The 60,948-nt window shown below is 32.5% G+C and overlaps 7 protein-coding genes and 1 pseudogene across 10 annotated transcripts in view; 3 read left to right on the top strand and 5 right to left on the bottom strand.

The window, feature by feature from the left end:
- Positions 1-2,123: 2,123 nt before the first annotated feature.
- LOC107023690 (beta-glucosidase BoGH3B-like) lies at positions 2,124-9,426 on the bottom strand. The gene is made up of 9 exons (XM_015224464.2): positions 9,093-9,426; positions 7,421-7,625; positions 7,236-7,326; positions 6,400-6,545; positions 5,812-6,055; positions 4,914-5,018; positions 4,650-4,832; positions 3,712-3,913; positions 2,124-2,856 (listed from the first exon to the last, which is right to left on the bottom strand). Exons 1-9 carry the CDS (start codon positions 9,241-9,243, stop codon positions 2,369-2,371), a joined length of 1,815 nt encoding a protein of 604 aa, XP_015079950.1. The 5' UTR covers positions 9,244-9,426; the 3' UTR covers positions 2,124-2,368.
- A 2,364-nt stretch (positions 9,427-11,790) lies between these two features.
- Positions 11,791-16,801, bottom strand: LOC107021938 (dentin sialophosphoprotein). Its single transcript, XM_015222651.2, has 4 exons — positions 15,489-16,801; positions 13,628-15,285; positions 12,876-13,139; positions 11,791-12,449 (listed from the first exon to the last, which is right to left on the bottom strand). The coding sequence occupies exons 1-4, from the start codon at positions 16,690-16,692 to the stop codon at positions 12,123-12,125; spliced, it is 3,453 nt and encodes a 1,150-aa protein (XP_015078137.1). The 5' UTR covers positions 16,693-16,801; the 3' UTR covers positions 11,791-12,122.
- Positions 16,802-20,744: 3,943 nt separating this feature from the next.
- Positions 20,745-30,595, top strand: LOC107023012 (ATP-dependent zinc metalloprotease FTSH 9, chloroplastic). The gene is made up of 13 exons (XM_015223574.2): positions 20,745-21,765; positions 24,521-24,586; positions 24,684-24,818; positions 24,968-25,033; positions 25,373-25,558; positions 25,713-25,799; positions 25,877-25,990; positions 26,136-26,260; positions 26,350-26,458; positions 27,328-27,453; positions 28,777-29,097; positions 29,231-29,354; positions 29,822-30,595. The coding sequence occupies exons 1-13, from the start codon at positions 20,866-20,868 to the stop codon at positions 29,947-29,949; spliced, it is 2,487 nt and encodes an 828-aa protein (XP_015079060.1). The 5' UTR covers positions 20,745-20,865; the 3' UTR covers positions 29,950-30,595.
- A 5,156-nt stretch (positions 30,596-35,751) lies between these two features.
- LOC107023013 (protein disulfide-isomerase-like) lies at positions 35,752-40,292 on the top strand. The gene is made up of 11 exons (XM_015223575.2): positions 35,752-35,946; positions 37,161-37,191; positions 37,314-37,601; positions 37,701-37,886; positions 38,003-38,128; positions 38,323-38,457; positions 38,553-38,672; positions 38,798-38,915; positions 39,193-39,305; positions 39,651-39,856; positions 39,955-40,292. The coding sequence occupies exons 1-10, from the start codon at positions 35,783-35,785 to the stop codon at positions 39,852-39,854; spliced, it is 1,485 nt and encodes a 494-aa protein (XP_015079061.1). The 5' UTR covers positions 35,752-35,782; the 3' UTR covers positions 39,855-39,856; positions 39,955-40,292.
- Positions 40,293-40,997: 705 nt separating this feature from the next.
- LOC114077568 lies at positions 40,998-43,441 on the bottom strand (annotated as a pseudogene).
- Positions 43,442-48,285: 4,844 nt separating this feature from the next.
- LOC107021937 lies at positions 48,286-50,584 on the bottom strand. Its single transcript, XM_015222650.1, has 3 exons — positions 50,515-50,584; positions 48,774-49,106; positions 48,286-48,467 (listed from the first exon to the last, which is right to left on the bottom strand). The coding sequence occupies exons 1-3, from the start codon at positions 50,582-50,584 to the stop codon at positions 48,286-48,288; spliced, it is 585 nt and encodes a 194-aa protein (XP_015078136.1).
- Positions 50,585-51,066: 482 nt separating this feature from the next.
- LOC107023914 (tubulin beta-8 chain-like) lies at positions 51,067-54,054 on the bottom strand. Its single transcript, XM_015224757.2, has 3 exons — positions 53,572-54,054; positions 52,418-52,687; positions 51,067-51,976 (listed from the first exon to the last, which is right to left on the bottom strand). Exons 1-3 carry the CDS (start codon positions 53,963-53,965, stop codon positions 51,303-51,305), a joined length of 1,338 nt encoding a protein of 445 aa, XP_015080243.1. The 5' UTR covers positions 53,966-54,054; the 3' UTR covers positions 51,067-51,302.
- Positions 54,055-55,491: 1,437 nt separating this feature from the next.
- Positions 55,492-60,948, top strand: part of LOC107023792 — a 9,934-nt gene continuing 4,477 nt past the window's right edge. For 3 of the 4 annotated variants that reach the window (XM_015224599.2, XM_015224600.2, XM_027917945.1), the window contains exons 1-4: positions 55,531-55,684; positions 56,497-56,544; positions 59,041-59,100; positions 59,210-59,268. In XM_015224599.2, the coding sequence (XP_015080085.1) occupies positions 59,218-59,268 (51 nt within the window). In that variant the 5' untranslated portion in view covers positions 55,531-55,684; positions 56,497-56,544; positions 59,041-59,100; positions 59,210-59,217. Of the gene's footprint in view, positions 55,685-56,496; positions 56,545-59,040; positions 59,101-59,209; positions 59,269-60,948 lie in introns of all 4 variants that reach the window. The other variant, XM_027917944.1, reaches the window with a different exon arrangement.

Genomic DNA, 60,948 nt, shown 5'->3' with positions numbered 1-60,948 from the left:
AAGACTCGGAAAAATAAAAACTAAAATAAGAGATATGATACTTGCCAACATAATAACACCATTTTATCACGCTATTTCAGGAATGGGTTGCACATCTCCGATCTGAGGCTTAAATCATCGATGATACAGAAAGAATGTGAAAGTAAGGGTTTAACTCTCCTACCTTGTAATCATTCAGATCTTAGACAATGAGTGTGTTTTACACACTAATGTAATCCACAACCACTAAGTCTAACACTTAATGGAGATCTGAATCTTAATCAAGTCTACACAGAAAAATATAGATAGATTCCAGACTGTTTTTATCAGCAAACATTTGTCTAAAATTAATTTATCTGAGAAAATAATTAAAGAATACACCCCTTTCGATTTGATAGGTCATGGGACATCTAACTCTTTATGTGTTTGAAATATATTGTTGTTTGAAGTTGACCCAAGAATGATCTCATTGTAAAACTCAATTAAAGTTTTCAACTCAACTTCATGCCAGGGAATTCTAGTGACCTTAACATTTAAGAAAATTAAAAATCCGTCGGTACAAATCTTATTCATCATAAAGAATGACTCGAGTCTTATCTAAGAAATTTCCCGAAATGTTCCAATTATGCCGATCGAGGCCTTCGCCTACCAGCGAGTGCTATTATGCCGAGGTCTTTGCCGGCAAGTGCTATTGAGGTCTTTTGGCGGCAAGTTTTGTTATGCCGAGGTCTTTACCGGTGAGTATTTTAGAAAAATTAACTGCTAAACGATTGTATACATGCGATAGACTTTGACAAAAATAAAATGCTACTACTTTGAATAATTTAATTTGCATATTATTAATCAATGAAATCTCCAAAATTATAATAAAGAACACCTGATAAAATAAAAATAAAAACTAGTGACTAGAATATATAAAAATTTGAGGTCCTAATATAAATTCCTACATCTATTATTTCATTTTTTTTACAAACTCGTAGTAACTAATACCCTTTCCTTCCAATTCATTTTCGAGTTTGGTCTCTTTATCTTTCAATTTATTGATTTGGTTTGCGGCATCATATCTATCCCTTCTCGAATCATATTCATCGTTGTTTTCATGTACATGGTCAAGTTGCTTAACGTAGTTTATTCGTTCTTGTATTTGTTCTCTTATCTCGTCCAACTTATTAATCTTCATCTTCGACTTTTCGATATTATTTCTTGAGGAAGACATTCTTTGCTTTTTTGATATATATATGTCAAACTGCAACCAATACTGCAATATTTAAATAAATCAATTAAAATCTAAACCAAAATACATTAACAATTACTATAAACTTCTTTATATATAATAACAATAAATTAAATAAAAAACAAATAACACAAAGTACTTACGTTAAATAACTTTGTGGAATATGACACTTAATTACTTTGTTGCATATTCTCTATTGTTTATATAGATGTCACTACTTCATTTTTTTTTTCCTTCTGTTTTAATTGCATCAATAATTAAAAAATATTCTTTAAAATGAAAATTACCATAATATAGACTTGGAAAATATTTATATATGAACAATTCAAAAGAAACATGTTAGGAAATATAATTTAGGAAAATTTAATTGGAAGAAAATTAAAAGGAAAAAATATTATGGCACCTTTTTTCCCTAGTCTCAGACTTTTTTTCAATGTTATTGAAAGATTCTTTACGAAAACTTTCCTTTTCTTTGTCCATTATATTATTGAACTTAATTCTCTCATATTTTCTTATTTTATTTTATTTGGTATTTTCCCCTTAAAATATTGTAATTTTTAGTAATATTTACATTATTAATTTGCACGAGTAAAATAGAGAGAGAAAATTAAGGTATATTAGTTTCTATATAAACAATATGAAGTGTTATTAGTTATACATGTAATAAATTAAGACATCTTCATCATCAATGTAAGTTCATGGCCATTAAATCAATTTTTTACATGTTTTTTCTTTTAACATAGTAAAGAAGACACTACTTTTATCATATACAGTGTTTTGATTTGATTTTTCATAATTTTGTTATTTTTGCATTCACAATTGTTTGATCGTGTAATGTGATTCATTCGAAAATAAGGGAGAATAAAGATTTTTGTAATTTTTTCAAAATGGTTAAGAATTTTAGAGAATATGCTAAAATAAGTTTGAGTATTTTATATCGTTATTAAATGAAACTATTACACATTTTTCCTTGTTCACATATGGTAATAATAGTACATAATATATAATTATTTGGACTTAATGTAAACATCATATGCCAGAGACCAAATGGTACAAGTACACAAGAGGTTACATAAAGCTTCATACAGTCTTTCTGATAGTCCGCATCTTTATAGACATGTCTATTTCACTAAACCTTTCTTCGACACATCTCGTCTAGATCACCTTGTTTTTACTTGTTAATCCGTAGCCGAATGGAAAGAGAGGTTCATAGGAGTTCTGTTCTTGATGCAGGGGTAATTGATCTACACTCTTAAACCATGTCATAGGGAGGGTTCCATGGAATTCAAAATCTCCGAATATGACATCAGTGATACCAGTTCCCTCAGTGCCCGGTAACCATGCAGCAACAAAGGCGTCCATTTTCTCCAGAATCGAAGGCTCTATATATAAAGGCCTTCCGGAGATCAATATCACCAACGTTGGAACTCTGTCTGCAACCAAGCTTATTAGTTCTTCTCCGCCAAGAGGAATTCTGAGGTCTTGGCTGTCTCCACCGCTTTCACAATAGGGAGGTTCACCAACAACTACAATGCAATAAGAGAAGTCTTGACTCACAAAGGTGTCTGGTGAAGGATTTTCTTCATATACAAGTTCTGAATCCCCTCCAACAGCATCTTTAATAGCTTCCAGAATAGTTGTACCTACAACAAATTATCCGTTTTAAGTAGTAAATGATCCATGATTAATAGTGGTAAACTAAGTTCAGAGATGCATTATATTATCATCGGCCTATTGAGAGAACTGAGCTCATTATCAAAAGGACTCAACGCACGTCTAATCCCAATCCTCGTCCTTATTGAGGTTCCTAAGGGCAGCCAAGTGCACTAAGTTTCTGTTTTGAGCATGGTACGCAGAAGGACCGGACTACATTAGGTCTATTGAGGTTCCTAGTACATCAAGATCTTTGTGCAAGGCTAACAAGAGTATGCACTAGCTTACATATATCTATATGTCATACAAAATTATGCTATCAGCTGGCGATATCAGGCATTTTATGACATTATAGCTTAAGATTTCTTGCGAGAAAACAATCAAACATACAGGTTTTTTACAAGTCACCCACAAGAAATGGGAGCGAAACTCTTGAGATATTGTTCCTAAACTTGTGGTAAATTTGAGTCCATGTAAGAAAGAAGGAAAGAAAGATGCTACTCTAAACTATAATGCTCTGGTTGTATGAAAGTCTACAAAATACCCCAGGTAGTAAGTAACGACTGATGCCATCTTTCCATTACTCTCTCAATTTTATATGGTGGTGCTTGGCTGGGCACAAAATTTAAGAAAAACCAAAGACTTTCTACACATACCAAAAGTACCCATAAAACTAGTGAACTAAAACATGTCAAATATTTCTATATCTATAGGAGTATGTCACTAAGAATAAAATGGGACACCTAAAGTCAGAGTTTTCACAATATAGAAAGGTGAAAATGTTTTTTTAATGTAGTAAATATGAAAGAGTGTCATATAATTAGAACAGCGGAAGCATAACTTACCAATCGTGATTCTTCCGCCCATTCCTTCCCATGTTTTAGTCCACCCTCCACATTGGAATCCAAGGTCGTCAGCATGTTTTCCTGCTACAAGAATTCTCTTTGCCTTCCTATCTAGCGGAAGAAATGGTTTTGTTACATCCTTCCCATTCTTTAGAAGAACCAGTGATTTGTGAACTGCTTCACGTGCTAATTCGCGATGTTGCTGAAACAATTATCAAAATGGTGAAAAATACTATGAAGCCTCTGCACTGATATATTGCACATAACTCCTCTCTCTCTCTCTCTCTCCTACATTCTTTAAAAATCTATAATTTTACAAAACAAACATTAGCAGTATATACATTGTAAAAACAGGTAAAACAGTTTGCCAACTCACATAATTTAACTTTTGTAAGGGAAATGCAAAGCTATGTTGCTCAGACTCGGGTTTGGGTGCCCACTACGGGTGCGCATCTAGAGGTCGGACTCTTCGTCACAGAACTTTTAGGATTTGGGGGTATGAATCTGAGAGCGGATACGGGAAGTGGGATAAGGCCACTAAACGTATATTTTAACATTATATAAAGTATATAAATCTATTAATTAAAGGTATTGAATTAAAACTAATAAAATTTATTTCTTTATAAACACAATGTTTTACTCAGAGATCTCATGAATAGCCAATCAATCTATACTTCTTGGTCATAGATGTATCAAAGCATCCAAGATAAGTTGACCAAATCCCATGTGGATTCCACACCCACACCAATGTCACATCAACAAGGGTGCTTGCAATCATTTTGAGAAGTCCGCGCAACATGGATGTGAAGCAGATGTTCACTTTGTTGTTGAGATAAAAGGCAGAATAGAATGAAACTTATGAAGGTCTTATTTAATGTCAAAATTCAAGATAGATATTTTGCCAATATCTGTCAAAATGAAGGACAAGACGGACTTACATGACAACCAACGGTATCCAACAATGACCTATCACTCAGAGGGTTCTCAAAAGCTCCGGAAACAAACTTAACTCTCAGGATCCTTTCAACAGCATCATCAATTCTGGTCATTGGAATATTCCCAGATTCCACAAGATATTTCAAATGATCGAGAAATAATTGATACCGAAAAGGAACCATCACCTGCAAAAAGTTTAACAGACAGTAAGAACAGAAATAACTCATGCAAAGACAAAATAACTCTTAAAACATGGTTTTATGTACCATGTCAATTCCTGCATTGATTGCTGCCAAAATACTTTGGTCATAGTTAGATCCATGAGGATGGAAAAATCGGTCAAGTCCTTCGGAATCAGAAATAATAAAGCCCTACAAGAGTTAGCATTCAGATTCTTGCAGTGTATGTGATCTTTAAGCCAATCATATTCTAGCAACTTGACAAACAAATAGAACATTAGTGCATAGCATTTCATTCAAATCGAGGTAAAATATAAATAAACAATAACAAAATTCCATGCAACCAGATTCAAATAAAAGAGAGACATTGTTTCTTTCATCCCCTTAACCATACCTTTTTTTTTGGTTTCCCACCCAGTGTCCCGTAACCACATTGGAGCCCGACTAAATTCGGATTCGCGTCGGAAGGTCCCACATTGGGGTAAAGCACTCCCTAACAAAGGCGACTCCGTACCCAAGGGGACTCGAACCCTAGACCTCTTGGTTAAGGACGAAGGAGTACTAACCACTCTCTTTGCCTTACCTACTCCTTCATAAGTTGAAGCAAGAACATCGAAACAAGTTTTTACACTTTCGCCTTGGTGAAGTTTAAACTAAGTAGAACCAACTCCAAGCCACATGAACTTCTGTAGCTCTTTGCTGAGAGAATCTTTTGTGTTTGCTGAATACAAAGTCCAAATATGTTCGGGCTTCAGACCAATTTGATTAGTTTTCTACATTATTTTAAAGAACAATACCGAGCAAAAATGGGCCCTGAAACTCAGCTATTTGGAACCGCAATTTGTTCAATCACTTCCCCTACTAAGCATGGTAAGGAAATGAGAAAAAGCATCTGACAATCTAGAGGATCTTTATGTTGAACTAATGGTCCAAAATTTGGACTCCAAATGAACCATAGAGCATTAAGAGAACAGGCAATCCTTACCTTAAATCCGAGCTTCCCTTTCAAAACTTCAGTAAGAAGAAAGTGGCTAGAATGCAGGTGGCTTCCATTCCATTTAGAGTAGGATGCCATTACTGTGCAAACTCCCTGAGAAATACAGTCAATATAAGGGGGAATATGTATTCTCTCTAGATCTTCATACGATGATATGGTATTTCCCTCATTTATACCTCGGTCAGTACCCCCATCTCCAACAAAGTGCTTTGCACAGGCAACAACCTTGTCTCTGGAGTAAAATTCATCAATCAGTCCAAAGAGATCCTTGCCATTAGGAGAACAAAAAATACAAAAGTAGAAAGCTGTAGAAATATCTGGCGAATGATCAACAATAAGGTAGTAATAGCTAAGACACACTTTTCAACACTGACTTTTTTATTTTCAACTCTAGCTATGCTTCTACTTTTCCTTCCCTAATGACTTTTCTGCTGAAAATTGCAACATGTGGAATAGCATTTGAATGCACATAAGACTTAAGAGTATAGGTTGTAAAATACAAGAGAAATTTTTTTTTATATATATTTAGAGAAGCATACAAAATTTTGGAACTTGTTTTATGGCAACTTCTACTACCTTCCAGCTAGAAAAGGATAGTTTTGGGGGTATCCAGGAGGTGGTTGCCCTTGCAAGCCTGTGACAATTGAGGTCATCTTCCTAATAAGTTCGGTGTCTTCGCCATAACTCTCATAGCATCTTCCCCACCTGGGATCTCTACATACCTGTTTCACATTATTTAAATGAAGAAGTCAAGATGCCTCAAGACAATAGAGTTAAAAAGAGATAACAACTAGAGAGGTATTGCTCAGCACCAGCTTGGTACTACATAGTTTCTCTTTATCAATATACAAGCTGCTTACCTTCTCAAACAAAAAAACAAGTACTACTTCTAGAGAGATAGCAGTTACGAGGGACTGGGAACATAACAATTTTAACCAAGAATTTCCAAAAAGAAAAACGACAAATCATGTTTCTCTTGTCTCAGTTAGCAACATACAACTCCCTCTGTTTCAATTTGTTTGTCCTACTTTTCTTTTTAGTCCGTTTCAAAAAGAATGTATCTTTTTTTTTTTGGCAACTCTTTAATTTTCACTCACATGACATGTTTAAGACCACAATATTAAAGGGCATTTTGGTAAATTCTATATATCTATAGCTTAAGACCACAAGATTTATGAGTTTTCTCAACTTTCTTAAACTCAATGCCAAGTCAAAACCGGACAAAAAATTTGTAATGGAAGGACTAATTAAGAATTCAAATTATAAACTTTGATGTGATACTTAGGGTATCCTGTTTCCATCTTGCTCTAAGTGTATATATGTCCAACGTCTTATGTTTCCTTTACTTCATTCATCCATGAAATTGACCTAAAACAAAGACAATAAAGGGACAAGTAACACGTTTAACTTACAGCAACACAGGGAGCAAAAGTATAGTTAATGCCACAAGCCCTGACTTCAAGAGCAGTCACAATCCCAATCTTCTGAACCAAGTCTGCATCTCTGCTCGACATTTATCTAATTTAGGTATTGATCTTAAATGCCAGTTATCAATAAGAAATTGGTAATAAAAATCAAAGCTTGACATTAATTCAACCTGGTGGCTCCAAGGCCCACATTTTGTGGGAAAATGGTAGCACCATAAACATTGTTATTGCCATGAATAGCGTCAACTCCATAAAGAAGCGGAATCCCAAGCCGTGATTCCAGCGCAGCCTTTTGAAATCCGTCAACCATATCTGCCCAAGCTTCCGACGGAGCATCCTCAAATGGCGCACTGCCTCCAACACTGAGTATACTCCCTGCGCCACGAAAAAGGTTCAAATAAATTTCAGCCAAGCAATATTTCACAATTCCAGAACATCTTAGGACCGGGAATAGAATCTCTAAACCTGTTCCTCTCCATTTAGGTCCATTTCGTATTGTAAGTGTTCTCAAAGTCCCAATCTTATCCTAAATACATAGCTAGTTTAACAGCAACCAGTTAGTATCACCTAAAAGAGTCATTTATATGCATTACACTCTATTCAGTTCATTTCATCTCATTTCAATTCAATTTAAAATAAAGGATTCTCTGAATCTCAAACTTATCCCTCTACATGGATAACTAGCTTATCCCAACTAATTAGGATCACCTAAATGCATCCTATATACCCATCCACTCTATTCAAGTCCATTTCAATCCAATGCTGAATAAGGGGTTAACTAAATCTCACACTTACCCAACTAGTTAGAACCACCTTAGTTTTTATAAGGCAATTACAACAACATACCAAATGCAATCCCACCAAGTGGGATCTAGAAAGGGTAGAGTGTACGCAGACCTTACCCTACCTCGTAGAGATAGAGATGTTTCCGATAAACGCTTAAATAAAGCCTGCCAAAACACAATGCTTATAAGGTAGTTAATAACGCCTAAATGAATCCATTCATGAGTTCTCGTTCTATACACAGGCGTGGAATAGAATAGTTGCACAACCAGGTCATTGCATGTAACTCTACTTAATAATCATTCATCGGTAACTTATAAGTTATATCAAATGGTAAGCAACCTAATGTAACGGGTTAAATTACACTGATTTTATAAAAATCCGTTACCTCGTCAGTGTATATAACTTAAACCAATTATTTATCTTGATTATTCTCTATCCAGGTTGATTTCATTCCAATACTAAATAAAGTGCTCTAAATATCACACTTCTACTCCAACAACTAATTTAATCTATCACCTTGACTGGAGTAGACCTAGCACTTCGGATCTAACTCAATAGCTTTTATCCAAATTTCGTTTTTGTCTGATGAATATGTGTAAATTTCGTTTAGAACTCAATACTTTAACAACACCAACAACATACCGAATGAAATCCCACTCATGGGGTCTAGGGAGAGTAGAGTATAAGCATACTTTACCTCTGTCTCGTGAAGATAGAGAAGTTGTTCCCGAAAGACCCTCAGCTCAAGTGCACCAATTTCAGATGTAAAGAACAAGAGAACATAACACTAATAGGAGAAAAACAGTGCAGTAGCACAACCACAACAAACAAATGATGATAGATATCAAAAACTATAACTACTAATACGGCTAATACAACGACAGACACAAACAAACCTAAACCCTTAAAAGCAAGGCAATTCTCAACTACCTACTAACCTACAACTCAGAAACTTAAAATGAACTAAATTTCCCAAACTCATAAGCTTCAAATCCCGACTCAAACTCAGAAACCTTCATTTTTACTTTTAGGGCAAAGAGGGAAAAAAAGGTATACCTATAGAAAGGTCAGTAATGACCGAGGGGGTAGCAACACTACGTTCGATCTGAGTCATTTGGCCTATTTTTTCTTCAAGTGTCATCCGAGACAACAAATCTTTTACTCTTTCCTCAATAAGAGCTGATGGGTTCTTGTACACAAAATCCATTTCTGCTTATTACAAGTATTCAACAAAAAAGTTGAGATTTTTCTTAAATATTTGTGTTAATAGTAATTGGGAAAGAACTTAAAAGTGGGATTATTGAGAAATGAAGAAAATGGTGATAAGTGGAATATCCATTGACGCTCACTGCAAGTTAAACTTAGAAGAAGAAGAAGAAAAGGCAGAGTCCAAATAGAAGTGAAAAGTGCACAGAAATACAAACATTTGTCTTTTAGGAAGAAGACAAAATTACAAAGAAAGAATCTGTACACGTGTCCCAGAAAATATTATCGGGCATTTCCGTATTATTTGATCATTATATTAAGAAGGGAAAAGGGTAAAAAATATCTTGGTCAAAAATTGTCCTTGTAGTGAATACTTTGGTTTAGAAATACCCGTATAATAATCTGAATCTTGGTTCATGTTTAGTGAAGATGTTGGTGAAATTTTACGTGATACGTAGGGCGTGATTCTTTCCTTTCTTGAACAATAAGAGATTTGTTAGGTTTTATTTGTCCTGATTTCTTACCATAAATAGGTTTTCCTTTTAGGAAAAGGTTTTGGATTGACTAATCATTTTCTTGTAGGAAAAGGTTTAGGACTCTATAAATAGAGGAATGCTCCTTCTAACTTAATCAGCATTCACAATGTAGTCTTAAGGACTTTGAGAGTTTTGGTTAGAGAGAGAATTTGTGGGTCACAAGCTTGATACGTTATCACTTGTGTGAACCTCCCATGTATTCCGAGTGAATTGGTTGAGGTTGTTCCCCTCTGTATTTTGTACTCTCATATTTATAGTGGATTGCTCATCTCCTTTGTGGACGTAGGTCGATTGACCGAACCACGTTAAATCTTTGTGTCTTTTGGTATATTTCTCGTTGTCTTCTTACTCGTGATCTTTCGAGGTTTGCTTTGCTAGCTTCCGCATTTACACCTGCTTATTTTCGATCCTAACAAGATTTTCATGTAAATATCTCGTGTTGCTTTACTTTCTAATATGTAGATTGTTCTTTGTTGTTCTTTAACTAGTTCTTAGTCGAGGACATAACTTGACAGTGTTTTAAAAAAAATATGTGTCTTAGGCCTCCAAATTTAAGGAGTCTCATTTTTAATAATAATAATAATATGTTATAAGTTATTATTTTTTTTAAAAAAATTGAATAATATTTGTAGAAAGAGTTTTTTGGAATTTTACCCTAATTCTTCACAGGAACACGTACAGACAACGTGTTTCTGTTTGTTTGAAACTTAACGATAATCAATTTGAACAACACAATAAAATAATTCTTTTGCAGATTACAACAGTTACGTTTTGTGAAACAAAAAATAATAACACAATATTTTATCGCGGAAAGCCCCAACTCTTAAGGGTGAAAACCCATGACCTACACCTCTGTAGGATTTAACTCCACTTTATTAAAATTCATGTCTCAACAAAAAATTACAAAGTTATGTAACCTAAGGATTATAAACTCTAATTCCTAGATGAATTATAAACTCTAATTCCTAGCTAAGAAATTATAATCTCTAATATCTAGCTACCCTAAGACACAAAACCCCCAGGTTTTATATCTTCTGATGTTCTTCAAGTTCTACAACTTGTCGAACAACTCCTACTCACAAAACTCAGATTGTAAACAAGACTCTTGAATACAATCTTACAAATTTTCCTCACAAATTGCAACACTCCCAATAAATCTCAAAACTCTTTCAAACCTACTGATCGTGTTTTGATCTTCTTTCTATGTGAGCGCGAAATTTTTCTCAAACGAAATTATCGCCCTATCTATAGATTTGGACTTAAATCCAAAACCTATTTCAACTAGAAATCCTACTTCATGTAGGACTCCTCTTTTGTGTGGAACTCCTAGTTCACCGCATCTTCAAGTTCTTCTTCAACTTTAACTTTGCCGCATCAAATCCTTGTTGAACTCAACTTTGACTTCTTATTCTTACTTGTCTTTACCGCAAAAAATCTTACGCTTCTTGCTGCCTCAAGTAAGTTTTCCTTAAGCAAGTAGGAAGTAAATAAAGACGTATGTTTTCCTTAAGCAAGTAGGATATAGTATTCCTTCTTTCACTTGGCTTTGAATTCATTCTTAAATCTTTATTCACATGATTTTCCTATTTTAAGTATGCTTCCTAATAAATTATAAAGTTATACTTAATTTTGGATTTCCTCTTCCAGTAAGCTATGTTAAATGAATTCACGTTTGCTCAGGTTGCTCCATAATGCACCGCACCGGTTTGTCAATCTTCAAAATATACACATACATATTCATATGTACCTAACAAATTAACTTTTCATGAAAAATGAAGAAAGTATTAGAAGAAAATTTACATATTTGGAGTGCATGAAAAAAAAATTAAAATAAAATGAAAACGAAAGAAATCAATTATATAAAAGTTATTAACAATTCAAGTTTAAGGCTCCGTTTAATTTTTGTTTTAGGACACTAATATGTTTGAGCCGACCTGAGTGGAAAATAGTCCTTTTGTGAGAATCACCCACACATATTAGTCCATATAAATATTAAATTATTAATAGCATAATTTTTTTCTAAAAACTGAAAATAGTAACATAAATATGAGTGCAGGTTACCTGCTACAAACATGTTTTCAATGTCATTCTCTATAAATTATACAACCTAATATACTATACAACAATAAATTTCCTCTTGACTCTCCTATGTGTATACATCAAACTTCATAGAGCTCCTATATACACCAAGTATCTTACAAATGAAAATTGAGTTACACATTTAAGGAGTCTCATGGGAAAAGAAGAAACAAACTATGTTGTTCGAACTCTCCTAAAATATCCCTCGGCGTTTTTGAAGAGTCTGAACAATATAGAAAACAAGTGCATGTTAACTATCCCCTTATTAGTCTTTAGCCTTCTCTTTACTATCTGTCTTTTCACTATGTGTTTCCTTTAATGCTGCAGAATTACCCTTATTTGAAGTTTGTTCACTTGCACTAATAGGAGTGACTAAAATTTCATTCTTGTTAGTTGAAGTGGAAGCAAAATTTGTAACATCACTTGTCTTTTCTTGTTTGTTGTTGTTGGTGGTGTTGGAAGACACCATAGTGGTCTTGTTTGGTGATTCTACAGAGACTTCTTTGAGGCTCATTTTAGGTAAGTCCTCCTTCTTGACATCATTGTGATTAGTGGCTTCTTCATGAAACTTCTCTTCATCATTGGATGGTTTCTGTATAACGTTGCAATCAAAGACAAAGTACGAATTTCGTTAAGGATGTTCTAGATTCAATATATATTACATGTATAGAAAATATGTTTAAGCTATATACACGTATAGTTTACTATATATACGGTTTATTTTTCCTGGCAAAGGATGTTCAACTAACCACCCTTGATCCTATGTGACTGTATTACATTATTTTCACAAGCACAAAGATATGATATAATGAATGTAACAAGAAAAGACCATCTATTTATGCTGTTGCAAAGAGAGGGTATGTTTTATGTACGGATAAGTGCGAAAATAGGAGAACCTATTCTCTAAAGGGTGGTTTGGTTTATCATACTAACAATAATAATCCTACCATACCATACTGTCAGTATATATAACTTAAGTAATTGAAGGTATCATTTGATCCAATCCATATAAACGTACCGTTTTAGCATCTGTATGATGAAGTTGGTCTGATGCAGACTCAACCAATAAAGTTCTAGACATTCTTGGACTTGGACTTTCACCTATTTGTTCCTCCCTGTCAAAGTTCAACAGAGGGCCTTGACCTGTTGAGGACTTTGGTTTGAGTACGGACTTTGGTGATGATGAACAACTCGAGGCTGTAGGGACTTCTTGGATTAAAGATTGTAAGCTGATCAAGTCTTGATTGACAGAGCTCTCCGATGGAATTCCAGGTATCGGATCCTAAGTTACATTAAAAAAAAAACAATACTTGAAATTTCAAACACTTCTATAAGTGAGAAACTGGAAAGAAAGTGTTGTTTCTATTAGGTTTGTTATGCAGAACTTGAAAATGCAGGTGCAATTACATTTTCCTGTCTGCCAAAAACACTGCTTTACTGATACATTATAATTTTATTACAAACTTATGATACACATTCATTATTTTTAACTATACACGATTATACATCTTTTCTGCCTTTAACAAGTCGATACACAACTAAACTTCACAAAAACATGCTGGATTTCAACTTATATCAATTAATTTAACATGGAGTTGATTTCTTATATGGTCACTCGGATCGTAGTTATTATCTCATAAAGTCACTTTCTTTTTGTTGAAGAAAGGTTACTTTCTAAGATGATAACTATTAGTTGAGTAACCATCAGAGAAGTCAACTCGTTTAACTTGCATAATCTAATAATTGTCAAATTCATTAAAATCACCAAACCTGCGTTCTTTTCTGTTTTTCAGAAGTCGAGGAGCCTTCACTTGCTGAGAACTTTGGTTGAATCGTAGTGTTGGGAGAGGGGGATGAAGTAGAGGCCCTCGGAACTTGTTCAACCACCAAATCATGTGGTGATGATGATGATGATGATGCTTGTGAACCATCAAAACTCTGGCTAATTGTAGAAAAAACTTCTTCAATAGGCTGTTTACCACCATTATCGTGAAGTGATTCCTGAATATCATTTCTAGGGAGAGACTTTGAATTTTCTGCAGACTTCTGTGTCTTCGGATGTGGTACTGAACTTTGCACTGTCGGATTTCTTAACGTAAGTTTTGAGCTCCTAGTAGTGGTTGGATCACAACTTTCAGCAGTTACTTCATCTGTCAGCTTATTTTTTAGTTCGCGCGTGTCTACTTGTTGAGCCTCCAAATTTGAACTAGATCCTTGATCAATGGAAAATGTTGGTTGCGAAACAGACTTAGACGATGATGTACTAGAAGAGGCTTCAAATGAGTGATGTCCTTGTCCAATAGTCGAAAATGCCACAGGTTCACTATGTTGTTCGCTGGCACTGTCTAGAACGAGTGCAGCGACATCGTTCTCTTTGGCTGAAATTGAATTTTCTGTTTCTGAAGGTAATTCAGAAACTTGTAATGTTAAGTTGCTTAAACTAAGATCTGATTCCTGTGAAGCAATTGAATCTGATCTTTCACTAGATATGTTCACTGACCTATCATTTTGTAGCTGATCAATACTCGAAGAGGATCCATGTTCAATCAAACAATTTGGTTGTAGAACAGATGTCGGTGATACTAATGACGTTAATGCGAAAGGGAGTTGTTGTGCTGGAAATTCTGGCTGTAGTAATGAACCTTGAAATCTTTCACCGACTACAGAAAGTCCTTCCGGCCTACGCTGTTGATAACTACTGCTAGCTTGATTCCTGTCTGTCCTTGGAGGTGGAAATGAGCTTGAACCAGTGGAATACGGTTCGATTGTTCGTTCTGATGGAATATTTTGTGGCACATTATTCTCAGACATATGGAACCTCGAAAATCCAAATTCTACTATATCTTGTTCAGTGACCTCGCGTACTTCTCTGGAATTTGATTCATTTTCATCTACTCTAGCTAGGTGAGATGAAGACATCAGAACGTCCTCACTGCTAGACGTTATAGCTTTTTCTATCCCCCCATCTATAGAAATCTCCTCACCCACGGATGAGTTCCCATCGTCTGTCAAGGGAGGTGAACCGACTTCAGAAACCTCCACTTGCAAGTCAGAAGCAATAGACTGGCCGGGAGTGTGATGCATAGGACGATTAGGATAGTATAAACGTTCGTTCTCTATCGTGTTCTCCAACAAGGATAAACCAGAAGGTGATGGATCACCTGATAAGTTCCTTAGAGCAGGAGAAGCAATAGACTTCAAGATTGCATCTTTGTCTATCTTATGGAATGGTTCATCATCTTCCGACGAAGATGATGAACTTACCCTATTGCTAATATCTTCCACTAGTACTGACTTTATCTGTACTTCACTACTGTCTTTTTCATCCTGGACTTCCCTACTTTGATCTCCTTTATAGACCACGTTCATCTCCGGTTCGGATGCTTGAGATGGTACTTCTTCAACTATTCTGTCATTTTCTTCCTTACCTGCAAACAAACCACATTTATTAATTTTCATTTAAAGGAAGTATTGAAGGACAAAGGTCACCCAGAATGAGCTCGCGAACATTCTTGGTCTCAAGGCTGAGATAAAGGCGGAGGGTCGTGATATCTGTTTAACTTATAAAACATGTCAAGTTTAAGGGGCTATCTAGGTATTCAGACGGAAAAGAATAGATACGTCATTTTACCTAACGGATGTCTTGATTTGGAACTTTCAGATGTCTCTGGAAACCATTGCCTGGATGGAAGATCAGAACGTTGAGTCCTTTCGCGCTGCTCAAGATTCAAATCCCCTGACAATGCAGTCCCCATACAGAAGCTTCCATGCCTGGATAACATCAACTCCTTCTGTTCCTGAGCTGACATGAACTCTTGCATAAAACTTCCACCTCTTACATTAGGCTTTTCTTCATGTTGATCATATGGAAGGTCAAAAGGATTCCGATTAGGTCCCAAAATCGAAGGGGCTGAACCCGGGGTAGTTGAAAATTGATTAGTTGATTCTTTATGTTTTGGAATTAAAATTGAAGATATTGGAGGAAATGTTTCTTTGCAGCCTATATTCATCAATGATCTTCTAACCTGTAGGCTCAACATCTTTCGTGCTCGTCTTCGTGCCATTAAACTTTCCAATCTTCTAGTCCTTTCAATCTCAGAAAGTCCAAGATCCATGAGATTCTTTTGATCATCATCCTTCCATTGCACACCCTTATTTCTAGCCCCATCATATTCTGTTTCACCAAAACATTCTCTTTTTCTCTCATACATACAACTATATGATTTAAAACATTTTCCACTTCCTTCATAAGAATACTCAACAGGCCTTGAATTCTTGAAAATACTTGAGCTAGAAGAGCATTCATCACGATCATGACTTATCGAATGCACTTCCACCTCTCGTATATCTTTCAGTTTTTCTTCAATCAACGCGCCTTTATCAACAAAATCATCATGATCATGATCATCACTAGAAGGTATTCGAAACGTTCCACCTTGTATAAACTCCTCAGCACCAGTTTCTATACATTTCTTGGATTTTCTTCGTCTAACAGATCTAGCTCGAAGGAAAGCCTTTTGTTTATCCTCAATGACATCTTCATCATGATGACTGATTGTATTCTTAGAAGGTTTCGAATGATCAACATCTCTTTCAAAGTGTTTGAAACTTGGAATGCTAAAGAAGAGTATAAGAAGAATAGTGAAAAAGAACAAAAGGGGTAAGGAATATATGAAAAACCATGTGTTTGATGGTGAAAGTGAATAAAACAAGATGAAGAATAACAAAGTGAATGAAACAAATGGATGTTTTTTGGTAAAAGTGGAAGAAAATTCTATAGAATATTTAACATTTGTCCATATCAAACTACTAATATTGCTTGACTCAATAGCCATTTCTTTGTCAAATGTTGTATCATTAGGAAAAATTTAGATATAAACACAAAGAGACTCTCATCTTATTTAGTTTGATAAAGAATTATGTCTCTTTTTTTTTTGAACCAAAGAAAAGTGAGATTGAGGGAATTTTGTTCATTTTTTGTGTTTTTTTGGTTAGTGATATCCTCTTATTTTAGAAATTCTCCACCATCCTTGCTCCTTATTTTTAGTAATAACTAGAGATTAGGATTTTAAATCTAACATATGCATAGTATCTATATATGCACCTATTATTCTTTTCTTTTGTGACTAATTATGAGGAGGATTATGATAGGGAAGTCCAAAACTATATAGATCTTATATTAGCATATTGTAATACCACTATGGAAATCAAATTCTATATCTTGTAATAACCATGATACATTACGCGCTCAGTTTTTACTAAGTTTCAATAGCTTTATTTGTTATTTTATAAGCTTTTAATACTAATAAAAACATTCTTTTTTTCTTTATTATAACTATATATAACATATAAAATCAAAAAAAAAATTAATAATACTTTGACAAGATTTTTCAAAAATTAATTTGAGTAACATATCAACTCAATTTTTAATGGATTGTATTAAAATAATTGAACTAACAAATGAACGGGTCAATAACCAACCCAACCTAAATGGGTTGGATCGAGTAGGGCGAGTTGGACTTGATTTTTCCACTCCTATCTCTGAATATTGACACAACTCAAGAAAAATCACATCCAAAAATGATTAATTACTCAATCCCTTTTAAAAAGTAATTACTTGTTTCAAATATACTTTTTAAATATTACCATTTATAACAATATAAACAAAACTATATATTTGTTAGATTTTGCTTCTCTCGCCTCTCTCTCTTTTTTTTCTCTCCGATTTTTAATTCTTCTCTCTTTCTCTTGCTCCTTTTTTTTTTGTATATCTTTCTCTCTTACTTTTTTTTTATTATTGTTTTTTTATTTTTTGCTTTCTCTTTGCTGTTGTGCTCTCTCTCTCTTGTTTTTTTCCTTTTGTTTCTAAATGAATAAAATTTGTATCAATAATTAATTAATTAAATAAATAATTTAATCCCAACAAATAAAGAGACATAACAAATTATAAAATGAATTAAACTTGAACTAAAAATGTATTACACACATATCAAAGTTGATCTATAGAGTAAATTAAACTTGTATTAATAATGAATAAACAAGTAATCCAATAATAACAAATAAATCAAAAAATTGTAAAATAAATTCTATTGCCTTAAAATTGTATTTATTAATTTATCTCATTTCATATAACTTCAAAACTAAAAATGATAATTTTGTAAGAATCAGAATTCTCCGAAAATTGAAAAAGTTTAAGTGAAATTTGGATTTTAAAAAATAAATAATACCTACTAATCATCTTGAAATCTAGTGGGTTATCAAATTGTTCGAAATATAATAAAGTATTTAGATATAATTTTAAAGTTGAAGAGAGTTAATCATAACTATTAGAATAACATTATAACAAAAAAGTTATCTTCTAAATATATTTCATAAATGCTTTTGATTTAATCATTATGACGTTTGAAATTTCCGCGCAACGAGCGGGTACGAATACTAGTTAATAGTAGTAAAAAAGGAAGGTGGAGAGTGATAAAAAATGACATTGAAAGTGAAAAGTTACCATGAAAATGACAATGAATTTCTGAAGAAGAAGGAAGAAAGAAAAAAAAATTAATAAGGAGAAAAAGTTAAAATAATAAGAAAAACAAAAAATATATTTTATAACAAAATAATTGTAAAAATAAAATTATATTCATTTTTTAAATTTGTTCACACTCTTTAAGAGAGTGCATACACACTCAATGTCAGGTGGACAAAAATGATGTAATAATATCAGTTTAGGATTGTTTCGAAGATAATAGGACGTTTGCATTAGGGCTGTTCAAAATCGAACCAAAACCGATAAGCCGAACCGATAAAAAAGTTATTGGTTTATAGTATTGGGTTATTGACTTAGTGGTTTTGATAACGGTTTGATTTTTTTTGTTATCGGGTTATCGGTTCTTAACGGTTTGAAGTTTTTTCTTAACGGATTAACCAATAACCCAATACTAAATTAAATAATTATATTTATACCATTTTGTATAGAAAGTCCTCGACTTAGAGTTTGATTTCCTACTTTTATTTTTGATTGTCTCAAACACTTGGTTATTCAACAATATAAAAGTGTTTGCTTTTGACCAAGATGTAACATGCGAACTCAAGTGCATGATTTATTGTGTTTGTCACCTTATTTCTAAATGATTTTCAATGTTTTTTCTTTTGTGTCAAATCTTAATGGTTAAATCGATAACCGAACCGATAATGATGAAAAATCGATAAACCAATAATCGATAAGTCAATATCTTAATGGTTCTATAATGGTTTAGCATCTCTACAAACCGATAACCAATAAGACAACCCGATAAACTTCAAAATTGAACCGAATCAACCGATCCACAGCCCTAGTTTGCATAGTTTATATGTTATTTTGAAAATTCAAAATAACTTCAGATGTCACTTTATATCTTTTTTCAAATAAAAAATAAAAGTTGAAGGTATTTTTTAAACAATAAGTGAGAAAATAATATTTTGAGTCATTTTCTACTATATTTACATCTAAAGGTAAAAATGCAAAATTCTCTTATTTGGTCAAACACTGGAATTGGAATATCTTTTTAAAATAAGAAAAAATACTTAGTTGTTGAAAAATATCTAGGATGAAAAGTTTCTAGACTTTTTTTTTCCCAATTTACTTTATATATAAATATAAAATAAAATCCATGCAAAGTGACAAAGTTTAATAAAATTAAATTGAATAGTATATGTGGTATTGGTTTGGACAAGAGAAATATTGAGAAACACATACTTTTAAACCATTGCAAAGTGCCAAACTTCAACATATGAATATAACACATCTCTTATTTGTTTTTTCTTAAGATCTTATAAAAAAAAATTAGATAAATAATTTGAAATGAAGAAGTATAATTTACGATAATTTAAATATATTTTTCTATGAATATATCAACACGTGTGTAGTTAACATAACTCACATTAAAATAATGGGAACTTAAAGGACTAATAATAATAATAATAATTAAAATGCTTGACCATATATAATTAAATACTAAGATGAATGACGTTTCGAACCAATCCAAAAAGGAAAACTATTACTCCCTCCGTCGTCTGGTACTGTTTGTTATAATTTTTATTTTTAGATTCAAATTATAAAAATTTTGATTAATATTCATCATATTAATATATAAAAAATTTCAATATATATACTACTTTTTATATAGTTTTAGAATATCTAATTTTTTTGTTTAAAATATCGAATGAATGTGATCTAATTTAACTTTAAAAATTAATCAAATTGACTTTCGAAAATCGCATAATGATAAATAATATCGGATGGAGAGATTATCATATAAATGATAATGGAGCCCGTAAATAATTGCATTATATACGTATGCATATTTTATATGAATTATTATTAATGATAGAGAGAACTATTAAATATACTCTGTAAATTTTAGATAAATTATTAGTTTTACTCTCATATTATAGGTTGACAGTATTAAAATTACTTTTTAGTTAACTAATTAAACATAGATCATTTTTGATCTGTCACATGACATAACAAGTGACCTCAAATTCTTTTAAAATCATGATGCGCTTGAGAAAAAATCAAGAAAAGTGTTGAACACACTCCTAAATTTAGTGAGAATATTTAACTTATGTTATAAGATTAATGATATATTTAAATTTTATTAGTCAAATAAGAAGATCATTTTAATAATCCATTAGAATTTAAAAATATTTTCGATACCTTGTATTTTGATTTTATATCAAAATATATCTAACTTAATCTACAAATAGAACTACAATTCATTACATTAATTTGAAATTAATTTTTTTAAAATAAATAATTGGTGATAATCTAACAAAATAAACTTGACAATCTCAAACAAAAAATTGGATAACACGAAAAAACAGACATAAGTAATCAAACGGTCATAAACAACCGCACCCGGCAAATCCAACGGTTATCCTTTCTTCTTCAACCTCTCGCCGGTAATAAAATCACTCACAATCTGTAATACTCAGTTCAATTTTTTCTTCATTTCTTCCATAAATTTTTCTCTCAAATGGCAATAATCGAACACCATCTTCGTCCCTTTATTCATGTACAAATTTCTTTGAATTTTCAGTATAATCCAAAGTATTTTTACAGACATACTTTCTTCTGCAATCGCTATGGTTTTTTACACGAAAAACCCATTTCTTTGATCTCCCAAAAGACCCCTTTTCGTTCAAATGCTATATTTCCAAAATCCCTTTCAGGGTTTGATTTTTTGGGAAAAAAGAATTCAAAGAAAAAGTTAACTCCACGTGAAATAAGTGTTCAGGCTAACGGGTCCTGTGAACAAGATTCGGATTCAACGGAAAAATCCGAATCTTCAGGTACAGACAGCAAGAAATCTCCGGGTTCAGAACCGGGTCCTCGGGTCCCTAATTCGGGTTCGTCAAGAAGGGAGAAGCAAGGGAAAGATAATTGGTGGTGGTCCAAGGGGAGGAAATTGAGGTGGGAACCGATAGTTCAAGCTCAAGAAATTGGGGTTTTGTTATTGCAATTGGGGATTGTGATGTTTGTTATGAGATTACTACGACCCGGTTTGCCATTACCCGGGTCGGATCCTAGAGCTCCGACAATGTTTGTAAGTGTTCCATATAGTGAGTTTTTGAGTAAGATAAATAGTAATCAGGTGCAGAAAGTTGAGGTTGATGGTGTACATATAATGTTCAAATTGAAGAGTGAAGTGAGTAGTAGTGTAATGGAGACTGAGGTTGTGAATGTGAATGAAAATGGAAATAGTAAGTTGCAAGATTCTGAGGCAGTGCTAAGGAGTGTAACTCCTACAAAGAAAATTGTGTATACTACCACGAGGCCGAGTGATATAAAGACCCCTTATGAGAAAATGCTTGAGAATGATGTTGAGTTTGGTTCTCCCGATAAACGGTCTGGTGGATTCATGAACTCTGCTCTGGTAAGGATTTGATGAACTACTTTTCAACTGTATATTGTTGTTATGAAATGTTAAGTCGTGTATCTACACCGATGCACGTTCACTTGCTATATCTGTATCTGTAAATGTTTTTAGTCTAACTAAAGAGGCTGTAATACCAGTAGCTACACATTCAGTTAGCTTGAAAATGGACTGGTAATTAGATATGAGATATCTGATGCTTCGTCAAAAACTATCGTTACAAATGCTTTAGTTCATTCTTCAACTTTTTATATATGCGCTTAATTGTAACTTCACTGCTTTTGATATTGTACATCTCGAGTTCCCACAAATGGAGAAGTTATAACTAGATCAACTTAATTATATAGTTGTTCTAGAAAAATGTTGTCTTTCTTCTTATATGGTCATGTAGTTACTATCTTTTCTCAGCACATGACATGTAGCGGTTGTTTGGTTAGAAGCAAATTATGCAAGGATTAGTTGTAAGGATTTACTAATGCAGGATTTAGTAGTAAATGGATTATTTACTATTGAATTAGTATTTTGTTGTATTAAAAATTATTATACAGTGTATATTTCAAAATATTTTTTAACTTGTTTAAACAAAATTAAATATTGGTTACTATTATCAATGGTTATTTTTGTCATCTAGTGGTTTTAATACATGTATTACTAATCCTCAAGTTCTTATTCCACATTCTATCCCCCATAAAATAATACATATATCCTTGCATAACTTATGCGGGTATTAGTTTAGTGGAAAAGGAAATTGGAGCCAAACATTGTATTGAGAAATGCTAAGCTTTATGTGGAAAGAGTAAATGAAACCGAACATTGTAGTAAGTGTTGAATTTTATGTGGAGATTATGAATAAGGTTTTAGAATGTAATCGTAATTTACAAGTTACAAGTTATAAATAAGGATTTAGAATGTAACCATACATCCCTGCATAACTTATGCGGGTATTAGTTAAGTGGAAAAGATAATTGGAGCCAAACATCATTTTGAACAATGCTAAGTTTTATGTGGAAAGAGTAAATGAAACCGAACATTGTAGTAATAGTGTTGAATTGTATGTGGAGATTATAAATAAGGATTTGGAATGTGATCGTATTTTACAATTTATAAACCTCTTTACTTTTTTTCTGATGCTGTCTTTATTATTGACTAACATAATATTACAAGTTACATTTCCATCTCACATTGTAGTTCAAATTCAATGCTGTGTATTCAAAATGCATTCATTGGCTGACAAAGACTATGTATTACCAGGAGCACACTTGTTTATACTATCCAGTGACAATATTGTGTAAATTAATGAAACTAGCAAGGGAGTGAACTAAATGTTTGAAAATAAAGAAGCATTCTAAAGAGGATGGGTTGTAGGATAACTAGAATTAAGAATCGAACAATGCACTGCGAGTGCTAGCATAAAAAGACCGAAGTTGAAGTGAGAGCAGGTGTTATTGTGGTTCTTAAATTCAGATAATTCACATATTTAGGCTCAATATTTTTGGCAACGATATGATATAACAAACAAAGTTAAAATGGAATGGTTGAAATGGAGGATGTGACAAGAGTGTCATACAATAGGAGGATACCTACGAAAGCGAATTTTGCAAGTTTTATATAATGGTCGTTAGACTAGGAGTGAAAGTTTTCTTCTAAGAATAAAAATTATCAACAAGATGAGTATTGTAGTAATGAGACTGTTAAGATAGATGTGTGATCATAAAAAATAGATAATCCTTCTCAAAAAAATAAAAAATAGATAAGATAGGAAATGATCACGTCTTATATCACGTACAGATAATACACATATGAGCGTAAAATGAGAAAATGTTTTTGAGATGACTTGTTCATGTTCTACAAAGGTCTCCAAATGCTTTAGTAGTTGGTGTGAAACAAATTATTTTTGAAATTTTCAGAAAGGACGAGATAAACCTCAAATCGCATGTACCACAGTTGTTTTATAAAACATGATAAGGCTCAGTTATATTGATGTGCTTACATCAGATTCAGTATTATGCTAGGAATCTTTTTTCTGTTAAGAGATTTGTATGTCAGTTGAATATGTAGAAGACTTCTAATTTAAGCCAACTCCAAGTTATTGAGTATTGTTAATGATATGGGTCCAAAGTGAAGCAGCATGTATATTGATGATTCATATAGACGACCCCAATTGGTTGTGATTGAGCCATACTTCTTATTGTTGTTGTTTAAAGTATTTTAAGGGAGCAAACAACCACAACAACAAACCCATGGAACAAACAACACCATCAAACAAAAATATTTCAGAGTTGAGTTCAGTCATAAGTTCCTCTCCGAGGTGCTTTCTTAGCTTAAGATGTCTGTGTTTCGCAAAAACAAAGATGACTAGATTTTCTGTTGATTCCAAGCTAGCTTATTCTCTTAATTTGCTATAGGAATTCTACTTGTCACTCTTATGGAATAAACTTCCTTTTAAGTGTGAATACTACTCCTTTCCGCCCTTTTCTGAGACAACCTTTGACATGCCATTCTGGAGTGTGAGAGATCAATTTTCATGTTTTTTTCTTGCTCAAGTGCAGAGATTGCATGAACCCGGGTTGGTTGCAGTGAGTTTTTCTATATTTTTGGCTAATGCAACTTGACATTTCTTTCTAGTGCCCCATTCATGTTATTCATCTGTTCTATGGTGTAAGCTAAACATTTCATTATTGTTTGTCTATCCTGATTTTTTTTCTTCAGATGTTTGAATTAAAAACTTGAAGTGCTATTTTACATTATTTTGCAGATAGCATTATTTTATATTGCTGTACTAGCGGGGCTTCTTCATCGCTTCCCAGTAAATTTTTCTCAGGTATATACAATTATTATTCAAATTATGTGTGTGATTATTGTAAGTCCGTGATATTTCTGAATATCTCATCAACTTCATTGTGGCTGCTTAATAACAGAGCACAGCTGGCCAACTCAGAAATCGCAAGTCAGGGGGTTCAGGTGGCACAAAAGTGTCTGAACTAGGGGAAACTATCACATTTGCTGATGTTGCAGGCGTTGACGAGGCTAAGGAGGAGCTAGAAGAAATTGTGGTATTTTTTATTTTCATTGGTGAACTTCTCTTGACAACATATCTGCTATAAGTGCTGCATTTTGATACCATAAGAAGTTGATGAACAGTTAATAATTCATTGTTGTGGCGTTTTTAATTGCTGGTGTTTTTAATTGCTTTTTTCCCCAGGAATTTCTTAGAAATCCAGATAAGTATGTACGGCTTGGTGCACGTCCTCCTCGTGGTGTTCTACTGGTGAGTTTCAAATTTGACGTAGTAATGTGACTGCTACGTGGTTATCAAAGTGAGAAAGCTTTGAGAATAATGTACAATAATTGGAGGGTTCGAATAGTAACTCATTGAAACTTCTGATCTTTTGTTCTTGGTTTTTTTCCTGTTTCTGAAGGGATTCTCTCTCTATCCCTTCATGTCACTTTGTGATGCCTCTATGGTCAAATCACATCATTATTTCCTGCTAGTTTTGTTATGTGACTATTGACTGTCTGACCATTCTACTTGGGGACACCATTTGATTAGTTATATGCTTTGTGATTCTCAATGTTTAGATTATAAAAATGGCTTTAATTGTTACAGGTGGGTCTCCCCGGGACAGGAAAGACACTTCTAGCAAAGGCTGTTGCTGGGGAAGCTGAGGTTCCTTTTATCAGTTGTTCTGCAAGTGAGTTTGTAGAATTGTATGTTGGAATGGGAGCATCACGTGTCCGTGACCTGTTTGCACGGGCAAAGAAGGAGGCACCTTCAATAATTTTTATCGATGAGGTCACCTGTGCTTTCCTCCTCCTCTTCTTCCTCTACAAACTCAAAATATTCCAATAAAAAGTGTCATCATCATCTGGATGTGCAGACCTCCTCTTCTTTCTCTACAAACTCAAAATATTCTAATAAAAAGTGTCATCATTTTCTGGATGTGCAGATAGATGCTGTGGCAAAAAGCCGTGATGGAAAATTCCGCATTGTAAGCAATGATGAAAGAGAGCAGACATTGAACCAACTACTCACTGTAAGACATACTGGTTTTGTGGTGCTGCATCACTTCAGTTTTTTCATAAGAAACTAATATCTTACAATAATCTGCAGGAGATGGACGGATTTGACAGTAATTCTGCTGTAATTGTTCTTGGAGCAACAAATCGCTCTGATGTCTTAGACCCTGCTCTTCGCCGACCTGGGAGATTTGACCGTGTAGTAATGGTCTGTATCTTTCTTCAATGGGAATAAAGTTTTCATTTTGCTTAAAAGCTTTTGTCCATGTTCTAGAACATGGTCATGAGTCATGACCTCGTCATACAGACAACTCCTATAGAATGGAAATGGTGATGTAAGTTCCTGTTTCTAGGTGGAAGCGCCTGATAGGTGTGGAAGAGAAGCTATCTTAAAGGTACATGTCTCCAAGAAAGAACTTCCCTTGGCACAAGATGTTGATCTTGGTAACATCGCTTCTATGACTACTGGTTTTACGGGGTAAACCTTGTTCTCTGATTTTCATAAGCTTTAAATTTTATATGTGATGTTTCTATGGCTGACTGATTATTCATTTGAGGATGGTATAGGGCAGATCTTGCAAATCTGGTGAATGAAGCTGCTCTGTTGGCAGGAAGACTGAGTAAAGTTGTAGTTGAAAGAATTGATTTCATTCAAGCTGTTGAGCGTTCAATTGCGGTATCACTCTTTACCTCTCATAATTATGCTAATGGCTGAGCAACAGCATGCACCATTACTCTTTTTTTGCATTATATGTAATTCTTTCTTCACAATCGTGTGTTAGATCCACAATGGTTAGTTCAATTAGAACAAAATGGGCATACATAAGAAGCTTTTCATGAGAAAAGTTCATCCATATTAGATGTTCTCCCTTGAACACGAGTCCCACTAGATTTTCCATTTTTGGGCTCCATTGTATGATAATTCAATAAGCTTGGATTTCGAGAGCTTTAGAGAAGTGGTGTATATTATCTATCCTTAAACAGCAAATATGTACATGCCGATGCTTTGAACCTTGATGGCTGTAATATTATAAGAAACATGTTCAAGACTGAAGAATTCCTAACATTAGAGTCGATGGTAGAACTGATGGAGTTAGACTTATTTGATGCATCTTTTATTGCTAAGGACCAGCGTGTTCTGATTTCAAGGGAAACTTAAATACAGGTGTCTGGTCCATGTAAAGTTACATATTTCTCAATATATGTCTATGGATTCTGTGTAACATAATTGGAAAAAGGTTGAAGAGGAAGGGGGACTGTGGCTGCCCTCTAAGAGCCTTTTAAGAAGCATTGTCTACTAGACTTAAGAATGTTGAAGGTCTAACTTTTAAAAAGAAAAAGAAAATTGCAAGATGGCGGACATGTTATAGTTTGCATCCCCCATGCTTTATCTATAGTGCTGGTCTATGGGCTCAAATGAGTGAATAAACAAAGTATTTCTTGTTTTTGACCTTCGCTGCTACGTTAGTTAACATGTTTCTTTTAGTTTCTCTTCTTGATCACCATTGCCATTTAGGTTTACAAGCTTCATCTTCGATGTTTCAGGGCATTGAGAAGAAGACTGCCAAACTGCAGGGAAGTGAGAAGGGTGTAGTTGCAAGGCATGAAGCAGGGCACGCAGTAGTTGGGACTGCTGTTGCAAATCTTCTTTCTGGGCAGCCACGGGTTGAGGTGATCATTATTATCACTTTCTCTGAGAAATTCTTTTTCTTCCTGATTTACTGCAAGCTCGTGTTATTTGATTTGAGTTCCACTGGATAACATCTGACAGAAGAGGCTGATTTGAAAAGAATTGAAAAAACTCTATGATAGAACTACTCTAGAAATAGAATTTCTTAAGTTTGACATTTTTCAGAACAGGAAAATCAAATGTCTGCATGTCTTGAACAGCCTGGTTTTGACCTTTTCCAGGGACATTATGCATCAACAAAACCACTCCCCTGCATTTGGCATGGGACCTCTAATAGTGTTTAAATTGGGTTCACAGTTTGTTCTTGGGGTGATGGATTATGGAGAAATATTTGGATCATTGATCAACACAGTCATCTCTGTTACCTATCCTTCTCAACGTAGTATCACTGTTGTTAGAGCAGATAAAATAAAAAATAGAAAATGGAGAAGTAGTGGCTTATTGGTGTCTTGTTGATTGATAAGAATGTCCAAAATGGAAAAATGCCTGTGTTTGGATCTAATACTTTATTCTAATAAAAAATGGGTGTCTGGATTTGATAAGGGATAGGAAATGACTTGGTTCTGATGTCAGACTTGGGTACAACTCAAATATGCTACTGATTGTTTGACCTCTATTTTCCCTAAAAAGGCAAATCTGGAAGAATGTTATATGTACATAATGACCTCACTTGTCAGGAAAAAACAATATAAGGTTCTTTCTCCCTACCTCTCTCTTTTCTGGTGTTCTCCAGATTCATGGAAATATATTTTCTGGGTAAAAGGGTTGTATGCCTTCCTTAATGTTGTTTCTCCTTGACAAAAAAAGAAGAAAGAATATCATAGTTCTATATTTGTGGGTTGAGTAGGTGAGGTATTTTATTCCATGATTTTGGTGTTGGTAAATAGAGAGCGAGCGACTCTCACTCTCCAACCCCCCAACTTTGTTTTATGTGAAAGTTGTTACTAATGAGAAATCTCAAGTTTTCCTTGTTATTTCCCCTTCCTCTCTTTCTTAATTTTGACGGCACCAGTTCATTTTTTTTACGTCCCCCAACTATCTGTTTCAAATGAACCATACCAACATGGTTCTGGAAGTGGTCTTCCTGCAAGTTCTCTCAATATCCTTGTTCCTTTTCATGTGAGTTTGCAAGTGAGGTCAGCCATTCCTATATTGGTACAGATGCTTAAAGTCTTTTACTAAAATCAGTACTTTGCTTCTACTCAACCGTGCTTTTCTCAAACTATGATTGTTGCTTTTGTTGTACATAATTGGGATCAGTGCAGTTATGGTATTTATAACAGTTCTCTTTTTTCGTTAACCAGAAGCTGAGCATATTGCCAAGATCTGGAGGAGCTTTAGGATTTACTTATATTCCTCCAACCAATGAGGACAGATATCTGCTCTTTGTTGATGAATTGCGTGGGAGGTTGGTCACTCTTCTTGGTGGACGTGCTGCGGAAGAAGTATTGTACTCTGGACGTGTATCTACTGGTGCTCTTGATGATATACGCAGAGCTACAGACATGGCCTACAAGGCAGTGGCTGAATATGGTCTTAGTCAGACCATTGGCCCTATCTCAGTGGCAACACTTTCTGGAGGTGGGATGGATGATGGTGGATCCATGTCCTGGGGAAGGGACCAGGTCTTTCTGCTTTTGCCCCTTTCTTGTTTTCTGAATTCTCTGCTTTTTTCTGCTCTACATTTGATCCCAACGTATGTTTCTAACTTAAAAGTACCACATCTTTAGCAGAACTGAAAGTAAAATTATTCCACAGGGGCATCTTGTTGATCTTGTTCAAAGAGAGGTCAAGGCTTTACTGCAGTCTGCACTTGATATTGCACTCTGTGTTGTACGTGCTAATCCCAAAGTTCTTGAGGGGTTGGGAGCTCAATTGGAAGGTAATATGTTCAATGTCACTTTACTAGCCAAATTTTCGGTATTCTTTGGTATTGCTTTCTTTCGATTAACTTCACAAGGCAATGATTTTGCATTAAAGATAAAAAAAAAATCTCATTTTATTTTTAATATGTTAATAAATAACAAAGATCTCTTTATGATATGTGATGTGTCTTCTCCTTTCAATCTCTTTACCTTTTCCTTTGTGGAAGGTGGATACTCTTTCTATTCCATTTTATGACATTGTTTTGGTTTAGTATGTGTTAAAAGTATGGCACCCTTTTATATTTGGGAACTCTCTAATTCTATACTTCCTATTGTACTGTCAATGTGATGCTCTTTTCACTACAAAAATGACATGTTTAAGACCACAAGTTTTTATGGTACTATATGCTCAGACCGACATATAAAATGAGACTGGACTTTTATATTTGGTACTCTTTTATGGATTGATATTTCTTCCTCTCAGAGAATGAGAAAGTAGAAGGTGAACAACTACAAGAATGGTTGAGCATGGTCGTTGCACCAGCAGAACTTAATTTTTTCATAAAGGGCAAACAAGGATCTTTACTTCCACTGCAAGCAGGCTCTGGATGACAGAAAGTGCAAGCTTAACCCAGTCAACAGTACAAAAACGAATTTACGCCTTCATCTGTGCTCTCTAGGGAAACAAAGCTATATTCCTGAACCAGATGGGCATCACTTGCTGGCATCCAGACAGCGTGATTTTGCATGTGTTAGTAAGGTAATTGACAGCTACTTAACTCCTACAAACACCATTGTTATATACCACGATCACAGATTGTTAACTCGAAGAGAAGGCATGCGCAAAAGATCTAGCCAAGAGTTTCTTGGTTCTAGAGGTGAAATGAAAATAGGCTCGTGATCAGAGTGATGTCTGTTGGTATTTTCTTCTACATCACTTGTACATGTGCCAATTATTCTAAGTAATTACACAAGAATCAATACCTTAATATTGTAATATACATCTGTACTGCAGCTTACAAAGAACTAATCCATGTCTAATGTTGTGGGAGAAGGTGTGAAACTGTGTATACAATGTAATCTTTCTGATTATGAGACAAAGTATCAGTAGGTTGCCATAATCTTTGACTTGTGTAAAATTACAAGTATTGGATGAGGTAATAGTGACAATTCCTTATGCTTGTGGTTAAGTCGTATGAGGAAATGTGGCCTACAGGCTACAAACATGAGCTTAATGGCAAAGTCATCAATTGATAAATCTTGTATCCCATATTTTATGTTGAGAAGGACATTATCTTATACACTTGTTGCATTCGAAATTAACTTAATCTTATGATTACACATTCATACTCATGGATCACTAATGATATTGAACCAAATCGTCGTGAATGATACTCACACTAAACCACCTGGCAGGAGGACGAACCTAAACCAACCAAATAGACCAATAACCAAACCAATTCATGAAATAATTATTAAGAAAACAAATTAAAACCAACTAACGAATTGGGTTGGCCCCATAAACTCAATCGATAGTCAAACAATATATGCAGAAATAAAATCCTTAGAAACTGAAAGTCATCATACAAAACTCTAAATAGTCAAGACTAAGGATGCAACTCCAAAACTAGAACATAAAAACTAAAAGCCTTGAGTATCTGTGTCGCTCAACTACACTTTTTCGATTCGAAGTGTAGGCGATCGCTAACAAGTACAAACTCAACGATGAGTGAGGTCGATCCCACAAGGAGTGATGCGGTAAAAAATTCGATTATGAAGTAAAGACATGTTCTAATCTTTTGTAGGTGCAAGGAAAATACCCAACATAAACTAAATCAATAAATTTTAGTGATCAATATCAAATGGGGGAGTTTAGTCCCAAGTAACACAAGAGTTAAGCGATTAGAGAGAAGGCCTTAAAATGTGATCAATCGAATGGGAATTTTGCGTATTGGGTAATTACTAATTGCTTTAAGGTGTTGAACTACAATGGCTAGGCTAGGTTTTGTTTACGATAGCTATCTCTCGAACAACTATCATGTTTTGAGTGAGTTCTCTTGAACCTCAACAAACTTAACGATACCAAACAACTCAATTCCTTAATTAACCCACTTTCTCAAGCTGGTTGATAGAGACACAATCAATACAACTATCAATCATTCATTTTACTTTAATACCTCTTTCTCAAGAAAGCATAGAGAGCTAAGCTAGAACTGAATTTGCAACTTCAATTCATTGATTACAACATGAACAAACAATTGAACTCATGTCAAAACAACATTAAATTCAACAATTAACAATACCCATTAGCTAATTAATGCATTTGGAAACATGATCACACCCCTAAGGTAGAAGATTTTAGCCAAACATAGTGAAAAGTAGGAAATTGTTACCAAATAGATTATCCATCCGAATTGTCAACAATCTACAAATACCCAAAGCCAAAATTAAAGCTAGAATCCAAAAATCTCAAATCCGAGATCCATATCTTCTCCAAAAAGTTTTCAACAATGTAGGAATGTGAAAAACTCTAAAAACCCAGGAATGCACAGTGTGGTAAATTAATTTTTCTTCCTTAAAAGAAATGAATTTATATGTTCCTAAAAACTTAGCACGGAGACCACTGCACCACCAGATCTGATCGAATAACCTCTTCACTGTCATGACCTCACCCACGTCGTTTTCCTCTCCATTAGCTAGTGTCCCCTCTCTCTCACACTCTACTGCGAAACAATGGTGGCGTGCACCACCAGCACTACTTCTCTCTCACACGGCACGTCGCTTCAATGGTCTCCGGTGAGCGTTGGTCTGCCTTCTCCCTGCGCGGTGAATCAATGGCTCTGCTAACCAAATCGGTGTTAGTAAATTGTGGAGAAAGAAAAAAAATGTTAAAGCGATGAAAATGGACAAAAAAGAAGGGGTAGTGTCGTAGTGGGGGAAGAAGAAATGACTTTTAAATTAATTGTGGTTTTAAAAAAAACTACTTCTTTATAATTTTAATATTTTTTTCAACCTAAAAAAGTTATTCACTCGCTTTAAGATGTGTGAAGTCACATACTTTCGCCAACTCAATCATCTTAAAAACACATAAACTCGGTCAATGGTCAGAGAAATTTGTTGATTGTGTTTTATTGAGTTTAAGGGTCTAGATGACAAAGGAGTAAGTAAAAGGGTTCAGAATACAAGATACAAGTATAAGTAAGACTGGGCAACGGAACGGGATGTACTGGTACCGTTCCGGTTTGTTTCAGTTCGTCCCATTTCGGTTGCATACGAAACAAAACGAGACGGGATATTCTGAACTGGTCCACGAAACAGAACAGAACCGGGGTTGGGTACTGATTTATCCTGGTTCATTCCGGTTTCGGCCCGATCCGTTCTGACTCTGGTCCGATTTAATTAATATATATTAATTAATTTATATTTTATATTTTATATAAACTATATTTTATATAATTTATATACTACACACCCGCCCCTACTACCCTAGTCCCCCAGCCCTACAACCCTCCCCTTCCCTGGCAACTTTTGATTAAAGCTGCCCCCTGTCCCGAGAGGCGTGGGGTGCCCAACCCCAAACGTTAGAGGCATGTGTGGGTGCGGTGGCTGGCGCGGTGCCCCAAGTACCAAACGTCAAACAATGGTTTGGGGGGCTGACTGGCGCAACGCCCCACCCATATCCCCAACTTCTGATGACTTTTCTTTTCCGTTTTTCAACTCTCAACTTCTATAACTTCCATGGTTCTATCCCCAATCACTTGGGATCATTAGGTACTTCAACTTACAACATATCTAATTCAAAAAACAACCCAGAAACATGAATCAACTCACTCCTAAACATCAACAACTGAATCAATCAAGAATTCGACAATTGTTCTTCAAGAACTTCAATTCTCAACATGAAAACAACTTCAATTAATGCATCTAAAATGAATTGTTGTGTGGCTGAACTAACCTAACACAGAAATATCTCACATATTCAAGACATATAAAATGAATACCATTGCATGATCAACTAACTGTACTTGTCTTAAATAAAGTGTTCAATTGATTTTTTTATTTGAAATGCTCCATTAACTCATAATTAGTGACAAATAAAGTTATTTAATTATAATTACCTTTCCATTAATGCATTCAATTGCATTTTCAATGCATTATAGAGTAATTACACGATCAGCTAACTGTATTTGTCTTAAGTAAAATGTTCAATTGATTATTTTGATATGAATGCTTCATTAACTCATAATTAATGATAAATAAAGATATTTAATTATAATTATCTTTCAATTAATAAGTTCAATTACACTTTAAATGCATTATAGAGTAAACATAATCAAGTAACTATGGTCATTTGTTGCAACATATATAGAAATCTGTTATAATAAATGTCTAATATGTATTATACATTTTAACATATGACTCATCCGTTGAATGATTCATCTGTTGAAGCATATGAGCATCAGTTGCAACATACTAGCGTATATATTTGATCATTTTCAACCAACTCTATATATATTTGGTATGAAATGTTTGATCAAACTATTGCAACAAATTATGACCCGCTGGAACATATGTGTATATTTTTTTTTGATTATTTCCAACAGATAAGCATTCGAGTTTGTTATAATCTATTACAATGAATTTTGATTGTTTTCATTATATGTCATTTGTTGCAATAAGTAACTCATAACTTGCTGCAGCATATGTCTATTTTCAATAGTATAATTTAACATTCTACAAATCTAAGTGTGAAATATGATTAACTAAATATGATAAGTGTTCATGAATTACACTTCATTTTAGATTCTTCAACAACAAAATAGAATTCATGATAAAATAAAGGGACATCTATTAAAGATGAAATATTGTCATCAAAAATTACAAAATGAGAAGGACGATCAACAAAATTTATTTTTCGGTGGTTCTTGGCAGACAATCACCTAAGAATCCTTGGTTGAGAAATCTTATTTCGAGTAATCCTTGAATTGCTTTTGGAAGTATGATATTGCTTCAAATGCCCAAGCCTAAAAATATAAAGATGATGAAAATAAATTTTTAATAATTATTCATTAACACAAATAAATAAAATATTTCAATTAGAAGTTTACCATGAAAGCTCAAGAAAAACCGTATGAATTGTTCGTCTTTGATGATAACTTTGACAAAAAATATTTGATAGTCGAGAAATCAATTTGTGCATCATTAAAAAAAGGTAATAATAAATTTAATAAATACAACATAATACAATCATCAACAGATAATAAAATCTGTTATTACAAAAACAAAAAGATTCCTCTTTTCAATATTTTTAACAATATTTATTTATGTATAATATTGATTGAAAATTTGAATATGTACATTTTAATTAATTAAATTAAAATGAAATTAAAGTTAATGTATTAGATGTTTAAAAATAGTTTATATCTATAAAATAATATTAATATTAAAAGCACTTTGATACTTACTTTTTTCGTGTTTTGACTCTCAAGAAATACTTTTTAAAAAAAATAGGTAACACAAATTGCTTATAATTATTAAAAGCATTTTTCAATGTATTTGCTCAACACAAATTATTTTTTGCAAAACACTTTTTTTTCAAAGACGCTTTTAAAAGTAACCAATTTTTAATAGCAATGTCAAACAAACTCTAAGTAACAAAACCAACCAGTAGACCTAAATCAGCCGTCTAAACTAGCTTGAACTTTGACTGAGCCTAACCGATTTTCGAATTATCTTGACTCTATGTACAAGCCTATGCGATACCGTAAAATGTAACACAAATACTTTTTAAAAAACAAAAACTTCTAAAAGTTGTGGTTCAAAACCTTTTTTTACCATTTCTCTAACTATAACTGTTTTATTAATGTTAAAAATAATATTTTAAAGTTAAATTCGGTTCTATCTAATCATAAACCATACTCCATAAATTGAGATACAAAAAATATAAAATATAACAAAAATAATACCTCAAATTTTTTTAATTAAAATTAAATAAAAAATATCATAAATTAGAAAAAAAAGAACTACATTCACATTGAGTTATCACTAATTTAATGGATAGAATTCCATGAATTATATGAAATTATTTTTTCGAAGACTATAAATACTAACTTTCGACAAATTTAAGGGACCAAAACTATTCAATGCATACTTAAGGGAATATTTAAATCTATCCTCTAACATAAGGATTGATTTTATAATTTTCTCTTAAAATTAGTACCAAAATGTATGCATACTTTAAACATGTGATTTTTTAAGGCAAAAAAATTTAAAAAATTTCCTCAAATATTTTTCAAACTCCTACACGTATTGACACATATTTATGACCAATCCCCACTTTACACGTAATATTTATATGATGACATGGCACTCTAAACTTTTTCTTTATAAATATAAAAAAAGAAATTGGAGAAATGAATCAAATACATTGTGTGTTCAGACAAATATGGCAAAGAGTGGCATTTTGGTAATTGTTTCAGCTCTTGTTGTTCTTGCAGTTTGTGGTGTTTTTGCTGAGGAGAAAGAATATGTGTTGACTTTGGACCATTCTAACCTCACTGAGACTGTTGCTAAGCACAACTTCATTGTTGTTGAATTCTACGCACCTTGGTAAGTAATCTGCTGTTTTTTTTTCTATTTATTTTCTTGAAAAAAGTTCATTTTTATGCTTGTTGAATTCATTTTTATGCTTGTTAAATCTGTATGTGCAGAATGTAATGAATGATTGGATGAAAGGGGTTTTGTTTTTGATCAGTTTTTTTTGTTATTTTAGTGAATTTTTGCTGTAATTTTTTGGTTTTCACAAGCTGTATGAGGAATGCATCAAGATCAGTTCTTTATGTGAATTTGTCTTAAAGGGTTCATCAAGGACCCCTTTGGCTCTACTTTGCTTTTCCTGTTTTTTTTTTTTTGAAGTTTTATCTTTTTGCTGGTTTCTCTGGCTTTAGAAACTGCATTTGCAGAAGATAATTAATGACTGGTTCTTTTTCTTTTGGGGAATTTAAGGTTTTGTTATGTAAATGGTTTTTTTTTCTTCTGATTTTTCTGCTGTAATTTTTTATTTACACATTGACTTGAATTTGTCTGAAAGGGTTTTTCAAGGATCCTTTTGTTGATGGATGTATTTTGATTTGTGGACTGATTGAGGTTTTAAGGCTTTTTCTGTAAAAAGCTTCTCCTTTTAATTCATGTTTGATGCTTCTAGAATCTGGATTTGCTTGATGAGTTCTAGGTTATAAGGTTTTCCTCTTTTTTATTTAATTTGCTGCTTGTTTTTTGGTATTTAAAATCTCTGTGTCCAGAATTTTACAAAAATATTAATAAATCTGGATTTGTCTTTGTGTTCTGTGTTACTGCAAGTTAATGGTTTTTCCATTTCTGTGACAGTCTAGTCAATTGGAATGTAAATTCTGTTTTTTTTATTTTTGTGTATGTATTTGGATCTATGTCAAGAGGTTCCAGTGATCTGTGTTAATAGAAGTGATTCTTTAAGCCAAATTGTCTTGTTATGTGTAGTGGTGGATCCAATGTAATGGTACCAGGTTCATCTGAACCTAATAGTTTCGACTCGGAGCATAAATTTATATGTAAGAATTCACTAAAATTGCAATAAATAGTAGACATGAATCCATGAAAAGAGATAATGAGTTTATGTTGATGACGACATGCTTGAGATGGTTGTATTAATAGCTTGCATTAGTTTCGATCTTTTCTATGGTATCAATTCCCATAGTTATCGTTGTTGTCGAAATGTTTATTTAGTTATTCTTTGACATGAAATGTTTTTACTTTATGAGTAACTGATAATGTACTTGCAATTACAGGTGTGGACACTGTAAGAGTCTTGCTCCTGAGGTACACTTTCTTCTATACATTGCTTAATGAAGGAAGGAATATCATTTTTCTCCGTCATTATGTTTTTCTTGGCATTTTCAATCTATGCAACTGATTTAATGTTAAATTATGTTTCTTTCCAGTATGAAAAAGCTGCCTCAGAGCTGAGTAGTCATGACCCTCCGATTGTTCTAGCTAAGTATGATGCAAATGATGAAGCCAATAGAGAACTTTCAAAAGAGTACGAGATCCAGGGTTTCCCCACTATTAAGATATTGAGAGATGGAGGAAAGAAAGTTCAAAACTATAACGGTCCTCGTGATGCAGCTGGTATTGTATCCTACTTGAAGAAACAAGTGGGTCCTGCATCTGCTGAAATCAAGTCGAAGGAAGATGCCACAAATCTTATTGATGAGAAAAGTATCTTTATTGTAAGTGGTGATACTTTTGATATTTTACTTATCATTACTGAAGTTTATTTTCAGCATGCCATAGCTTCTTGCTGTCTAAAATCTTTCATGTTTCTTTAGGTTGGTATATTTCCAGACCCCTCCGGAGAGGAATTCGAGAACTATATAACACTAGCTGAAAAACTGCGAGGCGAGGTCGATTTCGCTCACACTGTTGATGCTAAACACCTCCCTCGGGGTGGACCAGTCAACAAGCCCACTCTTCGTCTTCTAAAGCCATTTGATGAACTCTTTGTTGATTTTGAGGTATTACAGTTATCTGTGTATATTTTTATCTTTGATACTCATTGTATTATGGTTATGAGGCTCAACTCTGTCCTATGTTATCTTTTAATTGGCCGTATGATTGTACATACTTGCAGGTCTTTGATGTCGATGCAATGGAGAAGTTCATTTCAGAATCTAGTATTCCTGTTGTTACTATTTTTGACAATGATCCAAACAACCATCCTTATGTTAACAAGTTCTTCGAAGGCACTAACGCCAAGGTACTTGATTCTGCGAGCTGTAATGCTTCAATTTGACCTTATATTTCAACGTCAAGCGATTCTAGGATTTTCTCATGAATTTTACAGTTATATGTTTGTACTTGTATTATTTTCTTTTCATTTATTAATATTTGACAATTAACTTCAAAGTTTTAAGATACTGATTTGGTTTTTTGACATTTGCAAATCTACAGGCGTTGCTATTTGTGAACTTTAGCGCTGATTTTGATGCTTTTAAGTCCAAGTACAACGATGTTGCTGTGATTTACAAAGGGGATGGGGTGAGCTTTCTCTTAGGTGATGTTGAGGCTGGTCAAGGTGCTTTTGAGGTTGGTTAAAATTTTCAACTATCTGATTAGATTGTCATTTTATCCATGATCCCGTAAAAAGGCGTGTTGAACATTCGTTTTATTTGGAATTGCAGTACTTCGGACTGAAGCAGGAACAGGCACCTGTGATCATCATAATGGACACTGATGAACAAAAGTATATTAAGGACCATGTGGAACCTGATGCCATTGCTGCTTATTTGAAGGATTACAAGGTGATGCATCCTCTTCTTTTTCTTGGATATATTTTGGAATAAAAGCGTTGTTAATTGTGAACAATATTCTGCACGGAAGGAAAGGCTTACTAACCTTTTTCCTCTAATTTTCCACATTGTTACAGGAAGGAAAACTGAAGCCACATGTGAAGTCAGAGCCCAGCCCTGAAGTCAATGACGAACCTGTTAAAGTGGTTGTTAGGGATACCCTCCAGGATATGGTTTACAAATCGGGAAAAAATGGTGCGTGTCTGTCAATATTTTAATCTTTATTCGATGTCTTGGTTGAGAAAGAGTTGTTTCTTTGTTGTACCATTTCGTTCTCCCTCTTTGGTGTTTACTTGCATTTCTTTACTAGTGTGTAAGGTTGTGATGAGGAGTTGGATGTCGTAAATTAAGTGATTGTGGAACTATTATACGTAGTAGGAGAAAGAGGGAGCAGTCATCAGCTAATTGCCTGCGGGTTTGACTTTAACAATAATTGTGCTCTCCTAAATTATTATTCTTTTTGTCTGCTCAGTGCTGTTAGAGTTCTACGCACCTTGGTGTGGCCACTGCAAGAGTCTGGCTCCAATTTTGGATGAAGTGGCTGTATCATTTGAAAGCGATCCTGATGTTCTCATTGCAAAACTAGTAAGAACTTTTTTCATAAACTAAACATGGATATTTGATGCATGTATCTACTTCATCCTTTGTTACATTAAGTAACGGCATAATAATCAAGAAAGAATGTATAGAATTAGAATCGGGTTTTTAGTATAAAAATCAGAAAGAATGGAGTGGACATTTTATCTTTGATGTTATGGATTTCGTTGTTGGAGAGATTTTGTTTACTGATTTTTAGTAGAAAACATCTGTAAAGTGTATCAAAAAAGAAGGTTTGTATGGCTTAAACACGATTAACAGTTGGTTAGCTACCTGTAATGCACAGGACATGTATTTGTTGTCATTTCCTCTCACCTGCTTCCTCATTTACAGGACGCAACCGCAAATGATCTCCCGAAAGGTGACTTTGATGTTCAGGGATTCCCTACTATGTACTTCAGATCGGCCTCTGGTAACTTGTCACAGTACAATGGTGAGAGAACCAAAGAGGCTATCATCGAATTTATCGAGAAGAATCGTGACAAGCCTGCTCAGTCAGACTCTGCCAAAGTCGATTCAGCAAAGGATGAACTTTAGAGGTTTGGTTCTCTTCCTTAAAGCATCAATTATGATATCTGCCATTATTGGTTCTTTGTGCTACAGTAATTGTAATTTATATTGATCTTCTCTTATTCAGGACTCTAGGAACATTGTGTACTGGTGGATCCAAGTTCTGTTGGAAGCATTGTGTTCTGGTGAATTCGACCTCCCACCCGACTACTGCTCTCTCCCAACGCTTCCGTTGTAGTTTTTGGAGCTTTTCAGCGCCAATAAAACGGTTGTATGTATCCATTTTGTGTATCGAATGTAGCTGGATTATGAGTTTATATTATATCTATTGAGAAGTTACCCAACACTTTAGTATCAGCAGTTGTGGTTATCTTCTTTGTCCCAGAATGCTTCTGTTGGAATGTATGCTGGGACATGGTCCCCGTATTACTACAAAGCAGTAAATAATAATACACAATAATTAAAGAAGTTCAAATATATCTCTAAACTTTGCTTGAATTAAGGATCATACATATTCCTACATAAAACTTATTTAAAACTTACAAACATTAAAATAATTTTTCACTGATTAGATAAAAACGGCTATATATGAGTCATCTTTACAGTGATAGAAACATTTACGAGCCACTTCTAGATGATAAAGTTGAGTTGACTAATGATGGAGGAAAAACATGCGTTTGACTTTGGACCACTCTAACCTCACTAATAATTAACATTTGCTAAAGCACAAGTTCATTGTCCTTAATTTATATTCACCTGAGTAACTAATCCATTTTTTAAAGTTCATTTTTTTGTTGCTTATTTTGCTTTCGCCACGAATTGGGAGGAAGTTGTGTTATATAATATGATTTTTACATTCATTTTCAATCGATCCAACTCATTGGAATAATATAGTATTGGAAACACTACTTCCTCAATGAAATAGTGAGATTTTTCGTTCTGAAAATATTACTAATTTTTTTCTAAGCGATTCAATCAAAATATGGAATGGTCATGAACCTTTTTCAACGAGAAATACCTATAGTGTGTCTCTTTTTTAAGTCCATTTATAAATAGGAATTATATTATTTTGGGTTTTAATAGGTTTCTTTAGTGATCCTTCACAACCACCGTACCATGGCCGATATGTTGCCGGAATGTCTCATTAAAAAAAGTATTTGATTTTCTTAGTAATAAAGAAGCATCCAAGATGAACATTCTTGTTCATCTTCATAGTGTCAAATGCAATATAAAGATAGTGGACACAATCATGGAGATATATATATAGGGATGTAAAAGTCCCTATAGAAAAGTTTGAATTATGAAAGAGACCCTCTTATGATCCACACAAAGACTTCAAAATGGAGATATGTATCAAAGTTTGCATCCACGCCAAAGAAATGCCACGCAACTTGTGGAAATTGCTCATCTATTGTGAAACTTAAAATCTTCTGTAATCGGATCATTGCTTCATGATTATTCAACAGATCGTGGGACACTTGTTTGAATTCTTCGTGAAGTGAGCATGTCAACAGTATGATATGGCTAAGACAAAGCGAAGACCAGTTTGCTCCCAATAAATTTCCAATAAGAAAATGGGACGGATACGGCATGTAGAACATAGTTGGTCTCTGAGCTTTCCTCTTACAATCATCGTTATACTCTAGAACCGCAAGACCTAGTTCATAGCAAGCCGATTTATCAAGCTCAGACATGACTGGATCATATATTTCCAGATTGCCAATCCACGAGCCAGTTGAATCTTTGGACTCAAATCATATTCAACACTTCCCAGGCAGTATATTACCACTGGAACTTGCGTATGTGAGCCTAAAACTTTTTCGAATCGTTCCTCCATGATCTTATTCTCATTGAGATCATATAGCATTCTAATGTAAAACTGAGACATCTTGACATACAACTTAATGTGACGTCCCGCCACAATTCTGGCCATTTTCAGCATCTGAATGGGGCGGAAGGATCTAGAGCCTTGAAGAGGTTTGTAGAAGACTCTAGACCCTTCTAGAACTTTGGAGAAGACTAGAGAATTCCCTAGAATTCTCTAGAATACTTTACAACCTTTTTGGAAGAGTGTGGCATATTTTTGAGAGTGTAGAATTCTCTAGAACATGAACTAAAGTGTATTTACTTAGGGACTTGTAGAATAATATTTATTCTTAGGCCCTTAGGGAGTAGTATAAATAGGAGGGCCTCTCATTTGTAAATCATCCAACAATCCAACCAAAGTTGTAAGTAAAACTCTCAAGCTAATACAAGTTCTCTCTTCCAAAATCTTTCTAGTCTTTCTTGCCGTGACATTAAGCTCTTTGATCCTGTCAACCAGTGCTCTTACATTTCCATTTGCTGACTCTAATTCCTCATTAATCTCATCGGTTGGAGTATCAAGCTCATACCTGATACAATTATCAAACGAACGAGCATTTAAATCAACCACATTAGTAAAGCATGACATAATTAATGGGAAGTAATTACACATACAAATACCTTTTCCTAAGATCACTACAATGTTTCAGCTTCTCAATGTCGATGTCAGTGATGGTATCCACCTCAAACAAATGACAGGAATATCCTTTAAACGAATCACTAGTCTGCTCAGACCAAGTTTTTATTTCAAGCTCTGTTGTGAACTTAAGAATTCTCTCTAACCGTATCTTTGTTTCAAGGTTATTCCGATTTGTAAGTTGAATGTTTTTTCTAATGGGGACCAGTTTGCTCTCAAAAGATTGCCAATAAAATAATAATCGAGATCAGTTATGTAGAATATCGTTGGTCTCTGGCTTTCATCCTACTGTGATCATCCATGCTAAAAACCTTGAGATTTAGCTTCTTAAAAGTTGCAATGTCAGCTGAAGAAATGAGACTGTCGCATATTTCAATGTCACCCATTCATTGGGGAAAATCCTGTCTTAGTTGGAGAACTATAGCTAGATAAAATTGTGAATCAAAATTGTATTCTGTACTGTCCAAACCATATATGTCCACCTGAAATTTTAAAGGAGAGTGTGAAAAGTGATTAAGATATTCCTTGATGATCAATTCCGTTTGGAAGCTGTCTTTCATTATGTAGTAGAAATTAGATCTCTCAACATTATTCATTGTCAAGGTAATCTAGTCAAAAAGTCTTTCAGACTCATCTTTAACTTCATTCTCCAAAGTCTCAAGAATGTTGGCTTCTAGCAGTTTAAACACTATAATCTGCAAGTGTAGATTCAAGTTGTAAAATTTAAGAGTCTACAAGAAGTATACTATACACGAACAAACTCTCAAAACCCCATCAAAGAATTAGCAAATCAGAAACCTAAGCAATGGCTCCCGAAATATTGATTTCGTTGAAAACCAAGATTAAGACGCGACTTGAGATTGTATATAATTCAGAGATGACCAAGAAATTGAAAACCCAACCAATCACCTCCCTTCATATACATTAATTACCCAATATCTTAGATCAACAACAATAACCCACATCAAACAATAATAACCCATCATCTTCATCAAACAATGATTAAGATCAACAATCATAAACCATCGGTATTTACGAGCTCAGATTCAGTTTTACAACCTACAACACCCGCAGCAACAACAAACCAAAGGTTGTTTCCGGTAGACCCATGCATAAACAATGTATTTGCAATGATATCTTCCTATTTGTACAGGTGGCCTAATTCTATTGCTAAATGAAAGCTTCTTCAAAATTCTAGTTAATGACTGAAATGTAAAAAAAACTGTACTACTATTACTAAGCCAACAAACTGGAGTACTATATATATTATGACTAATTGAGTTGTATGTTTACTGCTAACCATTATTATTGTCACTAAGCTAGTACTAATTAAGTTTAGTTGTAGTGCTCAATTATACACACGTATGGACTGAACACACTCAAATTTCATTATTAGTGATTAACTAAAATTTACACGTACGGTATGGACTCAACACAAAATCCATCATCGTTATATATAATTGACTCTAAAGTTGATAGAGTTTGTGGTTAAGATAGACAGTGGAACTCACTCGTGCTTCTTCTTTCTGGTAAATGGACGAATTGGGTTAAAATCATTTAATACGGGACGTAGGCTTTTGTACGCTACAAGCAATTAATGCAATGTTTTATATTCACTAATATATATATATATATCAAATATAAGCAAAATCTAATTGGTGGTTTCTAATTTACAAGTATTAAGTATTATATTGCATTGTACAGCTCAACTCACATAGTTAGTTATAGAATTAGTTAGAGAGTTAGTTATCACATGTATTCAATGTGTATAGTTAGTTAGCTCAAAGTGTAATAGTCTAGAAGCTTCCAATTAATCTGTATATATACTTTACTGATGAAATAGAATCGTTCAAGCTTTGCATTCTACAAGTTGTCTTCTCTACTCTAATTCTTTACTAGTTGTAATCAAAGCTTCCATTGTTTCAAAGCTTGAACAGAGTATGAATCTTTGATAACAAGCATGGATTAACATAAAAATTTTATTATTAATTTAGTACTAAAATTTACAACACAAATTTTGATCGTTATAGTTAAAGCGCAAGATGCATGATATAGATAATGGTTAAGCTGAATAGTGGAAGTGATAGAATTTGTTGTAAGCTTGACAATGTGGAAGGTGTGGGTAGTGGAACTCACTCATGACAGGGGCGGAGAGAGAGAGGGTGATTTGTTTTTAGTATATATATTTCTTAATTCGTTTTTCCATTATGGGTCAAATATATATATTCATATTCAACCTATTTTGACCATATTTGTAGAGATCGTTAAAATAGTTTGAAGTTCATATTTGACAATTAAAATAGGAGTGATTCAAACCATTAAATATGGCTAATATGGACTCATTTTATTAATATAAGTTGTAATTGCCAGCTCTATGTTGGAATGTATGCGTCCACTAATATTGATGGGACCAGGTTCTCAATACAATAAAGTCAGACAGTAATGAAAAAATAAAGAAACGTAAAGATTGACAAAGCACATAGAAGTTCGTCATCATTACATTTGAGAGAAAGTGCTGGAACAAAAAGTTATTCTGAAAGGAATTTCTACGAAAAGCAAGTCGCCGACATATTTACTAAGACCTTGATAAAGCCTAAGTTTGAATATTTCAGGGCTTCTCTTGGAGTTATTGATCGTAAACATGCACTAACGGGGAGTGATAAAATTAATGCATGTTAGAATTTTCTTTTACTGTTTTACTTCTACAGTTTACTGCGTCAAATAACAGTTTCTATATTTTAGGAAGGATAATCAGGTTAGTTGTTTATTAAGCTAGGAGTCTTATTTGTTAGAGTTATCGTAGGAGTTAGAAGTTAACGCTGATGTTATATATAACTCTAAGTCTGCTTGTAAATAATAATACAACAACAAAGCTTGAGTTCAAGCAAAATGAGTTCTTCTATGTTCCATTTCTTGTTCAACTGTTGCACTTGTTCTTTCTTTTCTCTGCATGTGCTTTGGTTTTAATCATTAATCATTATCATTAATATAATTACAAATAATAAATTTTAATTGTAATTTTTTTCCATAAATATGATAATATTTAGTAATTGTAAAAACATTTTAAAAATAAAATAGTAATTTATTACTTATTATTTTATTTTAAAATGCCATGTTTTTAAGAAAGTGGGGTACTATTTTTCATTTTCTTTTGTTTGCAGTAATCTATAGTTTTTTTTTATTATTATTAGATTTTAATTAAATTACAATTTGATATTGACCCTATTTGTGTAATAATTTCAATTTCTTTTATATACATATATATTATTATCTACATTTATTTTGTTATAAATACGGAGATTGTGTCACACATATTATAATAAAATGAAAAAAAAAAACATATGTTGAGTTATATTTTATATTGATCCACATCTTTCGTTTTTTGTAAAAGAAATACACAGTTTTAATTCTGATATTCCAATTTCAGTTTTCTTTTTAAATTAAATAATTCTACTTTTTCTAAAAATATACACGTGTGTACTGTGTAGTTTTTAAAAACTGCTTTCATGTTTATTTATTTTATTTTATGCATGATAGTGCATGGTCTCAATCAAAATCTGGATGCAGTAAAAAAAAAAATAGAAATCTGGAGAGTGTAATGTGTATGTAGTTCTTGTTTTCGCAAAAATTAGTTTTAATTACATCGTCTCTTTTACATTTTCTTCTTATGAAATTTTAATATATAATATAATAAACAAATATTTTTAATGTAAACTATTTTAATAAATAAAATAGTGATATATTATTTTAAAATTGCATGTATTTAAAATTCGATGTTTTCAAGAAAGTGGTGTTCATATTTTTCGTTTTGAATTACGATTTTATCCCTTCTATAAATTAAATTGTTATAAAATACTTCAATATTTTATTGTATAAATTTAATTAAATGTTGATGACTTTTAGACTTCCTAAGATTAATATCTAATTAAGTATCTAAATCATCTATAATCTATATGTATCTAATAATTATTTTTTTAAATCTTTTTGAGATGTATATAATCTAGCTTCACAAATTCAAATTCATTGATGCTTAATTACATGATAAGAACTTTAGTTGTTCTTTCTACATGATTTGCTAACTTTACTTTTTTTTCCATATTCTTCATTTATTTATTATTATTTTTTAATTACTTATTCAACTTTTATACTCTTAATATTCATAACTCTCATCTTTTCATATTCATAACCTCCAAATATTTAAACTAAAGCTTTAAGATATCTTTTGATATTCCTTCAATTCTATTTATATAAATTCAACTTCTTTATCTCATGAAATCCCTACCAAGATTATTAGGCTATTATTTTTATTCTATAGTAAAGTAGATGATGAAGACTCTTGAATTTTGATAGGATACGAAAGGAGTCAATAAGAACTCAAACAGTTATGTACTAATTTTGTACTTATTTTTTCATCGATATATACATCAATCTTATAAGAATAACGTCTATATTGTATTTTTTTCTTAAATATTCTGTTTCTTTTTATCTTTTTTTCTCTCTGTTAGACTTCTTAATTTAGTTTTCTATGAATGTTTCATTGCCGTAAGTCTTTATTCTTATTTTGTAATTGCTACATTTTATTATTCATTACAATTTACATATATATTTCCATAAAATTTTGGTCATTCTAACGTATCTATAAAAATTCACATGAAACATACGTGCGAAGCACGTGCTCAGAAACTAGTATATATATATATATGTATGTATATTAAATATTGATATTTTATATATTTTTTTACATTGATATTTTTTTTTATGATATAGATATGGAATATTTTGGCTTTTAGGAAAATCTAAATAGTTTTGTTTTCTTAAGTTCGTTTACAAATAGGATTCCTATAACATAATATTATATTATTTTGGCTTTAAGGGAAACCTAAAACAGGTTTCTTTTTTAAGTCAGTTTACAAATAGGATTCCTATAATGTAGGGCAAATTTACGGTAAAATTACCATTTGTTCCTTATAAGTTTATAATGACAAAGATCCTTCAAATGATGTAATAATATCAGCGCTAATACATTAATCTAATACACGAGATACATTAATTGTTAAGTAATATACATTACATTTGATGCGCGAGATACATTAATTTGATGACTAATCTGATATATGAAAATAATGAATTTTGGGAATTCATAAAACTAATAGAGGGTAATGATAATAAGAGAACTTGACTTGCACTCTTCTTTGTGTTTCTCAATCTTAACACCGCAAATCCAACAGCCAACGAGAAGAGTGATCCAGTCCCTAATAGAATATATAGACCTGTAAGCACTATTTTTCTTCTCGACTTCTTTGTAAGACTAATGCGCCTAGACTCTTTAAATGACAGATAACATCTGGTATGGTTCCTTCTATCTTGTTGTTAAATAAATAAAGTTCTTGAAGCATCGACATGTCATGTACAGTATTTGGAATACGTCCAGTCAACTCATTGTAAGACAGACTCATGGTTGTCATTCCAGTAAGATTACTAATTTCTACTCGGAATGGCACCCTTCAGTTTACAACCTTGTACTTCAAAAGTTTACAAGGCGTTGGAGAAATTACCAACAGATCCAGTAAGCTGATTAAATTGCAGGTCTAGGACAGTCAAGTAACGAAGATCACTGATTTCTCGAGGGATCTCTCCTTCAAGAAAATTGTTCTGTAATTGCAACACTTCAATATTTTTAGTAGTCAAGCCTTTTTTTATGACTTTCACATTGTATGATAATCTCCAATTGTAATTTGCAAATAAGGAAAGTAAACCAAGTCAACAATTTAGGCACTAGGCATTCTATTGCCTTTTTTTTCTGAATGAAATGACAAATTCATATAATGAATTGAAACGACAACTGAAGTAATCCTCAAACGTCTATAGATTATTTAGTAAAAGCAAACAACAAACAGGGGGCAATGTCTAAACAGAGCAACCTATGAACTCTTTAGTGCAATTGGAAAATCTTCATGATCACCACGGTGCATCAGCCTCGAATGTGAGTGCAACGCTTGCTGCAGGCCCTTCACTCAACTGTCGACCATATCCACTCGAGGCAGCTGACGGTCCCCATGCCACACCTGAACTTTGGATTTGGCTCATTTCACGGCGTCTGTTCAAATTTCTTCCCTTGCAAAATGCTGGCAAATACACCCCTGTCACAATATATGATAAGTTTTTGACACATAAAAATCCATAGCTTAATTACTAAAAATAGACGATTTACCTTATACACACTGACACTGTAAAAAAAAAAAAAAATCTCTTACATCATCCATATTAATGTTGATCATTTCATCAAGTTACAATTACTACTTATAAATGACACGATTTTGTAATAAGAGCTCCTTTTATATTTGGCCCGCTAAAAAATCATTTTTTTTCGTTGACCTGATAGTGTATAAATTCTTTCACGATGCCACTATAAAAGTTAAGGACGTTTGAAGTATGAAATGTAATACCTTCTCCCAAAGCCAGATTGTAGTAAAGATCAACAATGTTAGGGCACTTTTGGTTGCATTGTTGAGAACACAGCTTAGAAGTGAATGTTGATTCAAGAAGTGAATCAGAAGAAATGCCAAGAGAGTTTCTATCAGCTCCACAAGCACTAATGCACTCGTCACTTTCAATCGAATTTGTTATGTCAATATTGGACACTAACACATCCGAGGTCTTGCATTGGTACCCTCTTGTTCCCTCGATTGATTCATAACTCTCCAAAGAGCAACGCTTCCCTGACGAAGCAACTGAGTAGGCACACAATCCTACTGACAAATCTTCACACACAATTTCACCTGTATTTTCAAATAATAAATGTATCAAGGTATCGTCACTAGCAAATCGTTACCAAAGGTCTATAACATGAATTAGATAAACATAGATAAAAAGAAAGTTCATTTGCTTTCGCTAAGGAGAAACTCATAAGTTTCCTAAACTAGTATTTACGTACGTTTAAATACTACATATATAAAAGAAGAGTACATACCATTATTGGCAAGAGCTCCATGAATGACAAATGAAAAAACAAGGAAAATAATGAGCTCCATATTTGGTAAAACAAGAATAATATCCCTTCTTCTTAGAATAGTAAGAAGAGAATTTGTTTATGAGATATATGGAAGAAAAGAGGGTTTGTTTATATAGGAAAAATTTGGATGAGTCCAATAAGAAATGCCACTTAACCACTAGAAGGTATTTCTTATTGATAGACTAAATATTTTTCAAGTACATAATTTTGATATTACCAATGATGTACGTAGGATTTTGCACGAGCAGTATCGATTGATGGTTAAGGGAGGTTGTTTGGTTGGCATACGTTATATGGAAATCATAAGCATGAATTGTAATATCGAAATCATAATGCATAGATTGTAGTGTTTAGGTTAACAACAATCCGTTCAATATTATTATCCAATTGTGTAACAGCAGGCTCGACTCAGAAGACATTGAGGAGGGATTGATTTCGGGTCGTTACTGTGGGTACGTAACTATCCACCAAACCAATTAAGTCATCTCGTTGGTTATTATTAAGTGCATATACTTTATTAGTGAACGATAAAAAATAGGATATATATATGATGTATAATAAAAAGTTGATACAAATTTTTGTTTACCAATTCACCCATAGTATATTAGTCTAATTTAATTTTCTGCCGAATGTAGACCATTTTCTTGTTCATAATTGTTAATGTATTATTATAATTTATAATATAATAGAGCCTGCAGAATGGTGATTTGGATTTGCTATTTTATATTGTTTCAATGTGGACAATTTTGCGGAAATTACAAATTGCAATGTGTCTTTCTTTTATTATTTATATGATCTTTATTTATTCAATGTATTCTGGAATCTCATATATATTTAATTTTTAATTTTTTTCTTAGAAGAATCAAGCTCCATGGATAGGGATTCCTCAGTAACCAATTGTTAATTTTGACATAGAAACCAAAGCCATGACTAGTTGTAACTTGTACACTTGTGCACTCAATCGATTTTCGCAGGTGTTTCGATACCTGTTTTGGGACGTAGTCGTATAATCCAATATATTCGGAAGTTTCACTTTGGGAGTAAAACACTATCTACCTAAAGTTATTTTATCATGCTCAAACTTAAGACCTCTGGTTAAGAAAGAAAGAAAGATGAGCATAGCGTAGATGGTGTTTATCCAACAAGGGAACACAATTATTAATTTTGTTCCTGACCTATTGACAACCTCAAAAACACCTCTATAATTGAATAAGTAAACTTAGATACACACTGGATTTGCCACATGATATAACAAGTAGTTTCAAACCCTTGTAAGAGTACAAAGTTCCTAAACGAAAAAGTGAGAGAAGTGTTTTAAACACCCCTAAACCTGAAGAGAATCTAGGGATATGTTTCACGCATGTTGCAAAATCAAGGACGTGTTAAAAGTTCATTTAGTCAAGGGATCTGGGTGTTTTTAAGGTTGTCAGTAGTTTAAGAATGAAACTAATAATTCACACAGAGTTTAGGTAGCGTTCTTAATATTTCTCTCTGTGTTTATAACAAGGTGCTCAGATTTTTATGTTTAATTTGCAATCAACATTTTAATAGCCAGGTTTTGAGGGTTGAGATCCTAGGCCAGCAATCCTTCAAGCCAGCATTACACAATTTGAAAGAAATGTTTTTAAAAAAAAATAATATAAATGCTAATAACAAGATACTAAAAGTTATGGTTTCTGCATCCAATATCATAGGTATTTGCTGCTGTAGTAATAAGCACAGGTTCATTTTACTGGACATAATGTAAGTAGTATGAGTATATACCAACTACAGCATGTTTTATCATTACTCAATCACAGATTGCTTAGCAAAAGCAACAAATATTCAATATGCAATTAAGGGGTAGTGACAAGTTCGACAAAAATACAGGTTAGTCGCTTTCTCTTCACTACTAAAAAGTTCATGCACAGTTGAAACGAACTATTACTTAAAATATAAGATAAGATTTCCCGGCATAAGCATACTAGTCATGATATGCTTCATCTTCGTCCTCGTATCCTTCATCCTCATCTGCTACTGCATCTTGGTACTGTTGGTACTCAGAGACCAGATCATTCATGTTGCTCTCTGCCTCAGTGAACTCCATCTCATCCATTCCTTCCCCTGTGTACCAATGCAAGAAAGCCTTCCTCCTAAACATGGCTGTGAATTGCTCACTGACACGACGGAACATCTCTTGTATTGAGGTTGAATTTCCAATGAAAGTCGATGCCATCTTTAGACCAGTTGGTGGAATATCACAGACTGTTGACTTAACGTTGTTGGGAATCCACTCAACGAAGTATGAAGAATTTTTGTTCTGCACATTAAGCATCTGCTCATCAACTTCCTTGGTGCTCATTTTCCCCCTAAACATTGCTGATGCTGTCAAATAGCGGCCATGCCTAGGGTCAGCAGCACACATCATGTTCTTTGCATCCCACATTTGTTGAGTAAGCTCAGGAACAGATAAAGCGCGGTACTGTTGTGAACCACGTGAGGTAAGTGGAGCAAACCCAACCATGAAGAAGTGAAGACGGGGGAAAGGAATGAGATTCACAGCAAGTTTCCTCAGATCAGAGTTAAGCTGTCCAGGGAATCTGAGACAACAAGTAACTCCGGACATGGTTGCAGATATTAAGTGATTCAAATCACCAACTGTTAGAAAACAAAAGCACCATCAGCAAACGGATAACTTTCTAAGATGCAGAATAAGTGATTCACAGCATGAAGCATATTCGTATTAATTATTGCTAAGCAAGCACAACCAACCAACCCTCAATCCCAAATGAGTTATGGTCAGCTAAGCAAAAATTCACTATATAAAGTTAGACTATGAATGAAAATTGAGGAAAAGTTTTAATAACTAAACAGTTGATGAAACACGTTTCATGAAGTTTGATTAAGATAAGCTTTAAGAAAATGAAATGGCTGCAAAAAATGGGAGGCCACTGGCGCTAATCAGAATATTAGTTTCAATTATCTAACATCAAATAACATATTAGAAGACTCCATCACCACAGCTCAAAATCGTTGCTTGTTGAACTAGACACATAAGTATATGAGTTATGTCATTGAATATGAATAGAGGATACTTACAGCTAGGAGTTGTTAGTTTGAGGGTTCGGAAACAAATGTCATATAAAGCCTCGTTGTCAAGAACCATGCACTCATCTGCATTCTCTACAAGCTGATGAACAGACAATGTAGCATTGTAAGGCTCTACAACTGTGTCTGAAACCTTTGGCGATGGGAAGACAGAGAATGTCAGCATCATCCTATCTGGGTATTCCTCTCGAATCTTTGAAATGAGAAGTGTCCCCATTCCAGACCCAGTCCCTCCTCCCAGGGAATGACACACCTGAAACCCTGCGTATAGTCACACATATAAGCAACAATGGTGCATGTATGATTATGTATATACCCCAAAAAATAAAATCACAGGCAAATGAAATCGATAAACATTAGAAGTTGTGATAGGCTGATAGTAGAACCAATTCCACAAGTTTATAATATGTACAAACATTTCGAGAACACCTTTAGGCAATAGCAATTTTCAGGTTACTTGTGCACAACCTCAAGAATAGATTCAATCAACATAGCACCCACTGTGGTGTACCAACCATTGATTCATTCGATGTTCAAGTTATAAAGCAAGTCGAGATTCTCTAAAACTATAAATTCTCTCATAAGCATATATGAAACGGTAAAATTATTGAATATACCATATCAAACGTAATCCCACAAGATAAACAAATCAGTATACACACAAGCATTTAAACAGCACTATGTAGGCAATTACAAACATTTAAACATAAATGTAAGCGATCACGATTTTATGCTTCTCAAATTAACAAAAATACATCATGTCATGCATACGCATTCAAACAAACACCTTGGCAGCATTACGATTTATGTTCAAACGTTTGTGATTTCAGCTTCTCAATGATAAAAACCCACAGAACTTTCAATATAAAAAAAAAACAATCAGCACAAGTTAACAAATCAACATCATACCTAAACATTTAAACAAATTGTCAGTTTCTTAATAAAACAAACACATAAACATTTAAACAAACACCTTGTAGGCAAAGATAATTTGGAGCTTCTCAAACGCGTAAAATCATAAACTTATAGCATCAAAAACAATTAGCACGAATTAACAAATGAAAAATACACATAAGCATAAACACCGTATCAGCATCACAATTACACCTTCTCAAATCAATTAATCAAACATTTAAACAAAATACCTTGTAGACAATCACAATTCTCAGCTTCTTTCCTAACAACATCGAGAACGGAATCAATCAACTCAGCACCTTCAGTATAATGACCTTTAGCCCAATTATTACCGGCACCAGATTGACCGAATACAAAGTTATCAGGTCTAAAAATCTGACCATAAGTTCCAGATCTAACACTGTCCATAGTACCGGGCTCTAAATCCATAAGAACAGCACGAGGTACGAAGCGCCCACAACTCGCCTCATTATAATATACATTCACTCTCTCGAGTTGAATATCTGACTCCCCATGGTACGCGCCGGTTGCATCAATCCCATGCTCGGCGCATACCACCTCCCAAAACTTAGCCCCGATTTGGTTGCCACATTGGCCACCTTGTATATGGAGAATTTCACGCATTTTCTTTTCTTTTTGTAGGTAAAGGGTATCGTCGAGGGAGGAAGGACGAGAATGAAATGAGAGCGAATGATCAATTTTAGGAATTGTATGAGAAATGAAAGAAAAAAAATGAAGCAAATGAGTTTGTTTATAAGGGAAGGTGGTGATTGGGGTTTTGTGGTGTTTGAAAATTTGAAATTTGTTGGAAAATGGTGGGAAAATCTAAGTCCAAACAAGTGTATGGGTAATAAAATTTGAGGAAGTTACATATTCTATGGTTTAGTTTGTGAATGTTTATTAATTTTCTACAAACTCTTGTTATACTATATATTTCACGTCATAATGCTAAATGGTCAGAAAATATGGCCAATATTTTAATTCTAAAATAAATCTTTTTTTCATTTTTAGTTAAAATGGGTAAAAATGTTCAAAAAGGTAAAATATTGTAGGTAAAATATTACTCTCTCTGTTTAAAAAAAATGATCTCCTTTCTTTTTTAGTATGTTAAAAAATAATGATATCTTTCTTTTTTTGGTAACAAATTCTGAGATTTCGGACATAGGTTGGAGGTACTTGCCCTTTTATATTTATATCATCCAACTTTGGGTGCACAATTAGACACTTAAACTTGTATAAAATTAAACAAATAGACACAAAAGTCATATGTGACATTCTACTTGATAATTTGCTTCCTATGTGTTTTGTGTCCATAAGATTAATATGTCTACTTGTTCAATTTTATACAAATTTGAATATTTTTTTGTGAACATTCAAAGTTTGAGAATATAAATATGATATGAAGTCAAATTAAATAGCATATATATGTATTATGCTTTTTTTAATACATCTAAATAGATAATTAAAAAAGTATGTTAAATGTTAATGTCATTAGTGCCAAGTTCAAAGAGGCCCTACACAAAGTTAAATGATAATGTCATTAGCGCCAAGTTCAAAGAGGCCCTACACAACAAACAACAAACAAAAATTACTCTCCTTTTTAATTTGATCGCGATGTTTCACTTTAGCTCAAAATTTAAAAGGCATAAATATAAATATATCTTTTAATTTGGCTATAAATTAAATTTATTTTCTTTAATTTTGGATATACATAATAGACATTTAAACTTGTATAAAGTTTAATAAATAGATACACATGTGTTTTACATAATATCCTATATTTTATTTTTTATCTTACGTAGTGTACTACATGTATTGTGTCATATAAGACTTGTGTGTTTATTTGTTCTATGTTATATAAGCTTAAGTGTCTACCTGTATATATCCAAAATTGGAGGATATAAAAATAAAATAGATCAAATTAAAAAGCACATTTATATATTATATCGATTTAAAAAGATAGATAATTTTTTAAATCTTGTAATATTAAATTAAAGATACTATAATATATCAAAATATTTTTTCAATCTTCTAATCTTAATTAAACATGTCATACGGAAAAGTTAAAATCAATGAACCATTAAAATACACTTTTGTTTTTAAGACACATTAGAAAAAAAAAGTAAGACAAACAACTAAAACGAAAAAATATTATATATAATCATATATAGAGACTTTAGTTGATGGAATCTTGACATGGAAAAACGTAGCAAGTCTTCCTTTTTCATTACATAAAATCAGTAAAGTGGAATCACTCTGTTCACTCACAATTTTCCAATCTTGAGTCTCAAATTCTGAGTTAAAATGTCTGCTGGACGCCCTAAATCCGATGAACGCCCTAAGGTATTCTAATTTGTATAACCTCTTTCCCATTTTCTACACAAATTGATAGATTTATTAATTGACATTCATATATTGTGTTAACTATCAAGTTTTACTCATTGATTGATGTTGTTAAGTTGTTATCACTGTATTATTTTGAACAATCCTAACCTAGATTTTATACTGATTTAGACCCAAGTATCCAAGGGAACTTGTGGGGGAAGGGGTGTGCTGTTGTTGACCCATAGTGACGAAGTCAGAAATTTCGTTAGGGTGTTCAAGATTTAATAAATTTCGATGAAGGATGCTCAATTGGCACCGTTCATTACTCTGGTTGACTGCTTATATGATTTCGAACAATTTTCACCTCATGAGCTAACTTTTGGGTTGAATTTGGTCAAAGATTGGCGGATGCAGCATGCTAGCACTAGGTTCAAATATGTGGAGTATAAATTTATGTGTAAAAAATAATAGGTTTGAACCCATAATCATCATATCATATCATATCATATATTACTAAAAATGTGAAGCTCTAACCTCAAAGTTGAATTACCATTTTGTCCTTCACTTAAATATTTTTTTTAATGTACAAAATGTAAAATTATATTCTAATAACTAATTAAATAATCAATTTTAAGTATTCAATTTAAATTATTGTAATTAAGATATAATGGAAGATAAAAAGTCATTCAAATGAATGAAATAGGTTACATTAATTTGATAGGTGGAAGTTCAAACATTTCAAATGAAAAGTATTAAAAGAAACTGTTATATATTACAATCCCCACAAATTTATATTTCTTCATCCCTAATTTGTGTCTTTTCTTTTTCAGGTATTCTTTTACCGATAATATTGTGTAGTTGAATTTGGTTTAGACAATGTAAGACTCTCATCTTCCTCTCCTTTTTTACATAAAGTTCTTATGGTACGTTCTTTCGTATTTTGTATTCCGTCTAATGTTTTAATTGTTTATTTATCATATAAATCATGCTCAATTCTTTAATTGTTATCTAAGGATTTGATCTTTCACGTAAAGTTAAACTATAAAAATTTTGTTGTCACCTCTTATGAGGTAGATTTTTATTTTCAGGGATAAATATATGGTGCTTTTGCAGGCAGTTGAATTACTTTGTTGCTTCTATTTTTCATGATAATTATAAGCAAATAGATATTTAGTGTTTACCTCCATTACTGTTAGGAACTTGAATTTATTCCTTTAATGATTGAAGAATTTTTTATAATGTTTTTGTGGATTTTAAGAAGTTTATATTTACTTCGTAAGAATAACATACGCTTAAAAGTAGAAAGAATGTTAGACAAAATATAGATGACAATTTTACTTCTATATTAAATTACAATCTTTAACTATTTAATAAATTCGATATTAAATAGTAACTCATCACATTAGTCATGATACAACCACCATAATGTCTATGAAATATCTTTGTATTGATTTCATGTTGGAGTAAATTATGAATTTTTTGTTCCTTTTGTATTCCAATTGGAAATATGAATGGTTGTGTTTGTCCTCCCAAAAAGAAAAATATCGGATCTATATTATATATAGTTTTTTTTATATATAAATATTTGTATGAGTGTTCCACTAACTCTCCTTTATGTAAATAATATATATAAGAAAAATCGGATCTATATTATATATAGTTTTTTTTATATATAAATATTTGTATTAATGTTCCACTAACTCTCCTTTATGTAAATATAATAATTTTCACTAATTATTTTCATTATGATTTTTACTCCTACCTCTCATTCATGATCTCATATGAGTTAATGTCATATACATGAGCCATGACAACTCTTGTGTTCTTCGACCTATCTATAAATAGTGGTATTTAACACAAGATTGTACACACTCAAAATAGTTGAAAAAAATGTAGAACTCTCTGTGCTCTCTTCTCTTTATCTCTTTTTATTTGTTTTGTTTAATGTTTAGGCTTTTTTATTGTTTTCATTGTATAACATATATATAAACTAAACATGAAAAACTTCAAAATAAAAATTTAAATTATCATTTTACCCCTAGACTTAATTAATATATCAAAAAATATATATAAAAAATCAATTTAATTATTCCTTTAAAAATCCAAAAATGATGAATTTGAGTAAATTAAATTAAGTATAGTCCAGTTTCATTTGACTAATAGTTTATTTACTTTTAATATGACAATGCTTTAGGCTTTTAGCATTCTCTTTGGATGTAGGTATAATGCATTAGTTCAGAAATTAAAAACCGTATTTTAAAAAATGAAAAAAAAACATCTCATAATAATTTAGGTCGTTTCAACTACTCCAAACATCTTATAATAATGTGAATCTCTTCTATTTCTCCTAACATCTCATAATAAATTGAGTCTTTTCTACTACTCTTAATATCACGTTATAAATGAGTCTTTTTGCTATTTCATTTGGTTAAAATATTCACAGTTTCTTGAATTTTTTTCTCCACCATCTTCAGCTTCAAGTACTTATCAACCCCATCCCTTACAACCACCCTACCTTCTTTTTTTGCTTACTTTCTTAATTTTCATATATTTGGATCTATACAAGGTTCTAATCACATTTGGATTGGTCATGATGTGATTTAATATATGCATCAATTTAGTTTTTATTGTTCCTGCATAATCGTTAGTTTCACAAGATAAATAATTTTTCATTACAATATGTATTTATCTTTAATTAGAGTACTATATATATGTCAGCAAAGTACTATCGAATATGCAAGAATATCTAATCTCAACTTATGAGCTTGTTATTTTTGTTTTCTATTGTATTGCTTTTATTTTTATTTGTAGCACAAAAAAAGTCTAATAATATATATATATGTCATTTAAATTTTATCATTTGTCATAGAAAAATTGTTTTAAATATTTTGGAATAAACATGCAATGCATATTCCCAGAGACTAGTATTATTATAAGTGGGAAGCTCCTAACCTCAAAGTTGAATTACCATTTTACCCTTCACTTAAATATTTTTTTTTTTTAAATGTAAAAGTATTTTTAATAAATAATTAGATAATAAACTTTAAAGTAATAAAGATATAATGAAAGATAAATAGTCATTCAAACAAATGAAGTTCAAACATTTCAAAACATCTCTTATTTAATTTTAAGTTAAAGAATTTGAAAAGTTCCATCGATAAAATTACATACATGATTTTTCCAACAAAATACATTATTTTGATGTCTTCTCATGACAATAGCATGTGAATTGATTTATCTCACAAAATTTTTCTTCAAATTTTTCATGTTTCTTTTGATCAATAAATTTTAGACATATATGTATATAGATAGAACTAATATTACATGTTTTGTTTCATTATTTTCATCAAAAATTTATGTTTTTAACGCAACAGGTGATAAATAATTCTAGAGAGTTTTTCATTTGGACAAAAAGTCTGCTCAACATTCATGAGGTAAAACAAACCTACTTGTGTGAGAAAGAATATGTATGTTGTTTTGTTAATTTATTGACGGTAAATTCTTGGAGAATATAATATCTGAATTAGAATTTAATCATTTCAGTGCATTCGATGCATTCTTCAAGAAGGTTAAACGCGTCATGGACATTTATTTGTTGTTTGGTAAGTATTATTTTTCATTTCAATGTTGCATATTTTTACTTAGTTCATTGTTTGTTACATTCAATTTTTCGGTTGAAGGAAGGTAAATTGACTACTTTTTCTTGAATAATGGCAATGAAAAAGAAAATAAATTTTTTTATTTCCATGTCTGATGTACAAATCTTCTTTTAAAGATTATGTTTGTTATAACAAGTTGATTATCATGTAGTGAACACTCTAGGTTATTAGATAAGACAATTGAATAATTCATGTAATTAGTTTTTTCTCATAATTAAATCTAAAAAAATTAGCATGCATTATATTTAATGTGTTTTTTTAGAATTTATAAATGATTTACTACTTGTATGAAAATAAAATCATGGTGTGATTTCATATTTGTAAATAACCCTAATAACGAAAGAAGAGGAAGCGTTGAAGAAGAAAAATGGTATTACTAAATATTTTTATATTCTACAACTTTATGTTTTTATTGATTAAATTTAGAACTTATTATTTCATTTATTCTATCTAGAAAAAAAGTGTTTGGATAAAAAATCGCATAGATTCTTTATACTCATTTTAAGGAGTATATACTCCTTTTAATTTTTAAAAATAAAACAATATTATTAATAATCTTTATACTTTTTAAAAAAAATGTGTATTGACTGATATAGGCAAACGAGCGGAGGGCGAGTCCAAAAATTATTCTTATTTTTCTTATAAGTGAGAAGATCTTAACTTTAAAATAGGATTATGATTCTACCCTTTTACTAATTTAAATGAAAGAAATAATTAATTAAATATTACTTAAATAATACTTATATGGTATTAATCCATTATGTTTCTAGGTAGGATTAATTAAAGAAATGTTTAATTTATTTTTTATTTTAAAATAGAGTTCGGTAGATGAAGTGTTTCGTAACAACCAAACACATTAAATTATATTCAAAATATCCTTTAACACTAAAGAACAAAAATGTCCTTTGAATTACCATACATCTTAATATGGCACATATTTAGATTTTAGTAAGAAACTTTGCATACTTTCAACTTTAAACAATCTAATTCTCATAACGTTATGTATATCATAAATTTTTAAATGAATTTTACAATTCCAAACTTGTAACTATAAATACCAAAAAATTATCTTCAAAATCACTTTATATTAATGCATACACTTAGTTATTTCGATGTATAATTGTTAATGAATGATTATTGATGGATGTAATTACACTGACACATTGTTCAACACAATTACTTTTTGTTGATGCATACGCTTTGTTGTTCTAATGTATAATTATTGATGAATAATTGTTGATGAATGTAATTGTTCATCACATATGCAATAAAAAAGAGATAGATCTGTTTATACTTTTGTTAGTTATTGAGGAAGTTCCTCTATTCTTATAAACTAAAACTATTTCTCTCTTTAATTTTTGTTATTTAATAGTTTTAGAATTAATTAGCTTTTTTATTGTTTTTAGTCTACTCTATTTCATTTTATTTCGAATTCATTAACTAATTTGGTGTTACACTCTTTCTCTTTTGCTTACTTAATTTTATGAATATAACTATCTATACATATTGTAACTGTATTTAAATAATTTAGGAATATTTATACTAAATAGCGTGCAATATAAATATATTTTCTATTATGAAATTCAATTTTTTAAGTATGCATATATTTTGTAGTAATTACAA

This window comes from Solanum pennellii, chromosome 6 (assembly GCF_001406875.1).
Source record: "Solanum pennellii chromosome 6, SPENNV200".
Taxonomy (NCBI): Eukaryota; Viridiplantae; Streptophyta; class Magnoliopsida; order Solanales; family Solanaceae; genus Solanum; species Solanum pennellii.
This window is presented reverse-complemented; position numbering and strand designations above follow the sequence as displayed.

What these genes read in the sequence shown, in the direction of transcription:
- LOC107023690 (XM_015224464.2), bottom strand. Translation starts at nt 9,243, where the DNA reads ATGGATTTTGTGTACAAGAACCCATCAGCTCTTATTGAGGAAAGAGTA. An exon ending in TATCCTTTTCTAGCTGGAAG is followed by an intron (nt 6,056 to 6,399) that starts GTAGTAGAAGTT and finishes ATTTTACTCCAG; the next exon opens with AGACAAGGTTGTTGCCTGTG. An exon ending in AAGGGAAGCTCGGATTTAAG is followed by an intron (nt 5,019 to 5,811) that starts GTAAGGATTGCC and finishes TAACTCTTGTAG; the next exon opens with GGCTTTATTATTTCTGATTC.
- LOC107023013 (XM_015223575.2), top strand. Translation starts at nt 35,783, where the DNA reads ATGGCAAAGAGTGGCATTTTGGTAATTGTTTCAGCTCTTGTTGTTCTT. An exon ending in GTTGAATTCTACGCACCTTG is followed by an intron (nt 35,947 to 37,160) that starts GTAAGTAATCTG and finishes TTGCAATTACAG; the next exon opens with GTGTGGACACTGTAAGAGTC. An exon ending in ATGAGAAAAGTATCTTTATT is followed by an intron (nt 37,602 to 37,700) that starts GTAAGTGGTGAT and finishes ATGTTTCTTTAG; the next exon opens with GTTGGTATATTTCCAGACCC.
- LOC107023914 (XM_015224757.2), bottom strand. Translation starts at nt 53,965, where the DNA reads ATGCGTGAAATTCTCCATATACAAGGTGGCCAATGTGGCAACCAAATC. An exon ending in GAATTGTGATTGTCTACAAG is followed by an intron (nt 52,688 to 53,571) that starts GTATTTTGTTTA and finishes GACTATACGCAG; the next exon opens with GGTTTCAGGTGTGTCATTCC. An exon ending in CAAACTAACAACTCCTAGCT is followed by an intron (nt 51,977 to 52,417) that starts GTAAGTATCCTC and finishes GTTTTCTAACAG; the next exon opens with TTGGTGATTTGAATCACTTA.
- LOC107021937 (XM_015222650.1), bottom strand. Translation starts at nt 50,584, where the DNA reads ATGTGGCAAATCCAGTGTGTATCTAAGTTTACTTATTCAATTATAGAG. An exon ending in GTTTTTGAGGTTGTCAATAG is followed by an intron (nt 49,107 to 50,514) that starts GTCAGGAACAAA and finishes TTGAAAATACAG; the next exon opens with GTGAAATTGTGTGTGAAGAT. An exon ending in CAATCTGGCTTTGGGAGAAG is followed by an intron (nt 48,468 to 48,773) that starts GTATTACATTTC and finishes ATATTGTGACAG; the next exon opens with GGGTGTATTTGCCAGCATTT.
- LOC107023012 (XM_015223574.2), top strand. Translation starts at nt 20,866, where the DNA reads ATGGCAATAATCGAACACCATCTTCGTCCCTTTATTCATGTACAAATT. An exon ending in AGGAGCTAGAAGAAATTGTG is followed by an intron (nt 24,819 to 24,967) that starts GTATTTTTTATT and finishes TTTTTTCCCCAG; the next exon opens with GAATTTCTTAGAAATCCAGA. An exon ending in ATGACTACTGGTTTTACGGG is followed by an intron (nt 26,261 to 26,349) that starts GTAAACCTTGTT and finishes AGGATGGTATAG; the next exon opens with GGCAGATCTTGCAAATCTGG.
- LOC107021938 (XM_015222651.2), bottom strand. Translation starts at nt 16,692, where the DNA reads ATGGCTATTGAGTCAAGCAATATTAGTAGTTTGATATGGACAAATGTT. An exon ending in AAAAACAGAAAAGAACGCAG is followed by an intron (nt 13,140 to 13,627) that starts GTTTGGTGATTT and finishes AATGTAACTTAG; the next exon opens with GATCCGATACCTGGAATTCC. An exon ending in ATCATACAGATGCTAAAACG is followed by an intron (nt 12,450 to 12,875) that starts GTACGTTTATAT and finishes AACGTTATACAG; the next exon opens with AAACCATCCAATGATGAAGA.